The sequence below is a fragment of the Chroicocephalus ridibundus genome, chromosome 1, assembly GCF_963924245.1.
Source record: "Chroicocephalus ridibundus chromosome 1, bChrRid1.1, whole genome shotgun sequence".
In the NCBI taxonomy this organism is placed as follows: Eukaryota; Metazoa; Chordata; class Aves; order Charadriiformes; family Laridae; genus Chroicocephalus; species Chroicocephalus ridibundus.
Genome location: NC_086284.1, coordinates 18,004,742 through 18,075,874, shown reverse-complemented (window position 1 = coordinate 18,075,874; position 71,133 = coordinate 18,004,742). Strand labels below are relative to the sequence as shown.

At 41.2% G+C, this 71,133-nt stretch overlaps 4 protein-coding genes across 4 annotated transcripts in view; all 4 read left to right on the top strand.

Annotated features, from left to right (window-relative positions):
* Positions 1 to 6,332, top strand: part of LOC134517072 (stromelysin-1-like) — a 6,336-nt gene extending 4 nt beyond the window's left edge. The window contains exons 1-10 of the mRNA XM_063338221.1: positions 1 to 111; positions 260 to 504; positions 975 to 1,123; positions 1,220 to 1,351; positions 2,155 to 2,316; positions 2,912 to 3,131; positions 4,291 to 4,424; positions 4,930 to 5,089; positions 5,927 to 6,030; positions 6,232 to 6,332. The exon at positions 1 to 111 is cut by the window's left edge and continues 4 nt beyond it. Coding sequence (XP_063194291.1) covers positions 7 to 111; positions 260 to 504; positions 975 to 1,123; positions 1,220 to 1,351; positions 2,155 to 2,316; positions 2,912 to 3,131; positions 4,291 to 4,424; positions 4,930 to 5,089; positions 5,927 to 6,030; positions 6,232 to 6,332 — 1,512 coding nt within the window. The 5' untranslated portion in view covers positions 1 to 6. The remainder of the gene's footprint in view (positions 112 to 259; positions 505 to 974; positions 1,124 to 1,219; positions 1,352 to 2,154; positions 2,317 to 2,911; positions 3,132 to 4,290; positions 4,425 to 4,929; positions 5,090 to 5,926; positions 6,031 to 6,231) is intronic.
* Positions 6,333 to 15,328: 8,996 nt separating this feature from the next.
* LOC134517025 (stromelysin-1-like) lies at positions 15,329 to 23,976 on the top strand. Its single transcript, XM_063338085.1, has 10 exons — positions 15,329 to 15,436; positions 16,245 to 16,486; positions 16,578 to 16,726; positions 17,732 to 17,857; positions 18,421 to 18,582; positions 18,718 to 18,874; positions 19,862 to 19,995; positions 20,534 to 20,693; positions 22,020 to 22,120; positions 23,876 to 23,976. Exons 1-10 carry the CDS (start codon positions 15,329 to 15,331, stop codon positions 23,974 to 23,976), a joined length of 1,440 nt encoding a protein of 479 aa, XP_063194155.1.
* A 9,962-nt stretch (positions 23,977 to 33,938) lies between these two features.
* Positions 33,939 to 40,716, top strand: LOC134516979 (interstitial collagenase-like). The gene is made up of 10 exons (XM_063337958.1): positions 33,939 to 34,064; positions 35,050 to 35,294; positions 35,582 to 35,730; positions 35,821 to 35,946; positions 36,678 to 36,839; positions 37,205 to 37,322; positions 37,982 to 38,115; positions 39,145 to 39,304; positions 40,225 to 40,325; positions 40,544 to 40,716. Exons 1-10 carry the CDS (start codon positions 33,960 to 33,962, stop codon positions 40,642 to 40,644), a joined length of 1,401 nt encoding a protein of 466 aa, XP_063194028.1. The 5' UTR covers positions 33,939 to 33,959; the 3' UTR covers positions 40,645 to 40,716.
* Positions 40,717 to 47,412: 6,696 nt separating this feature from the next.
* LOC134516873 (matrix metalloproteinase-27-like) lies at positions 47,413 to 55,120 on the top strand. The gene is made up of 10 exons (XM_063337648.1): positions 47,413 to 47,577; positions 47,933 to 48,171; positions 48,777 to 48,925; positions 49,023 to 49,151; positions 51,142 to 51,303; positions 51,476 to 51,599; positions 52,306 to 52,436; positions 52,662 to 52,821; positions 54,279 to 54,382; positions 54,575 to 55,120. Exons 1-10 carry the CDS (start codon positions 47,416 to 47,418, stop codon positions 54,673 to 54,675), a joined length of 1,461 nt encoding a protein of 486 aa, XP_063193718.1. The 5' UTR covers positions 47,413 to 47,415; the 3' UTR covers positions 54,676 to 55,120.
* The last annotated feature ends 16,013 nt before the right edge of the window (positions 55,121 to 71,133 follow it).

Below are 71,133 nucleotides of genomic sequence, written 5' to 3'. Positions count from 1 at the left end.
GCAAAGATGAAGACAAAGATCCTTCCTCTCCTTGGGTTACTGTATGTTGCATGTTCTTGTGCTTTCCCAGTGGTTCCAGAAATGGAAAAAGAAGATATGCAATTTGCTAAGGTAAGGACTACAAACAGAACTTAAGAAATAATTTATTGAGAGAAAGATTGTAGTGATGTATTAGTGACGTAGAATATTTTATTAACAACACTCTGCCTTTGAAAAGAAATTATTATGTTCTAAACTGTTGCTTTTTCTTCCCCATCAGAAATATCTGGAAAATTTTTATGATTTTAAAGAAGAGAAAAATTCTCTCTTTAAATCAAAGAACCTCAATCATATGGCTGACAAAATCCGAGAAATGCAGTCATTCTTTGGGCTAGAGGTAACTGGGGAGCTGAATCACAAGACACTGGACATGATGAAGCAGCCTAGATGTGGAATACCAGATGTTCGTTCATACAGCACCTTCCCACAGAGCCCTAGGTGGCAGAAAGAAGATGTGACATATCGGTAACATATATTAAAGCATGTTTGTCCGTACACCACTGGGAAGCTTTGTGAATGCTAGGCAGAAGTAATGACAATGGGTTCTTTACTATTTATTCCTGTATTTCTCCATATAAAGACCCCATTCAGGATAAAAGGGCCACAAATGTGGGGACTGTTCATATCCTTTGCTTTAGGCTTCCAAACAGTGATGAAAATACCAAAATAAGAGTTTACATTAGTTAGTTAACAGCCTACTAAATGATATGCTCAGTGGATAGAAGGGATACGACTGAGAGTACATAGGTTAGGATTTCTGAAAGACGTGAAAGAAAACTGTGAGAAATTCTTCTGTTATGGAAGCAAATTTGAAAATAAAGAACTCAAGACACATAAATAATAATAATCACTGATTAAAGTATTTGACCTTGATATGATGTGCCCCAGCCAAATGTGATCTGGTTGCTTTTAATTCCTTTCTCCTTATTTCACAGGATTTTGAACTACACTCCAGACATGCTACAAGCTGATGTAGAGGAAGCAATTGCAAAAGCCTTCCAGCTCTGGAGCAGTGTCACCCCTCTGAGGTTCACCAGGATTTATAGTGGTCAAGCAGATATCATGATCTCCTTCGCAGCTGGATGTAAGGGGACTCCCTTGCCTGGGAATTATAAGTGTTTGTCAGTTTTTCTTACAGAGATGATGAAAAGCATCCCTTTTATTCCTTTTTCTTTTCTAGTTCACGGTGACTTCTATTCATTTGATGGTCCAGGAGGAACTCTGGCTCATGCCTACCCCCCCAGCAGTGGGATAGGAGGAGATGCCCACTTTGACGAAGATGAAAACTGGACCAAATTTACTACCTATAGTGGTAGGCAATCTTAAGTATTGTGTTGCCTGTTTTTATTAGACAGTGTTGTCTTGAAGATAGTGTAGAGTCACAAAAACCCACGGCAGTAGTTCCAGTATTTACTGAGATGTAAAATGTCAGTGTAATTTAGTAAAATGATTCTGCGTATTTTGACCAGGGCTGCAGTCATGGCAGTCCCCTGAAGTTAAGGCACAGACTGCAATTACAGCACCAGTGAAGGAAATAACATTAGCATGAAATAGCAATATTGGGTAATCATAACATTGTAAAGCAAGGAATTTTCACCCTCGGCTAATGAACTTAAAAGTTGTAATATTGAGCTCTCACTTTTTCTTTTTCTTTTTTTTTTTTTTTATTAAAAGTGATACAGATCTTTAACTTCTGCGAAGGAAAAAAATAATCTTGAGTTTGTTGGTAAATACAATTAAATAGAACAGTGAAGTGTTCTGGTTTCCAACAATATCCAGGGATAATGTTACATGTTACTGGTCTTTGTGAAGTAGTTGCCAGGTGAATTCCATGTCATTTATAATTCCCGAAATCTGACCAGATGACTAAAATGTTCTGACCCAGTTTTGAGTCATTATTAACATTAAAGAAATATTGATTCCTTGTTGGCAGGAAAGTTTCTGCACCATGAATAAAAACTGTCCCAGGGAACCTCTTACTTGGGAGGTAGTTAGATTTTGCTGTTTTATTATGATCACAAATGATATATCATCCATAAGAGGATGGAATCTGTATCCCGCTGTCATGCAAGAAAATTTATTTAGTGTTTGTTCTTTGTGCTGGACTTTTTTTAGGATACAACTTATTTCTCGTTGCTGCTCATGAGTTGGGCCACTCACTAGGTCTTGGTCATTCCAATGTCTTTGGTGCTTTGATGTATCCTATATATATGGCCAGGGATACAAGGGACTACAGGCTTCCTCAGGATGATATTGATGGCATTCAGGCCCTCTATGGTAAGCAAGAAGCAGCATTTTTTTGGTGGATGGTGGATAAACATTTATAATGAATTTTACTCAACAGCTAAAATGTACTAAACTTTCTACCTCAGGAAGGATACTGAGGTTTAATTTACTGCTATTATTTTGGGGTAAATCTCTTGGTTTCTTTGTGGCTAAAAGTCTACATCTGCAAAATAGAATCCATGGGCTGTATCCATGCCAGTAAGTCAAAAGGTCCAAGAGCCTTCCTCCAATGATACTAGAGGAACAGCTTGTGTCTGTAGTATTAAATTTTCTTACCTTCCGCACAAGCGTGGACATGTACAACTGCCCTTTGGAAATGGTGTTTGCTCTACATTAACTTCTGAGCACATACAGTTTGAGAGACCAATGGCTTGTCAAGGTAAAACAGTGCCAGATACCATTTTAACAGTCAGCGGAACAGACAGCCAAGCTAAATTGCCCAGGAACTTTCCCTGGCATTAATTTTCTAGTTGCATTTCAACCTTAAGAAACCTATGCATTTGGCTTCATATGTTACGTCCTGAAGTTCTGCAACATGAAACACTCTAATTCACCTTCCAATTCCACACTTACCTGTTTCCCAAAGGACCCCCCAGGGAATCTTCTGCACTTCCAACAAAAGCTTTTCCCCCACAAGAGCCAACTGAAATGATACCTGCAGAAGCACCAACTGAAATGTCACCCCGGGAAGAACCAACAGAAACAACTCCCTCCAAAATCCCCACAAGACCAGAGGACTGTGACCCTCATTTGACTTTTGATGCTATCACTACTCTCCGTGGGGAAATACTGTTCTTCAAAGGCAGGTAAGCGCTTTCATTTCTAGCAACACCTTTTTGCAAGATTCACAAAGGCAAAGCATAAAGTTCAGTTTAAGGAATTTATCTTCCCTTGGTTACAAAGGAAGATATTTCTTTCTGAAAGTATTAAGACAACTTTGCAAAATTTTACTAGCGGGGCTGGTGAGTAATGTGGTTTACTGACAGGTGAGTAAAGTGTTTTAAGCCATCATCTGTCATCACCCATGTCTGTTAAAATTGTGCAAGGCTGAATAATCCCAGTGTCATTCCTCAGCCTGCAGCTGCTTCACATGCGCCACCATCCTTGTCACACCACCCCATGTGTGGTTCAGGGAGCTGTGGAAAATTTCACTGGTGACTTTCTGTGGTACTTCCACCTTGGGATCCGCACTGGACTACTGACCAGTACTGTCTGTAGGGAGGCCCCACTCTTAGAGGTGTCCACTTTTTGGGCATGATCTAACACTTGGCACTACCAGGTTGTTGGCTGGGCACATCCACCCTGGCAAGGGTGAACAGCGTGTCAGGCCCAGGGTTTCACCCACTTCTTGGTTGGTAACTGTGTTTTGATTGAACAAGTTTCCTTTGATGAAGTGGGTCTGATTCCCCTTCTAAAGAACATGATGAATTGTAGCTTAAAAACTTAATAATTTTCAGGGAAGAGGAGGAAGGAACAGTTCCTCCTTAAATTGGGTTTTAAAATGCTTCTCAAGAAGTTTAATGAACATTTGTAACCAAATTGAAATTAAGAATGCAGCTGTGCCTACCTGCATAGGACATGGTGAAGATAAAGCTTCAGTTGTCAGCAGTACCACAGAACATCATGTGTTGTCTTGCGTAAGCCATCAGGGTGTCAGTGGAGACGTCTACGGAGCCACCAGCTCTAGATGCACCTGCTTGGGCTGTAAGGTTGGATCAGATGACCTCCAGAGGTCCCTTCCAACCTCAACCATTTTGTGACCTCAGAGCAGCCAGCAGTAAAGGGCAAATGTCTATGAAAGAGTGAGCAAAGTAAAGTACTGCATCACAAAAAAGGTGATATCTCTGCCTCGTAAGGAGGACAGGTATCCAAGCAATAGGATTTAAAGTACATTTCTATGCTAGTGATCTCATAGTGAAATACAAACAATGAAACACTGCTGTTTTCATTTCTATCTATCATCAGCTACGTCTGGCGCAAAAGTCCATATTTCTCAGACATTGAGCACGACACCATCTCCTCTTTCTGGCCATCACTGGCAGCTGGCTTTGATGCTGCTTATGAGGTTGACAAGAAGGATCAAGTAATGTTTTTTAAAGGTATTTCTTTTACATTTCCATCAGTCCTTTTTATGAATGAGTACAGTTATAGTAGTACTTCTAGCTTGTATATAGTTCTGTATGTTAAGTAATAATAATAGAAGTAATACAATAGCAATAATAATATATATTCCTAATATTTAAATCCATTTTTATTTTCAAAATGCCATTACTGTCATTAACTAATGCTGCTTCACAACAGAGAAGATCGTAACTGAGACAAAATTGATTGCCTACATGAAGTTATCGAAATATATTTTTAAAGGTGCCAAACACACCTGGAAAATATGTTGAGTTTTAACTACTGAGTATATAGTACTCTAATGTGGAAAATATTTCAAAGCTCTGAAATATTCAAATTTATGTGTGCCCTAGAGGGTCATGTTCTTCTTAGCTGGACATCCGTGCTGTTTGGTGGCATTTACTACACAGAAAGCTCTGGGTCTTTGATGCAGAGGAGCTCAGCCTCCCCGGGAATCCCTACTAACTTCTGGTTTTCCTGCAGATGACCAGTACTGGGCTGTCAGCGGCTACAGCATACAGCAAGGCTTCCCCAAGCCTATTCAGAACCTGGGCTTCCCCTCAAGTGTCGGGAAAATCGATGCAGCTGTTCATGATCAAAATACCAAAAAAACCTATTTCTTTGTAGGCAACAAGTACTGGAGGTAAGGCTCATTCCTGTTTTGCACAACAGATAATCAAAATAGCTTTTAAAATGACAAGTTATATTAGAATTTGTAGAGTAAATTTGTGGCCTTTTATTGTCAGCCTTTTCAGTCAGCATAAAGCTGAAACTCAGAGGCAATTACTCATGCCTTCTCATAGAACAAAATCTGTAACACCTGAGATAAAGACAACGTCTGTTTACTATCACTAGTCTGTGATTAACAGACACAAGCAAACGAGCTTTGTTTACCTGTTAGGAAGCAGTATTACATGAAATTAATATAAAATGTGATATTAATGTGATAATGTGAGTAGACTTTGTCGGCATTTCACGTATTCGTTCAGTAGCTATTAAGGGGCAAAAGTGCTCTCTGAAATGTACAAATGACACATCTATCGAGAAAGCTATGAAAAGAGATTAAAATATTTACATTTTAAGAAACAGTTCAGCTAAGCAGTAATGTTAACCCTAATAACTAATCTGTAATATTATATTGAAAGAGTATTATTCATAGATTGGATGCTGTAAAATTAAAATATTAAATTTGAATATTTATTTAATTTTATTACTCAGTATAAGCCCTATCCAGCTTTATTATCAGTCTCAGGGAATGGAACTGAACTATTTATTCTGATGTTCTGAAAACAGCCTTTCATAGGCCACTGAAGATGTGAATATTCACATAGCTGGGAATTATACAGTTCTATGAGATCACAGATGCTCACTGTTACTGGATTTTCAGCTGAGAGTAGGCTTGCCTAGTAAAAATTCCTCCTGGTTTCAACATTGAACATCACATGTTTGTTTCTTGTTTTCATGCAATTTCTTTATTTAGTTTCAATGAAAACACTCGATCAATGGAAAGGGGATATCCAAGAAAAATAGCAGCTGACTTCCACGGAATTGGCCACACAATTGATGCTGCCCTTCAGAAAAATGGTAAATAAATTAAAATGTAATTCTGAACAAAACAAAAGACCGCTAACTGAAGCCAAAAAGGTCTATGTTTCAAATACATATATATAGATGAAATGTTTGTTCTGTTATTTTTTTTAATCACCCAAGAAAATAGTGAGTGTATATCAATATGTATACAAAAAGGAAATACTAATTTTCCAATAATTTTCCTTCCAATTCTAGGACATTTCTACTTTTTCCATGGATCAAACCAGTATGAGGTTGACATCAAGAACAAGAAACTCATCCGTATAATGAAGAGCAACAGCTGGTTTAATTGCTAGAAATATTAAGTGATGACGCAGGAGTGTATTTCTACTGGAAATGTTTTTTCATGTTTCTTGGTTATAAACAATATCATTCGGCTGTTACTGTGCATCTGAGTCTGAAATTATGGTCTTTGAAAATTCTAATTTAAAAACTTAAAAATGAAAAACTTAATGTACAGTTTTAATTTATTTTGTTTTCCAATTATTTATTAATCAAATTGTTTTTGACTAATAAAGTATTTTGCTCGAGTATTCTGGTTCTGGTTCTTGTTCTGGTTCAGTCGGCTGGAGACAAGGTATCTGATATGACCACACACAAGCCTGAACAGTGTCAGGACTCCACAGCCATTTTTAATGGGCTCAGTATCTGTAGGGGGGAAGTTAAAGAGAAGCAGAAGTAGGTGGGCAGCTTCAACAGGCAATAAGAAATGACCTGGGGGACAGAGGAGGGGACACTCAGGAACAATGCAGGGGAGGTGGAAGAGGTAGGAGAAGATCCTACACAATGGTGTGAGAAGGACTGTGGAGAGACTGGTGGCTGTGGCCTCAACCACCGTGACCCCACTGCATGGAGACGGAAGGGTCAAGGCAGAGATGGGGACAGGTGCCTGCTGGTCGATGGGGAACATGGCAATGGGCTGAGAGGACCTGTGGTCCAGTGTCGCTGTGGGTGGTTTTGGTGGGCAGAGTTGTTGGTACAGCAGGACGTGAGAGGCCAGAGAGAAGAGTAGGTGTTTGGTTTTGGGATGGAGGCAGCATGCAGGCAGGGTGGGAAGTGATGGATATATGGTTACAGGGTACCACTTAGTCAGGGGATTACCCTTGCTGAGCTGTGACCACGTGCCATGGGAATGGAGTCGGGGCTGATGGTCCAGCTTGTAATGCTGGACAAGAATTTACCGACAAGAACCACTTCCCAGAGCAAAGCCAAAGCAATAAGAAAACAACCCAGGATATTCATATAACTACCACAGACAAATCCTCCAGAGGAAGATTGGTGAGACACAGACAAAAACACATGTGCTTCCTCTGTCTATCTTGTATGGGTCTCCCTCAACAGGGCAATAGCTCAATGACTAAAACACCCCTTGGGCTGTAAGAAAGCTTGGCTGAAGTCCGCCCTCTCCTTGAAAGGATTTTATGTCATCTCTCAAAACACTGCTCTGATGATGTGATTATACAAGGAAGGTAACTCCTCCTCGCTATTCCTATTTATCTAGCAGAATTGACAAAGGCAGCAAGAGGGAGAACAGTCTTCCAGTTACCACAGCTCAAACCCTGTTGGGCAGAGGTGAGATTTGCTCCCAGTCTTCTGCGCGGGGCATATCCCTCAGACATCTTGTCAAAACACCAACTAACATTCACACACCATCCACCAGGTTCAGAGAAAGCCATGTGTCTTCTAGTGTACCCGCAGACCCACCGTCCCACTGTGCTAGCAGACAAGACCAGGGACAGACAGTCGAGATGCTGCCATGTCTGATCTTGGAAAACCTCTTCTTTGCCATGTTCTGCTCCTCATGCATGCCTTGTGCCATGCTGGATACGCACTGAGCACCCCTACAGCAAGACCTAAAACCAACCAAGGTGACAAATTAAGCCATGAATCTCAGCAGGGCTTAAAAGTCATGTAGGGACTGAACAGCTCAGCATTGCCACAAAGACAGTGGCGCACCATGGTGAAGTCATGGACTGACAAGTGGGTGAGCTCACCTGGCAGCAATCCAGGCAGGGCAGAGACACAGGAAAACTGGTGTTGCCCCAGTATCTCCCAGTGTCTTTCTCAATAGCTTGTGCTGTGTACACAGCCTGTCCAGAAGAAACTTCAGTCCAAGGACTTTTGATGCCTCCAGGGTTAGGCAGGGCACTTGCGAGTACTGCTTGTATTTAAATAATGCAGTGAATTCCCTTTGATTTCAAAAGTGCCTACATGCTTTGATATCCTAACTAGATACCTTCTGGTATGTGAAGGCTACCTTCAGAAATCAGGCCTTTAGGCTTTGGTTGTGGCTGAGACTTGAAAGCGGTTAAGGAGGAACCAAAGAGAACATTTCAGCAACAGTGAAGCAGAACATTGATGATGTTTATAATGACTCACCTTGGCCATTATACTAACTTATTTCTCGTACTTAAGGCCAGTACTGTTTTTTAGTTATGATCTCAAGGAAACAGCTAAATTAAAACTTTCCCCCCACCTCCAGGTATTAATTAGATTTAACTACAAGTATCTGAAAAACTAGTGATATTTCCTTGGCTGTGAAGGAGAAGCTAGAAAGTATCTGTTGTCTTGTCAAACCTGGACCTTAAATGGAAGACAACATGGCATGGATTTCACGTGGACAAGGGGACTGGTGAGATGTGTTAACCATGGATTTTCCATCTGTATTTCTGCTTTGTCACGGAATCACAGAATCACGGAATTTTTCAGAGTTGGAAGGAACCTCTAGAGATCATCTAGTCCAACTCCCCTGCCAAAGCAGGATTGCCTAGAGCACATTACTCAGGACTGCATCCAGGCGGGTCTTGAAAGTCTCCAGAGAAGGGGACCCCACAACCTCCCTGGGCAGCCTGTTCCAGTGCTCATATTTGATCGGAACTTCCTATGTTCCAGCTTGTGCCCATTACCCCTTGTCCTGTTAGTGGAAACCACTGAAAAGAGTCTGGCTCCATCCTCCTGAAACCCACCCTTTAGATACTTGTAAACGTTAATAAGGTCTCCCGTCAGCCTTCTCTTCTCCAGGCTAAAGAGTCCCAGCTTTCTCAGCTTTTCCTCATAAGGGAGATGCTCCAATCCCTCAATCATCTTTGTTGCCCTACACTGGACTCCCTCCAGTAGTTCCCTGTCTCTCTTGAACTGGGGAGCCCACAGCTGGACACAGTACTCCAGTTGTGGCCTCACCAGGGCAGAGTAGGGGGGGAGAATGACCTCCCTTGACCTGCTGGCCACACTCTTCCCTATGCAGCCCAGAATTCCCTTGGCCTTCTTGGCAACAAGGGCACATTGCTAGCTCATGGATAATTTACTGTTTACCAAGACTCACAGATCCTTTTCTTCAGAGCTGCTTTCCAGCAGGTCCACCCCTAACCTATACTGGTGCCTGACATTCTTCCTCCCCAGGTGCAGGACCCTACACTTCTCCTTGTTGAACCTCATTAGGTTCTTCTCTGCCCAGCTCTCCAGCCTGCCTAGGTCACACTGGATGGCAGCACGGCCCTCTGGGGTGTCAGCCACCCCACCCAGTTTGGTATCATCAGCAAACTTGCTGAGCATACACTCTGTCCCCTCGTCCAGGTCGTTGATGAACACATTAAACAATACTGGTCCAAGTATTGACCCCTGGGGGACACCACTGGTTACAGGCCTCCAACTCGACCCTGCTCCATTAAACACAGCCCTCTGAGTCCTGTCACACAGCCAGCTCTCAATCCACCTCACTATCCCCTCGTCTAGTCCACACTCCCTCAGTTTCCTAAGGAGGATGTTATGAGAGACAGTGTCAAAAGCCTTGCTGAAGTCAAGGTAGATGACATCTGCTGCTCTGCCCCCATCTAGCCAACCAGTTTTAACATCATAGAAGGCTATGAGATTGGCCAAGCATGATTTACCCTTGGTAAATCCGTGTTGACCACTTCCAGTAACTTCCTGCTCTTGAACGTGCTTGGGTATGACATCCAGAACAAGTCTCTCCATTACCTTGCCACGGATGGAGGTGAGACTAACTGGTCTGTAGTTCCCTGGGTCCTCCTTCCTGCCCTTTTTGAAGACTGGAGTGATATTGGCCTTCCTCCAGTCCTCAGGCACTTGTCATAGTGTCTTAAACTTTAGCAAGGAAAGAACATTACTTTTGGCTTGGGGAAAAGCAATGAAATTCCTGGCAAATGGTATAATAATACGTAATTCAGATGGGTTTGGAAACAGGAGGGCTGGAGCTCCCTGTCTACACTTAGAATCATAGAATCTTCATGGTTGGAAAGGACCCTTAAGATCATTGAGTCCAACCAAACAACCTACAATCTCTGCCACTAGAGCATGCCCTGAAGTTCCAAATCTAGACATTTCTTAAACACCTCTAGGGATGGTGACTCAACCACCTCCCTGGGCAGGCTGTTCCAGTGCCTGACCACTCTTTCAGTAAAGTAATTCCTCCCAATATCTAATCTAAACCTCCCCTGCTGCAACTTCAGACCATTTCCTCTGGACCTGTCATTATTCACTTGGGAGAAGAGGCCAACACCCACCTCTCTCCAACCTCCTTTCAGGTAGTTGTAGAGGGCAATGAGGTCTCCCCTCAGCCTCCTCTTCTCCAAGCTAAACATGCCCAGCTCCCTCAGCCTCTCCTCAGATGACCTGGTCTCCAGACCCCTCACCAGCCTCGTAGCTCTCCTCTGGACACGCTCCAGCACTTCAATGTCCCTCTTGTCCAGAGGGGCCCAGAACTGAACACAGTACTCGAGGTGAGGCCTCACCAGTGCCGAGTACAGAGGCACGATCACTTCCCTGCTCCTGCTGGCCACTCTCTTCCTGATATAAGCCAGAATGCTGTTGGCCGCCTTGGCCACCTGGGCACACTGCTGTCTCATGCTAAGCTGGCCGTCCACCAGCACCCCCAGGTCCTTTTCTGCCGGGCAGCTTTCCAGCCACTCTTCCCCAAGCCTGTAGCGCTGCTTGGGGTTGTTGTGACCGAAATGCAGGACCCAGCACTTGGCCTTCGTAAACCTCATACAGTTGGCCTTGGCCCGTCGATCCAGCCTGTCCAGGTCCCTCTGTAGAGCCTTCCTACCCTCAAGCAGATCAACACTCCCACCTAGCTTGGTGTCATCTGCAAACTTACTGAGGGTGCACTCAATCCCCTCATCCAGATCATTGATAAAGATATTAAACAAAACTGGCCCCAAAACTGAGCCCTGAGGGACACCGCTGGTGACCAACCGCCAAGAGGATTTCACCCCATTAATCACAACTCTCTGGGCACGGCCATCCAGCCAGTTTTTAACCCAGTGAAGAGTACGCTTGTCTATGCCATGATTCGCCAGCTTCTCCAGGAGAATGCTGTGGGGAACGGTGTCAAAGGCCTTCCCAAAGTCCAGATAGACAACGTCCACAGCCTTCCCCGCATCCAGAAGGCGGGTCACATGGTCATAGAAAGAAATCAGGTTGGTTAAGCAGGACCTCCCTTTCTTAAACCCATGCTGGCTGGCCCTGATCCCTTGGCCTCCCTGCACTTGCCGTGAGAGCTCACTCAAGATGATCCTCTCCATGATCTTTCCTGTAATCGAGGTCAGGCTGACAGGCCTGTAGTTTCCCGGATCCTCCTTTGACGATCCCTCCTTAGTGGGCAAGAGATTTCTTGTAACTATGATTTTGTTATAACTCATAAATGATTGCTGGAATTAAAGGCCTCTTGGATACCAGCAGGGGAAATTTGTCCATAAACATAATTTCAAGTACTCATCCTCTATGAATATGAACTTTCCCTGGAGTCTGAAACCAGGAATGCAAAAAATAGAGACACCCACAAAAAAACCCCCAGTTAAGTCTGAAATTCTTGACTGGACAACTGTTGTCCCAGACCCAATCTCTTGCACATGAAAACTCAGGCAAAAATGTCTTAATGACTTCACTGACAATTTAATAGGGCCCTTACGGAGTATTAGCTGTGCGAGCTTGTAACAGTACAGGCTAACACAATAATATCAGGAGCACAAGAAACAAAAAGAGTCTCAGAGCGCCTGCTGGCACTTCAGTCACCTAACATATGCTGGGCACTTCTAAATGCTGCGGCAAAGCAATGGGCTCCAGACCTGGACATCCCACAGTGCAGTCACAAGCACTCGCTCTGCAGCTGGAAGACTCGTTTAGTCACACGAGCAGCAGCTGTCATATGCTGCTTTTTGGAAAGGAGGAGCGTGTTACACAGAAGTCTTTGGAGATGTTGTGACAAGTATCTTCTGTATTTCCTCTTCCTGGCCTGATTTTCAAGACAGTTGCTGTGGCTGCGGAGGAAATTTGGAAATACGCATCCGATGCTGTTCCCTGTGCCTGGGATTTAAGATCTTCCTGGGCAGGTTTTGCATACAAAGCAAGAATCCACTCACAGGGACAGACAGCACTGCCACAAGCAAGGAGAAATTGAAGAATTAAGCTCCCACGAGGCCCTGAATACTCAGCACTGGAGAGCAAGGGTGACCTGTGTGCAAGCTGACTGGGACAAGAGGGGCCTGTCAGTCAATCAGCATTACCCTGCTGGAGACGGATGACTCTCATATAAAAGCCAGAAGCAGGTCACAAACTCGTCTTCATCAGCAATATGTTTTGCAGGCTAGGTCTGTGCAGACAGGCCTGAGGGTCTGCAGCACAGCCAGGATGGAGGTGCCGAAGGTGCGGGGTTGAGCACCGCTTACCGGCCGCACAGGCTGAAGCTGCAGTTCTGCAGCTCAAAAGCTTCCCGTGCATGAATCTGTTCTCCCAGGTTTTGGCCAGGGGTCCTACGCTGCTGCCAGAGTGTCCTGACCAGGACACTGAGGGTGTGTAAGGCAGCAGAGTGGGCCAGTTTCAAGCTCCACATAATTAAGCCCTTAGTCTTTGTAGAATAAACAATTTAATTGCATCCTGTTGAGGCTCTGTGAGATGCTCTTTCACTTTCCTTTTTTCTATACTACAACATGCAATAGTTTTCAAATATATAAGCTGTCCATTAGCAATAACCTTGCCAAAAAAGGAGCAAATTTTAATGCTTCTAGTCAGTGTTACATCTCTTTGGTACAGCTAGCAGGGGTGGCGGCTATGGGAATGCATCCAAGGCAGAAGATTGACTCTGGGAGAGGGAAAGATAAAGGCAATCTAAAGACATTATCCAAGCACTTTTAAACGTTGAAAGAAGGAGAAAATAATAATTTTCACACTCACTTCTTTAAGTCAAATCAAGAGATTGTCATTACATGTTGTTCTACTTCTGGATGAAGCCACCTCAAAGGACATCATCAAAGATCTCTGTTGGTTATGGAATTTTCTTCATAAAGCATACTCTGGGTGATTGAAAGATAAGTGAGAAGGTGACTGATCACATGAGGGCAATGGTGAATGGTATCAAGAAAAGTGAGAGGTTGAAAGTGTCACAAAAGGATGTATCTGAGAAGGCTGCTATTCAGAAAACTGTGTATATTTCATCAATAGATTCCTAGATGGTTTTCATGGCTTCTAATGGCCCTTTCATTCGAGAGAAAAATGAGTGAGGAAAATTTATCAAGTCCTACAGGCTGGAAAGTTACTTCCTTCATCTAGAACCATAGAAACACTATCACATAGAGACACTGTGTGGGAAGAGAAAAAAGTTGGAAAGCTATAGTAGGGCTGTAAGTACCAGAAGCTATTTCTGCAGAGAGGTTTTGTGGTGTGTGAGCTGCACAGGAGAACTCTGCACCCAATTTTTAGATTTTTCATCTCACCCACTCAGCTAGGGGCACCTACCATAACTATGTGAGTAGAGTCATTATCAGAAGCTCCCTCAGGGGATCGCTTCCCCTTGGCTCAGCTGCCCTAGATCTGGGTCATTCCCTGAGCCTGTCCATCTCCTTCCAGAACCAGGAAGGGGGCCTCTGCCCTAACATGAATGCCTTGGTTAGGTGTCTAGTCTCAGTGTAGGAATTCAGTCATCAGTGATCAGTCCCCAGTTTCCCACTGTGGATGGCCACAAGGCATGCTGTGCTCTGGGGATCCTCCTGGTATCAACACAGCGCTCTTCAGCAGCAGGCAATTTCAGCGAATATCTCAAGTGTGCAATATATTTATAACGTCTCCTTTCACAGCTCTATTACCCTGCCAGCTCTGTGGAAGGGAGTTTATTTCTCTGCACATGCAATGTCCCACCTGCCCTGCAGTGCTGAAGGTGTACCCTAAATCCTGTGTCAGCCCCACGTAGAAGTCTCAGATACAGAAGGCTGTCTCCAATGGCTGTAGACATCTCTCTTCAGGATTCCAAGGACCTTCACTGTCACCTCTGATTTGTCCTTATTTGTGGCAGTGTGCGGAGGGTGTGATGGGGCATGGAGCAAAAGTGGACCCAACGCTAGAATAGACCTGACGTTGAGTCTTAGCAGTTCTTACAATCAACGGCAGATATGGAGAACAGAGAATGTTCTCCTCTGAAGGGGAAAACCTCCAAGAGTTTGATCCAGAAAACCTCGATGCACCCTAAAACCTTATAGTAAGAAGGAGAGTACGAAATATGAAGTAATTGGGCAATTCGCTGAGAACAGTGGAAACTGCTGAATGAAAGTGGCATGGAAACACCTTGGCTCGATTTTTATAATGAGTTTAGCTATGCTGAGAAAAGTGTTTTAATTTCCTCGCTGGATGACCACATTTTGCTACAGACAAAAGGAAGTTTCATGCAGGTGAGAACTGTATCAAAGAAAAACTGCATGAACAAATCACTACTTCAGTAAGCTGTGAGTTTCAGCATTAAGCTTCTAATTTTGAAGGACTCCACCAAAGGGAGAGATGATGGCACTATAATAATCTCTAAAAGTGCATGTTCCTGTACAGACAACTACAAAAAAACTAGAATTTTTTTTTCTACTTGTAGTCTCCAGTCCTGCAACCTTCTGTGAATGCTTTTCCCTTCACGTACTTCAACAACCCATTTGAAATCAATAGGAACTTTGAATGAAAAACTTTAAACAGATATGCTTTAATTTTTTTGAGAGCAAAGGACATTTTAGTAACTAAAAGGTTAATGAACTTATTAAAAAGAACTACAGGTCTATTATCTCCTCATTAATCATATTTCCGTGTTGCAAAACCTGCATGAATGTGGAACCGGATGAAAGACAGCGCTAAGCTTTTTTTTATGATAAAACCATTGTTTTGCATGTGCTCTGTTGCTAACTAGAAATTGTGAGAATCAGAGAGTCAGGGACTGGAAAGCTTTTATGAAGCAAACATGTCCTATATAAAGGTGAAGCGAGTGTGTGGCAGACTACAAAGAAGGTTTTTCTAAAGGCAAGTGAAAATGAATATGGAGAAGGTTCCATTTCTCCTGTTATTATGTGCAGCACTTTCTTGTGCTTTTCCTGCAGATACAAGACAGAATAAAGAAAGAGGCATGCAGCTTATCCAGGTGAGGAGGGCAGATCTCTGGGGAGGAGATCTTTAGCAACTGTTGAGTGCTCATTGCAGTCTCTGGAACTAGTATATAGTAGCCGAGGAGACAGTTCTGCAAATTCCAGTAGAATGAATAATATGATTGGGTATTTGTCAAAATAGAGGGGGCTGCATTCTGTACCATGATGACAAAGGCCTCTTTACCCTGACTCATTCTTGTTTTAATTTTTTGTAGAGAACAATTAAAACTGATGATGCATTCACGTGTGTGTTGCTTCTACAAATAATTAAACACCTGAGTCAGTCTACATTTGATTTGTAGTTCGAGTGGAAATGTGGTTATTTATGTGATTTCTGCTATTATGAGACATAACTCTTCATAAATTAAGGCTACTATTTTGTCTGAGTTATTACTGTCAAAAAAATGTGGGAAAATGGGATACTACTGCTGAAATTCTGTATTCAGTCATATATTTCAAACAGCTTCTGCACTGCTTGCTCTAAAGCACCCTGGGTAAGCCTAGAGCATAGGGTAAGTGAAGGGTACATTAACAGAAAATAATCAAGTTATTCGACTAATGCTAATTTTGGATGCATTCTGAGTAAACTGCAAAACATTTATAGTCATAATATAATGCAAAAAACTATAATTAAGAGAAAAATATTCATACAGGCTTTAACAAACTCTATTACCCATACTCCCATGGAACAGAAAGAAAAGTAACAAAGGTGAATATCTGAAGTGGTGTAAGTATAACTTTTTAAGCTCTACAAGAGCAAACAGCATTGACTGTCCTAAAATGCTTTTTTTTTTTTTTAACTAGAAGTACCTGAAAAATTACTATGGCTTTAAGAAAGATGGAGAATCTTTAATTTGGAAAAGTAATAGTCCAATGACCCAAAAAATAAAAGAAATGCAGGAATTCTTTGGGCTGGAGGTGACGGAGAAACCGAATTCTGGCACTTTGGACGTGGTACAGAAACATCGCTGTGGATTCCCTGATGTAGCCGGGTTCTCCACCTTTGCAGGAGAGCCAAAATGGGCAAAACAGGTTCTGACATACAGGTAGTTATAGTGGAATTCTTGTTGTAATGTCAGTGTGTTACGCAGCATAAGTTATAAGAACATAGATGGTTTTCTATCTTGTATTTTAAAGGATATTAAACTACACTCCAGACCTGCATCCGGCAGACGTGAATGAGGCGATCAAGAAAGCACTAAGTGCTTGGAGCAGCATCACTCCACTGAAATTCATCAAGAAGGAGAGAGGGGATGCAGACATAATGATCTCCTTTGCAGCCAGAGGTAAAACCCTACATAACCGCTACGAGTTATTGCCGAGTTACTGCCTATATGGAGCAGCTGATCTGAAATGCTAATGATTTCTTCTCATAAATAACATGCACAAAGTTCAGTGTCAGGTTGAAAAAGCAGGCAGAAAAACACAGTTCCTGCTCAAGGCGCTATGGCTATAATTTTTGAAGAACTTTCCGGGAGAGTATAAAGGCAGATGAAGGGAAGGTGGGAGAAAATAAAGGTAACAAGCTGCCTGTGGTTCCCTGGATCCATACCCAGTATATGATGCCCAATGTGTGCGCAAACCACAAGAGGCTTAGCACTTGTGGGATATACCCAGACTCAGAGCCGTAGGGTGTGGGTAGCTCTAGTTACACTCCTGGGATTAGTCATGGGCTTTGTGTGGGCTAAATAAGCTCTAGACAGACTCAAGGTTTATATTTTTGGGTTTTCCCTCAGGGCAGGCTTACCAGAAGGCTGCCTCTTTCGTTAACAGTCATGCACACATACACTATTCTAGTCGGCTCCTCTGCTCCCACCCAAACAAATCCACTCATCTGGGCTATGCACAGTGTGCAGGCACCGCGTGTAACCTCCGTGTCCTTAAATCCTTTTCTGGAGACTACATTCAAGGGCTTACAGTCTTCATCAACACTTAAATTACCAGTCAGATACAGGTAACCACCTGATGGCTGCTGACACAGAGTTTATGAAAATTTTACCTTATGAACAGAAAAGGAAATATATTTCAACCTAAACCACTTCCTCATCTTCCCTTGCAGCAACAGTATGTAGATGTCAACCCATTTCTTGAGGAAACCAAGATTTCACTCCTGATGCATCAGTTCAAATTTTCCTAAGTTTTCCCTGTGAAAAATAGAGCTTTTGGCAAATCTGTGTGGAAGGGGAACTTGAAAGTTTACAAAATCAGCAGAACAGAGATTGCTCTGTGTATGGCTGAGATCTGTTACCTCCATAACCCCCAGGTAGCTGTGTATGCGACTTGCTCCTCAGGTCACAATGACTTCATCCCCTTTGATGGCCCAGGAGAGTCCATTGCTCATGCCTATGCACCCGGCAAGGACTTTGGTGGAGATGCTCACTTTGATGAGGACAAAACCTGGACCAAAAGCACCAAAGGTAGGAAATTAAGTTCTCTGAGCCCTTCCTGAAGCAGGCTGTACATGAAATCAAGGGTGCAGTGTCTGTCTCCTCTCTTCCTTAAGAAGTGCTTAAAAATGTGGCTGATTTTAAGGAGTATTGGGCAGCTGGTTTCCATAGCTATAAAAGGCCTCTGAGCCCTCTGGTTAAAAAAGTTAAGGTTCCAGCTGAACTTCTGCCATGGTCTGGGTGGAAATTTATTTGGGAGAGAGCTGAGGGACCTGGCAGCCCCCTTCTCCCCTCTCCTCCAACCTCCTTGTCTCTCCTCTAACAGTTACATCTCCTGCACTGGTCCAGGGTCCTTCTCCCACCCTGACTTCTGCAGGATCTACAGACTTGTACTTATCCTTGTACTCTACTGTAATGATGTCATTGTTTTTCTTTCTGACCAGAATTTCATCTCCAACTGAATTTCCCATAACAGCTTTGCTTCCTTAGGAAAGCAGTTCTGAAAGCTTCTGACCTACCTTATGTCAATCATGTTTTCAGGACAAATGAAAAGACACAGCTCTCCTACTATGTGTTTTGTTTGTTGTTTTCAGGTACAAACTTGTTTTATGTTGCTGCCCATGAGTTTGGCCATTCACTGGGACTTTTTCATTCCAAAGACCCCAATGCTCTGATGTACCCAGTTTTTAGTAAATTTGACCCTTCAGTATCCCCTCTCCATCAGGATGATACTAATGGCATACAGTACCTCTACGGTAATTCACAATTATTAATCAAATTATGCTTATAATTTCAAAGACTTTGGAATACCTTTAAGTGACATTTTTGTGTACTGAATATACCTGAATGAGTTTCTCACTTAAATTTCTTCCATAAACTGCTTCTTTTAGGACCATCTTCTAACATCTACAATGACCAAAGGGAATCTACTGAGATAACAGACCCAAATGAATCAAAAGATCCTGCACTGCCAAACACCTGTGGCCCCGATTTAACTTTTGATGCTGTCACCATTTTCTGTGGAGAAATAATGTTCTTCAAAGACAAGTAAGTCAGCTTTCTGAAAATAAAATGGCATAGAAAAACAGCTTTACACAGAACATCAGCCACTCTAGGCAGGAAGGCAAGACAGGGAATCAGGATAAGTGGTGGGAGGCAAAACCAAGATAGATATAAGGAGGAAGACCACCGTTGAAACAAGTCATGCTATGAATAGGGTGGCAAAAGATGGCTCCTCTGAAAACATGGTCTGTTTTCACCTTATGTTGTGAGCAAGTGTTTGGTATCTGGGAGAGTTCAGCTTTGGCAAAAGGCCCCACCAGCCCTGGGACTCTCAGCACCTTCATTGCTGTCCTTGCCTTTAGAGAGCTGAGGGTTTACCAGTCCTGACACAATACCTACTGTAAGAGCCCCTGCAGTCGTTATTTAGTATAACAAAAAAAGAAAAGGATAACTGATTCAGTGCTAAACTCAGACAAACTCTCTCTCTCCAGGGCAGGACAGCCCAAAGACTTGAGGAGAAGGGGTAGAAGAGCTGATTCCCCTCCTTTTCATGTGTTAAGGTTGTGTGTCCCCTGCTTCAGGCATCAACCAACATCAACATTAAAGTGAGGTTTGACCTCAGAGTTTTGAATCCGCAAAGCCAGTGAAGTGTTATTTTGCAGAAGATCCTCACAGACAGGGACTATTTCTCTAAGCTGGTGTTGGTTACCCCAGGGTGGGGTTTCATTCCCAAAATCTTACCCCATACCAGCCATGTCCCTCTAGGCACCCTTTCTACGTGAGGGAAAATAATAACTGTTTTGACAAAACAGTTCATCTGACCTATTTTAGATGTCTGCATCAAGATGAGAGGAATCCCACCATGGAAATATTTTTCTTTCTGTTGACATTACAGGGAGCTTAGGGTGACCAAGTCAGGCACACAGCTGGGTTTAGTCAGATAAACCTGCCCTGGTTGCCATGATGTGGTTTCATGCATTAGTGTGTGTGAATGTCTGATTTTATTTAAAACCTGTTCTATACTTATGTAAGGCATTTTTGGCACAAGTATCCTGCAGTCAGAACAGCTGATTTTAATTTAATAACTTCGTTCTGGCCACGGCTGCCACCTGGTGTTGATGCTGCTTATGAAATTCCTGAGAAAGACAAAACCATAATTTTTAAAGGTAAAATGTTGTCTTGTTATTTTCCTATGTTGTCTTTCCAAGTAACCTTGAGAGTTTCTGTCTGGCTTAATAAACACTTAAGCTCCTCCTGTAGGATTCCATGAGCTTTAATTTAGTCCAATAAGTCACTGTATAGCAATGACAGAGATAAAAAAATATTACCCAAGATAAGGAACATGTATCTGATTTTTTAATGATGTCAATACAGAAAAATTTCTCTGCCAAAATAGATGTCATTATTTTCCTTTTTTTCTGGAAAATTATCTCTCAAATTTAAAAATGATAACACATGCTTCTTCCTTGCTTGTGGAAAACTAACATAAGTATGAAGGAAGGCTGAGATGTCCATTTTCATAAAAAGTGGTATGAAGAACTATTCTTGCCTTTTTTTTTTACTCTATAACTAATATGTAGAATGTTTTCAAGTAACCATTAGTTTGTCTCTGTATTTTTCCATTAAAACATTAGCTTTCATGAAAAGGATTGTGTCATTCCCAGAAGATTCTGATAACATCTTTTCATCAACTTTTCTTGATAGGGAATGAATTCTGGGTTGTGAGAGGAGATGCCATACTTCCTGAATACCCCCAGAAAATCTATACCCTGGGCTTTTCAAAGGATGTTACCAAAATAGATGCTGCTTTTTATAAAGGAAATGAGGGGAAGACATATTACTTCATAGCAGACAAATTTTGGAGGTAATATTTCCTGTGCCACTTTCCTAAATAGGAAATAATCACATGATCAATATCATGTCATGGTTTAGGGTGCATTAGTCACACACTTTTGGCAATCTCTTTCGGTGTCACAACTGGCTATGGAAAAATATTTGAAGGGGAAGCAAAACAGTGTTTTTAGCTTTCCTTTTAATCAATTTAATTATTTAACAGCTCGTTGGTTTATTTATTTATTTATTTTCATTTAACTGCCTTGGGGAAAAAAGCCATCCGACAGTTCCACAAGGGAGCTCAAGAAATCAGTCAGAACCTCACTATTGATATGAAAGATGTTTCTGTGGGGTAAGAAGGAGCATCCCATCACTTTTCCAGTTACCAACAGAGAGTTTCATAATGTTGCTGGTAAAGGCCATGTACTTCAAAGAATTTTCTGCTACTACTCAGGTTTGTGTTACAGGACATATATTTCTAAAGGCTGAAGGAGGTGCTCCTTCATTTCCTTCCTTCTGCTAGGTTAAGGTTACCTACTGCTTCTGGTGCTGCTACTGCTTCAGCTACTGCTACCTGAAGAGAGAAGTTGTGTCATTCATCTGGAAAAGTTCAGGTTACCTACTGCTACCAGAAGCAGTAGGTAACCTGAACTTTTCCAGATGAATGACACAACTTCTCTCTTTCCTGCCACCACAATGCCCAAGTCATTGAACATACAGCAGAAGATCAGACTTCTACATTTTAGTTCAAACTCTCATAGCTTGAAGGACTTCAGCTGAGCAGTGTGGTCATTAAATCTCTTACTGAGCAAAGGTATCAGAAAGGAAAATGCTTTCAGAAGCCTTCTTATTCCAGCACTTAGAGATCAACTGCACTTCACTAAAAATGTAACAGCCTGCTACAAGCAACTTAAGTAAAATGACTTAAAATAACTCATAACTTAAAAAAAACCCAACAGATTTTTCCTGATAAACATTTCTTACAGAGACAGAACATGAAAGCAATCTGTTTATAATCTTACCAATCTAACTTATGTTTGAAATAAGGTTATCTACCTGTCTACCTCTCCTTTAGATAATGTCTTTCAGAAAAAAATATTTAGCAAATTTATGATGTATTACGTATTCTTAGACATACCTTGGCCTGATGTAAACAGAAGCAATTCTTCCAATGCAGCTAATAGAGTAATAATTATTTATGGCACATTGCGTCTGTCTCAAAGCTACCTAAATGATACTGACAGTCTTCAACAAACTCAGTCACCTGTTGGTAGGTTGTTTGCAGTTTTCACTGACACCAGGTTGTTTATCATTTTTCTCAAGTGTAATAAAAAGTATAATAAAAGGTATTTCTCAGATATAATAAAAGAAGTCAGTCTATGGACAGGAAGCCCATGCTGATAAGAGATGCATTTCCAGGAATTAAGGGGAAGATCGATGTTGTTTTTCAACATGAAAGTGAGTAACTGTTCTCTAATCAAATCTGTATGAAATGTTCAGGGTCATAGGGCTGAGAATGCTTGCACAGAGAGAAGCACTTCTAAATGCTGCTCATAGCCCTCAGGACGACCAACAAGACCCTGAAATAGTCACATAACACTCCCATGCTTCACTTCCCCGCCTTGAAAAATAGTGATGATATACCTTTATTGACAGCTTCACAGCTGGAAAGGCCAGCTCTAAGGGACAGAATGATATGTCTGTATTCATGTTGATGTGCACCTTACACCATGAAGATCACCACTCAAGACAGCACCACTCAACAACATAAGGTCTATCTGCTGTGAGCAAGGCTATCACAGCCTGGCCCTCTGACATAAAATCATAGAATCATAGAATTTTCATGGTTGGAAGGGACCTTTGAGATCATCGAGTCCAACCATACACACAAAAAAACCCAAACCCCTATAATCTCTGCCACTAGAGCATGCCCTGAAGTGCCACATCTCGACGTTTCTTAAACACCTCTAGGGATGGTGACTCAACCACCTCCCTGGGCAGGGTGTTCCAGTGCCTGACCACTCTTTCAGTAATTCCTCCCAATATCTAATCTAAACCTCCCCTGCTGCAACTTCAGACCATTTCCTCTGGTCCTGTCATTATTCACCTGGGAGAAGAGGCCAACACCCACCTCTCCCCAACCTCCTTTCAGGTAGTTGTAGAGGGCAATGAGGTCTCCCCTCAGCCTCCTCTTCTCCAAGCTAAACATGCCCAGCTCCCTCAGCCTCTCCTCATATGACTTGGTCTCCAGACCCCTCACCAGCCTGGTAGCTCTCCTCTGGACACGCTCCAGCACTTCAATGTCCCTCTTGTCCAGAGGGGCCCAGAACTGAACACAGTACTCGAGGTGAGGCCTCACCAGTGCCGAGTACAGAGGCACGATCACTTCCCTGCTCCTGCTGGCCACGCTATTCCTGAAACAAGCCAGAATGCTGTTGGCCTTCTTGGCCACCTAGGCACGCTGCTGGCTCATGTTAAGCTGGCCATCCACCAGCACCACTTGGAGAATAATAATTGACACTAGCTTCTCCTGCATGAGGGAGAATGTTATTAGACAGGGAGATGCTGGAATAGACTCAAGGGTGCATCCACACTGCCAAATGCCATGGCTTCCCAGTTGTCTTCTGGCTCCTCTGATCATCCAACCCCATGCATGTTAATTGCTTCCCAGCAAATCTATCAGCTTCCCCCCGAAAGAGTCTTACATGTGGTGCTGGGGATCCTTAACTGCAGCCCTCCCTCCCGGAGGGTGATGTGGACGCGGCTGCCCCAGGCTGGATCTCTCCTTCCCTTTGCAGTATCTGGCGGCACCCCAGCAAGCTCATACCTTCTCACACCTTGCCGTGCCCTGTGCCACACTCCAGGCTGTGCAATACCTACCCACAGGTGGTTGCAAATACACCCTTCCGGAGGGTTTCAACACAGCCATTGCGTAGCAGCAGATATTTTAAACTGCAGGAACACAGAGGACAATTTTTTTGTAGAATCACCTTATGGGATTCATTAAGGATATTATGCAGTGTGCACATGGCTGGTTTGCTATGGGAGGTGTCCCCATGCTGCTGTGCACCATTTTGCAGAGGTTACACCTAGGAGCAGATCCTGTTGGCAGCGTAAGTGTATCGAAAGGTTTTGAGCTCTTTCTGGATGTTGTTAAAGCATACTAATCTTTGCACCTGCAATGTCATAATTCATCTCAGCTTTTTTCCCTAGACGACTTCTATTTCTTCCATGGAAGAAAGCAATTTGAGTTTAACCCTGACAAGAAGAGAGTTACTCGCCTCCTAAAGACAAATTTCTGGTTTCTGTGTTAAGAAAACAAAGTCTGTAATGGTGTTGGAAAGAATGTAGTGTTATTGCACTAGAAACACTTTTTCTTTTATAAATATATGGAATGCATAGGTACTTCAATGTCAGTCAGCAAACATCAGCCCCTGCACAATCTGTGTTTCTGTAAATAGCAGAACTGTATTTAATGTACTGATGTGTATATGTGTAATTAACATCAGGATTACTAGCTTATCCAAGAACAATGCAGTTTTTACTTTTGATACAAAATTGTGTCTTGTTTTATTTTTTCCACCATCTTCTTTTGACTCTTCATGCTGTAAATCACCTTACGCAGAGCCCTACCAGCCAGGAGTCCCTGAGAAAGAGCATTTCTGTTCCTACAGCTAGCATCAGTTTTAACCAGTTTTAGATATTTCAAAGTTAAGCAAGCAGCCTAATCAAAGCTATTGCTCGTAATTACAGACAGGAGATACAGAGAGGAATCCTTCCCAGACTGAGGTGGGTGCCTGGGGATGGAAGTGCTCCTTTCCATTACTGGCTGGACAGGCAGCCTGTTTGAGCAGTTTATGTTAGACACCTCATTAGAGAAGCCTAAGCTTAAGTGTGATGAATCCTACCATAAGATGTTTATTGGTATATATGTGATTAAAAGCTCATCTCCACAAAGGAGCAGAGGGGCACATTGACATATAGGAGAGCCCCTGTCATCCCTGAACTGTTCTCCAGCTGTCCTGGGGGAGCCTCCATGGGCTGGGGGACACCCATCATCATGTGTCAACAGGAGAGGGTCCCCATCATGTCTCAGGCAACTGCAAGGGGGACAGGGATGAGTATACAGGGGAAGAGCATTTGGGGATTTTATAAAACTTACTGTGTCATGTTTGAAGGGGACTGCAGGAATGTGCAAAATTTAATAGGGGAAAGATGAAAGGCAGGGAAGGATCAAGGTAGACTTGATCTAGCGGAACAGCTTTGGGAAAATAGATAAGTGGATGAAGGGGGCTGGTTGCATGCAAACAGGCTTCAGATCAGTGTGCTGCTTTGGTCATGCCCTACACATTACCATCTTCTCACTAAATCATATTTTAGGTGTGGGTGAGCTCTTTCTACGTGTGCTTGGGTGAACTTCAAGCTGGACTGGTTGCAGAGTAGGTTAAGAGGTCTGAACACCAGCAGCTGAAGCATGGCAGCAAGCTGCAGGGACTTGTACTTTCCTGGGGACACAGGAGCTTCTGGGGCAGCTACTGGGAGGATTGCATGTCTGAGCCCAGCTGCCAAGGGCATCCACGCTGTATTTCCACGTCGATGTTTCACCAGTGGGTGGAAGTCCTCAACAGCCAGGTGGGAGGAATGCGATGGGGCCACCAGTCCGCTTCATATTTGCTCAAGTGCCCCGTGTTCTCTGTGATGATCTCAGTGGCCAGCCTCATGGCTCTCTGGACCCAGGGGACAGACAGTAGACGCCAGTTCAGTACTGGCTCATAAGTATTCAAATGGACAGCTAGCAAGATCTAAGGTCTTAGACAACATATCTGTTCTTTTCTTTTATACATGTAAAAAAATCTCATCCAGTACACACTGTCTCCCCTTCATTGGACAACTTCCCTAAAAAAAGAAAAAAAAGACAGAGAAAAGATAGTTCTTCTATTTGATTCTTCTTGTCCATGAATCACAGAATGAATGAGGCTGGTTGGAACTCTGTAGGTCATCTGGTTTGACCCCCCTGCTCAAGCAGGGCCACCTAGAGTGGGCTGCTGAGGCTCTAGGTGGCTTTTGGAGATACTATGTTTGCACATATCCAAAGATGGAGATTCCATCATCTCACTGGCAACCTGTGTCAGTGCTCGATCATCCTCATAGTAAAAAAGCGTTTCCTGATGTTCAGAGGGAACCTCCTGTCTGTCAGTTTGTGCCCATTGCCTCTGGGCCTGTCTGGACAAGGCAGTTGTATTGTATTCATACATACAATCACATTGTATGAATGCAATGAGATGTTTCACCACACTTTACGCAATATTTTTTCTGATGTTTTTTTAAAACCCCTAGTAGCAAGACTACTCAAATGGGGCACTCCAGTGTGGATCTAAACACTGAGCAAATTTTATCTGAATTCTACCAAGGTCCAAAACATATTATGGCACTTTCAGTCTTGCAAGACAAATACTGCTGCCACACCTTGCTGTGGAGGTGGCAAACAAGACTTTGCTGACCAAGCAGAACTTGAGCCAAAATTATTAGTTTTAAATACATCACCTCCAGAAAAGGAAATGAGTAGCTCTGATTGGCATCTGATATTGACACGGTCAGGGAAGCAGGTTCAAGTCTTGATTGTTTCTATTGAATTTAGTAGGAAATATTTCGGTGCTGTTTATTTGGTCCTCACTATTCACCTCATGCTATTCTTGTTTTCTAATTCTGGTTTTCCTTCACATTTCTGGTGTGGCTTTTTGAGTGGTCTCACAACTGCAAGACTTAAGCAGTCCATAGTCTCAGCTATAACAGTAAAAGCCAAAAAGGTGCATGAGTGGTTTGGCTCACACTTTAGAGATTTTTAGTTCCTTAAGGAAGTTTCTAACCGTCCTGGGTTTGAGTGGTTTTCTTCAGTTGTTCCTGCTGCTGATTCTCCTTGCAGTATCTGTGCCCACCATAGCACTGCCATTGTAGTCAACTGCACTAGACTATGTTATTCTAAATGGGCTAATCTCTTCTGGCTCTAATCTTTCCAACTTTTTTTGGAAATATTCTCTTTCAGATGGGATTATAATTCTTAGAGCAAAGCTGGCTTGTCCTAGACCTTTCATGATTGTTTTGTAGTTTTCTGGTTCCCAAATATTTATCTGACTAGGTCTTCCTGCCCCATCCCTGGAAGTGTTCAAGGCCAGGCTGGATGGGGCTTTGAGCAACCTGGTCTAGTGGAAGGTGTCCATGCTCATGGAACTAGATAATCTTTAAGGCCCCTTCCAACCCAAACCATCCTATGATTCTATGATTCTATGATAATCTGAAGTCTTGGATCTGTAGAAGAAGTAGAGCTCAACTGACTCTAGTACAACCTGTCTTAATATAATTTAGCTGTTTTAGTGTTGGATGTTGGTGTCTTTTTTTGCTTCCCAATTCTTATTTTGAAAATCTCTGGTATTACTGACAAGTCAGCCTCATCATTTGGGTGAAAGCAGGCTTTTGAACTGAAGGTCATTGGCCTGTATTTGATATCTTGCACTCTTCTGAGATATAGTTTGAGACCTGGATGCTGAGTTGATATATTCATTGTCTGTGGTACTCTCAGTCCAAGCATTTCAGTTATGGTCTTCTGTCTTCTAAACGCATCAGATTTTTCCACACTATAGTAAATTTCTAACCTGTTTGCATGGAAAATTGGGTGAAGACAAAAAAGTCTCTTCACAAGGAACAAGCTTATCATGTGATTCTTTCTCGTCTAGAATTCAGATCACAAAAATTACTCTGTTTTCTTCTGTGTTTTATTTATAATGGTCTCATTTGTTGTGGTTTTCACCATCTTGTCCTGGAGGACATTTTGCCTACATCTGAATGTATCTATTTGCCTTTTATTTGCCAAGGACTCTGTAATGTGTCCATCAGACACAATCCAGGAGGTCCAACATGGAATGCCCAACATTATCTACCCCAGGGAAAAACAGTTTGGTTTGGATGTTCTTTTTCTTACCATTTGTTGGTTTTCTTGGTTTCTCACACTCACCCTGCCTGGAAGGAACAAATGTCCTTTGATATTGTTCTTGGCATGATTACATATGTATTATCACAACAAGTAGGGCCGTGGTACTGAATCGAAATGCTGTTGTATAATGATTTGGACACCCTGAACTAAAAGACCCCAGAGAGTTTACCACCTAAGTAAAACAGGCAAAGGTAATTTACACACCCTGGCAGAAAGGAATAAAATTAAAATGGGTCCATTTAACTACTGTTTGCAGGAAGTTGTTCCTAGTGAAATATTGGCTTGGGTTTACAGAAACAGGGGAAAACCAAAACCTTTCTTCATGACAGAAGCATCAGATTTATAGGTTCAGAAGTGCTGAAGGCAACTCAGAACTGCAAAGATGCATCTCTCAGCTGCCATTGGTATTCCAGAGAAAATAGTTAAAAGCTACCAAGGTGCAGACTTTATTTCCAGATGATTCCCTGGCAGCCTCTGAACTTCCAGCTGGCTGGTCTCCAATCAGCCTGTTCATGTTTTCTCCCTGAGAGCAAGACAACAGCCCTTGCAGGTTCACAAGCAGTAGCTGTCTCACGGGATGTTTTGGCACTGGTGTCGTACATCCAACTGGGGGTCTGTGAGCCTGTAGCAACTCCAGTATGTCTCAAATGGCCCAGAGCCCCGGGGCATATGCAGACCTATTTTCTAGATCAGTGTGGAGACATTGATCTCTTCTGGCTGTCTGGCTGCCTCTTTCAGGGCAAATTTTACATTTGCACAGCTTGTGTGACAACCTCTAAGTTTAGAAACAAAGGACTTTGAGTTGGTAAGCTTGGCTCTGCAAGGCATCCCAGGGCCTGTCTGCCTGGGACACAACAGAGCAGGTTCCCACCCCAGGCAACAGCTCAGTTGCAGGGATGAAGACTGTGATTTGGTTTTCCGTGTTCAGGAAACAGGTGCTTGGCATGGAAAGTGGCATTCCTTCCCTTCTCCTTTTACTGAAATCATCGATGATGCCATGTCTGAGACTGTGCAAGTCACCGAGGTGTAGCTCAGGCACTGCCCCAGTCTGTGACTTGTCACATTGAATTGCTCTTCTACAGAATAACTAGGACTGATTCAGCACCTGACTTCCTGAGCCCTATCGCGGTGGCCTGTGGACTTCAGAGCGGTTTGAACTATACCATTGTGTTCCTAACACTGCCCAGCACAGCACCCTCATTCATAATCAGAGTGACAGATCATTCTGCTGTAGCAGAATCAACAGCATTTCTATAAAGGAAATGTTTAACATTGGGTGACGTTAAGCCACAAGCTTGTGTAAACTTTGTGACATCTGACTTGGAGTGTTGCCTTTGGCTTTGTCATCTCAGTATTAAAACGTACTTGGCTCATTAAGAGAAAATTCATGACAAATTCTCTAACTTCATGCGAATATATCCCAACCAGTTGAACATTGCTGCAGTGACACGATTTATATCTTTGACACTTCAGCCTTTGCATGAAAAGTGACATCCTCCAAGGAAAATAACTTGTTTCAGGATAACATTCTGGGGTTGCAGAAAGATTTTTATTTTGTTGCTTCTAAATAGACCAGAAACACATGAAGAGATTAATATATGCATAAGAGCACAGAACAGACGTAGAAGTACTTCCTGCAAGAATGATGACTGTACTTTGTAGTGCCACCTGCTACTGAGAAAGTAACTGCAAACATCATTGTGACAAATTATAACAGTGAACAGTTCTTAGAATTACGAGCTGGTAATGTTACAAAATTTTACATTTTGTAACATTAAAGTTACAGAACTACGAATCAAAGTTCCCTTTTCTACAGTAATTCTGTAGTGAGAGATTTTGGTTTAGGGAAACCTCAGTATGATTCACACCGTGAGTTTATTTTTTCATTATTTAGTCAGGGGTGTGGGTGGAAATTTCTTCTTAGGGAGAGAAGGACAAAAGCCCCTAGAACATTTTAAAATATTATCAGATGTAACTAGGGGAAATAACTACATGAATAGCCTGAAGAGTCAAATGCAAGCCCTAAGTAAGTGAGGTACAAAGTAAATGCAAATCACTCAGACAGAAAATTGTTCAAGCCTGGGAAACACTTCTGGGGAAATTTGTCTCCTCTTATGCTTCTGCCTAAATGTCCTTTTCAGCCAATGCTGGAAAGAGGAAACGTGCTGGATAGACCCTTGGCAGTGCTTACGTTCCTATGCAGACTTAATGAATGAGGAACGGTGAGTAGTGTACCTAGAAAAGGGACAGTTCGAGGTCTCTTGCCTCAACATGAACAACAAGGCTGCAGTTTTGCTGAGGAAGAAGTGTGCAAATAAAGCAGGATTATTGCTAATACAGGGAGACACAAGCCTGTGCTGCCTGGGTGTACAACGGAAAAACTGTTGAAAACACTGGCCCTTTCGTAACAACAGTGTCAACCCCCTCTTCCTTATGCACCCAGTTTGTGTTTAGCAGTGATTTAGCAGATGGACCTGGCAGGGTGATTCAGGGCAACCTCAGTGAGGTACTGGTGCTTGCGGTCCATGCAAGAGCTGTTTCTGAGGAACAGCTGGAGGTAGGTAAGGGCAAAGTTTACCTCTCTCCATTGGTTATATGGAGATTTTAGGCAAAGTTCAGGCTGGGCCAATGTGTTAGGAGTTGCCCAAATCTGGTACTCTGATAGAGGTGAAGCTGCTGCAGGTTCATGATCCAAGCTCGAGCCAGCAGCGACAATGAGCATGTATTCCCAGTAGGCACATGCACACAGACATACACACACATGCACACAAGTACAAACACACAAAGACACCACAGATCCCCCAGCAGCTGGGCGCGGATACCCCATCCATCCAGCAGCTGCCCTGGGATGTGCTGGTGTCCCCTGCTGCCTCATGCACGCACACACAAATGGATCCCAGTTGCTGACTTGGGCCCCCAGTCCCTCCCACAGAACCCTGGTCTCTCCAGTATCCAGGCCTGGCTTACAGCCACTTTGGCACCCAGCTTACAGCCTCTTACTCTACTTTCTGGCTTATCCAGAAAGTAGAGGGTTTTTTTGTTTTGGTTTGGTTTGGTTTTTGTGTGTGTATGGTTGGACTCGATGATCTCAAAGGTCCTTTCCAACCATGAAGATTCTATGATTCTATGATCCTATGATCCTATGATCCATCCAGAACTTTGTTAGTGCTTACACACATACATACGTACCCAGTTGACATGCGTGCACCCCGGTCTCTACAGTCACAGTACCACAGGCACAGGGGCCTCCAGCCCCTATCCCACCCCAGGGGCTGTCACTGAGACCCACACACACCCCTGCACACAGGACAGAGCCCCTAGCCCAGGAAAATAGTTAGAAATGGGGGTTAGTGAGAGGCCAGGACAGACTGTTCCAGTCAGGTGCAGGTGTAACACAGCTGTCCCGCAAGTAAAGTGAGGGTCTTTGTAGACACCAGTTGGCACTCATGAAAAATTCTTATTGTATTTCAAGGGGTCTCCAGTTCATTTTGTTGGGTTTTGTGTCTTTTGTCTGAAGGCAAATGCTTGAAAAGGAGAGGGTGGCAACGTGCTAGCTGCCACACCATGGGAAGAGCAGACAGCTGAAACATCTCATTCCCTTGTTCAAGGAAGATGTGCCAAAGGACACGCAGTAGGAAGCCAATGCAGACGGTGAAACGGGACATGGCTTTGTCGCCCAACACTGTGGAAATTCCCAAGACGGAGGGAAGCCACTGCTTCTGCTTCCTCTTCCTGATGCTGTTTAAGGTTTTTCACTTGATGACTCCAACTACATAAACACCTCCCACAGCTAGCGCTGGAGTCCAGAACTTTCTAGTCCTGCCACCGGCTTCCTTGAAAAGTAATTTATATAAAGTTTCCTGGAGAACAACCAGATGTCCCCTCTCACCCTCTTCCTGACTCAATATCCTCTTGGTCACATTAAAATTTGGCCATAGACCCTTTGCAGAAATGTGCAAGGCCGCAGAACCTCTCTGTGTAAGCTGCAACACATGATTTCCTAACGTTCCCATCTCAGCCGCCAGACACGTCTGATTAATCTGCATCTCTTCTTCGCCTGAATGTGTTTAAACATGCCTATGATGTCTTTGGAAAATAAAAGAGGAAATAACGAGTTAACTACTCCTTAAAAAAAAAAAAAAAAAAAAAGAAAAAGAAAGAAGGAAACAGGGGTATTGAATCAGGAAGTATATAAAACAACCTATAGAAACACCTGAAGGAGAAATATTTACAGGGAAATAACACTAGTTTAGAAACACTTAGAGGAGTTAAGCAGCATTTCACAAATCCCAAGATCATGAGAGTTGTAGCAAAGACTTTGGAGAAGTATCCAACATGCACAATTCTTTTTGTTCATGTCTGAAAATCAAGATGGATTAAGAATAATCAATAATTAACTTTCCTTGGACTATAAACCATAAGGTTGAATCTTTTTACATCCACAAAAGCTGTTGCCTTCGAAGAATTATTGTCCTAGTCATTTCCAATACCAGCACTGGTTTAAAGTAATTTGCTTTTTTCAGGAATGATGTATGCCCTGCTGAACCTAGATATAGTTAGGCGGTGTTATACTACAGTGAGTGCAGAATCATATACTAAGTACATTATTTTTCCCTGACGTTTGGGAAACTAAGTGAAGTACTTCCCAGCACAATTAAAATTCTCATCCTGTATTGAGCTCCTTCAGAGCAAACTTGCTCATATATCAGAAAAAAAAATTGATAATGGTACATATTTCTCCCTGTCACACTAGACATTTACTGTTTCCCTTTTAAGGTTTCCAAGGAGGATCTTTACCCCCAACACCAAAACCATTCTGAAAGATGTCCAGCCTGTACTTGACAGCTTCCAGAGTTAGCAAACGTGCAACCACTTCAGGCCATCTAATCTGGTGTTTAGCAGTTAGAAATGTTTTCCTCAATTTAGGAGTCTACACTGTAGGTTCCCACATGTGTCCTGGGTATTTAAAATCCTCTTATCATGGATAGAGACCTAGCCAATACAGCCAATGAAGTACAGAGAGCAATTCATCTCACCTTAAAGTCCATGTCACATGGTCAGTTGAATCACTCTCTAGAATCCATTGTCCAAAATAGGAGCTTAAGACACCCAAATAACTTACGGATATCTACACGACGAAACACTTAAAGCTCACTCCACCTCTTTACCCATTTGCCTGTACTTGAGACACCCACCTGGGGCTGGCTGCCATGACACAGGAGCTATGGAGACTTATATCCTTCCAGGGCAGCTGGAGATCAGGTGGGATTCCCTACAGCATCTCAAATAGCACAAATGCAGGTGAATCCCAAACCTTATGTCTAAACTTAATCCCTGTTGTTTAAAACCATTCTAGAGTCTTGGAGAACAATCACTGCTTCTCTTTTAGGAAAAACCTTTCATATATTTAACAGTATTTACCATGGATCCCTTTGCTCTTCCTTCCATGATACAGTGAACACAGATTCACAAAATTACTCTAATCTTCCTTTTCCAGACTCACAAAAATTCCTGTTGGGCTTAATGGAGTCTTTCCGACCAAAGCTCATCTCTCTGCCTGGATCCAAAAACACTTTTGCAGCTGAGACCTTATCTGTACTGGCAAAAGTATAGACATTGTTCTACCTACCAAACATATGGGAACCCAGTTTATACATTCCAGTAACATGACTGATTTTTGTTAATATCAGTCAAAAAATGTTGAATCATTTTAGCACTCAGTTTTGCAAGCGTCATAAGATTGTTTTAGATAGAACTTTTAGTTAGCTTATGAGAGCCCTCCAGGAGGTATGATGCTGATTATTCCTAGATAAGATTGGTTCTTTGTACTGTCTTTTATATTTTATTATTAGGTATTATGACATGATATGCTACATTTTGTTAAATATTAAAACATATGTATTGTATATATATCATAATGTTATTCATTATAATACAATATATTATGATACAGCTATATGTTATTTCCTATTATTTCTTCCAGTTTGTCAAGACCTTGTGCCATAAATCATCTAAATTCATGACTCAAAAAAACCTATGAAATGTAGTTCCACATTTTACCTGAAAAGCATTTTCTTATTTATTAAACACTCTGGAAAATTGCCTGAAACAGAAGGTTCAGGCAAAATAAGGACAGTAACATTAGTTAAACACATTACTTCACTACCTGATGATGAAACTGTTATGTATCATTTTTACTAATCAGAGGATATTATACAGCATGAGTCAGACTGATTTAAAATTTGCTATATAAACAAAGCTGAGAAGTGTGTTCAATAGCTCAACCGAGGCAAACAGCCTTAGGCAAGGATGCAGACTCTTTGGCTTCTCCTGCTGCTATATGTGGCCATCTCCTCTGCTTTTCCTGTGGTTCCAGAAGCAGAAGATGAAGGGAAAACCCTACAGCTTGTAGAGGTAAGTGATTTTCAGTGCATTTCTAAGTGAAACATAAGGTAGTCTGAGAGATAACTATAATTGCAATTATTTTCACAGAATATGGCTTGAAATTAAAGATGTACCATTTTGCAGAGGTTTCAAGAGAAAACTTTTCCTATCAATCTAGAAAATGTGTGAAAATTATGTGTTATTTATTTACCAAAAAGTCACTTGAATATTGCATAACTTCACTTTCGACGTTGTCAGTAAAGTACTAACAAAACTGCCAAAGCATGAGTTCTAGCAGCAAGGCTCTGTGGCTGTGCAGAAAAAGTCAAACTCAGCAACAATTTGCATTTCAGAAGGTGCTTTGAAACTTGTGATATGACTGGTTTCACTAACATAAGGGAGGACACTTGCTTGAAGCAGGCAGGTATTTCAACATTTTGCTGAACGGATCTTTTATGGAATACTTTGTAAACAAGGGACATTTATAGAAACACAACACTTACCCAGACACAAGACTATTTATTGGAGACAAAATTGTTGAAATTTAGTAGGGAGACACGAGTTTCTAATATCATATTTTGTAGCTAAAAATAAATGACATGATCTGCCAAGTGCCAACTCTTCAGTAGTAGTCACCTGCTTTGTTGGGAGTCCTGCCTGTGTGGAATCTCACTGCCAATCTCTGTTTCCTGGAATGAGACCAGTTATAAGCTTCCTCATAAGTTTTGCCATTAGAGTAATCAGGCACCGTAAATAATGAGGAGTTAATTATCAACAGTAAATATTAGATTTTAAAGACCATCAGCGAAACAAGAAATTTAGAAAACTACACAAAAACTGTAAGTTATATCTGACTCTTCACACCAGTTCCTGGGGAAAATAGGCTGTTCTTGCTCCTGGTAAACACAGGGCATGTCGATATGGGAATAGCTCAAGATTACTTAGAAAATTTAAGTAGGACTGAAGACAGTACTGATATGCCACAATTCTCTTCTTTTTTTAAACTCTGGTTCAGAGTTATCTACAGAACTTCTACGATCTTCAAAGGGATCACCAGCCTCATTTAAGAAACAAGGATGAAAATCCCCTTGTCGAAAAGCTCAAGGAAATGCAGGCATTCTTTGGACTAGAAGTGACCGGGAAACCTGATCTTCACACTTTGGAGATGATGAAAAAACCCAGATGTGGTATACCTGATGTAGGGCAATACGTGTTCACAGCGGGGAATCCCAAATGGAAAAGAAACAGTCTGACGTACAGGTAATCTTTCCTAATCTGGTTCAAAAAGATATAAATGTAGCAACCCAACTTTGGGGGATGTGAAGTAAGTAATATGCCATAATAATGCCATATATGGACATCCAGAGTGATCAACTGATTTCTGGAAGAAGACAGGCACTCTAGACGGCAGTATCTAAAATGAAGCCATTATAAATTTGCATTGACAAAAGATATGTCTAAGATTTCTGACTTTTGCACAAGTTATTATTTTTCATCTAAAATGTTGTGTTCCTAACAATATATAATGTACTGGGTTTGCCTTGAAGGATTTTGAATTACACCCCAAAGATGAGAAAAGCTGATGTAGATGAAGCAATCAGAAAAGCTCTCAGTGTCTGGAGCAATGTGACACCATTGACATTCCGAAAGGTTGAGGACAAAGAAGCAGATATAATGATCTCTTTTGCTTATAGAGGTAACATTGATATCTTTACCTATTAAACAACCTTCTGTAATCATAGAAATAATTTAGGATTCTAACTGATTTTTTTCCTCTTCATTTTAGACCACCGCGACAACTCTCCTTTTGATGGCCCCAACGGGCAGCTGGCTCATGCTTTCCAGCCTGGTGAAGGTATTGGTGGAGATGTGCATCTTGATGAGGAGGAAGCCTGGTCAAAAAATGGAAGAGGTAAGGACTTTGTAACTGGATCCGTTTATACAGTTTTACCTCATGCAATCTTTTCTCATGAGATGCTTAGTTTATGAGCCTGATTACAGGCAAAAAGTGAGAAAAACTGGCAGAACTTGTCCTTTTAAATTGCTTTGGTCTTTTTTTTTTCATTTGTAGGAATCAATTCTCAGAAAAGAGATTTTTTAGGTCATAGTGGTTTTTAATGGCAACTAAGTCAGCACTTAAAAATACTTTTTTTGTTCAGATGAAACCTAAAACTTGGATACAGGAAGATCTGATGGTGAATTTATCAAGTCAAATCCTTTATCTTTCTTAACCTAGCACTTAATAGCTTGGTGCTAACTAGGGTGTTCAACTATCACTAAACCAGTCATCTCAGTGTTTGATTTGAAGGATTTTTCTGTTGGATAAGTGAACTTCCACTCGTCATTGGCATGATCCTTGATCTGAGAAGTCTATGTGACAGCAGGAGCAACAGGGTTTGTGTTTAAGACACAAGGACACTAGAGAAAGGACAATGAGACCACTGTTAAGGCTGGACATTCTTGAATTACTCATATAGCTCTTCTGCTACAATATTTTTGAGTTGTAATGTTGATAGCATTACTTACAGCTTCTCCTGTACCTGTAGTGTATTTTGGGAGGATGTGTAAGTGTTTCCCACTTAGTCAACTGTGCTGAACGCTGAAATGGATTTTACATTGTTTCATATGATTTTTATCCTACAGGCTACAATTTGTTCATTGTTGTTGCCCATGAGCTTGGCCATTCACTGGGTCTGTCTCATTCAACTGATCCTGGAGCACTGATGTACCCAACTTACTCCTACACGGACCCCAATGAATTTCTTCTTCCTCAGGATGACATTGATGGGATTCAAGCCATCTATGGTAAGAAAAATGTTTTTATTTAATATTTTTACTTCGGAAGCTGGTAAACAGTAATAAGAACATATTTAAAATATGCTTATTCCACCAAAATGAGTTTAACTGTTGCTGAACAACGGATAACAGAAGAGCAAAAATTCCTGGAAGCTAACTTCAGCTGTAGTCCAGTTCTGCAAAAAACTCCTTTTGGAAAGGATGAACGCAACTGGTTTTATCAACATTGAAAGTCTGCTTTTAATGACAGACCCTTCATTTAAAATCATATGCCTTCTCATTCTCTGTAAATGAGGTCCTTGGTGTCCTCAGAGACCTTCTGAACACTGCAGTTATATATCTCCATACTAACAGATAAAATATTCTTCCTACAGGACAGTCTAATGCTGCTGTGCAGCCAACAGGACCCGTAACTCCACAAGCTTGTGACCCAAATTTGACATTTGATGCTATTACTACCCTACGTGGAGAAATGATATTCTTCAAGGGCAGGTAACAACAATAAGAATATACAATATCTCTTTAAAATATTCAGTGGTTTTAAAAAAATCTGTGATCCATGGGGGAAAACTGTCCTTTTGGAATGTGGAACAAAGAGAAGTACTAGAAAATCACCGTGTATTTACACAAATGAGAGTTCTCCAATCATTAATCCCAAGAGCCTTAGTGGACAAGAGCAGTGAAGGAGATGAGGGCTGGTAGGTTGTTTTCCAAGTATTCTGCTGCTGTGGCCACTGCTGCAGCGGACTTGTCCCTGAACTCGATTCAACTAATAGCAAAGTAAGAGCATTCGTGCTTCCCTTGGGTCCATGGGTCCCACACTCTAACTTCTGCTACTGCTCAATACAAGAGCAGGAGCAGAACTGAGCGCACTGTCATGTAGAAAGATGTCTTTTGGGTGGTTATGAAGCCAACTCTTAGCCTCCCTGTCCTACAGAGAAATAGAAGGGTTATATTCAATTTGCCTGATTTTGAGCATGCAACTGAGGTGCTAAAGTTAAGAGTGAAGTCACTCTAGATTTCCTTTACATTCGATGGATGGAGATACGCACACCCATCTCCCTCCTGTTATACTCCAGGAGCCGTAGTAATTGTTTTGCACTTATGATAGGATTGGGACTATTTTAAAATATAAATTTTGTTTAAACCAGATATATGCTGCGCAAACATCCTACAAGGACAGAGACAGAGCTCAATTTTATCTCACTGTTCTGGCCAAAGTTACCGTCAGGAATTCAAGCCGCTTACGAAAATGTTGAGAGGGATGAAGTTTTACTTTTTAAAGGTAATGGAATCTGAAATTCTCCACTTTTTCTGACCAGTTACTCCCTGCTTCTTTGCAAACTATGCAATTACAGAAGTCAAAGTGTTTTTTTAAGGAAGACCAGTGAAACTGAGAATCTTACAAGCCCGCAAATAATAGAGTTATAGTGCTCTAAGGGACCTCCAGAGATTGTAATCCTGAAAACTTGCCCTTCTGTTAATGCCCTGAAAAACAAAACATGAAAATAGCTTTCCTTCTTCAGGTCTAGCTCTCTTCAGGTAACAGCATTTTGCTTTATGTAGAAGGATTTTTGCTGAATTCAGTTGGCAAATGCAGGCATTTGTACACTACCGTTATGTACATACTTATTTAGTGATATTCTTGAAAAACAAAACAAAACAAAAGAAAAAAACAACAACAAAATAAATGTTGGTGGAAAAGCATACTGTGAGAGGAAAATTGTTCACTGAAAAATCAGTCCTTTTCTTTAAAGGTCTCAAATACGCTTTTAATGCCTCAAATAGCTTCATTACGCACATATTACAGTACATGATATATTACCACATATGAATATATTCATTGCATCTAAAATAAACAAAACATTTTGATTAGGCGTATGCCTTTCTTAATACTTTAATCTAACGCACATTGTCTAATTTTCAAAATATTATACGGCTCTATAATCAAATAGTATATTACAGGAATTTAATAAACTCAATATCCCAATCCAACGTCACCAGATTAATTCACCAACTTCCAGCCCTCCCCAAGTTGTTACCCAGACAAATAACTTAAATTAATTTGAAAAAAAACAGGGAAAATTGCTGTCCATACACCTTACAATTCTAATGTTTTACTCATAAAAACAGAAGGCACTTCCACTGTCTTCATGATGTAGTCCCAGTGTAAGAATTAGAATAATTTTCTAAAGTAATAAACTGAAAGGAATAATACCGATGTCTAAGACACATTGTTTGCTATGCATGCAAAACACAATTAAATGTTGTTTATAAATATCAAAAACAAATGGAATGCACTTATATTTTTCAGAGGATAAATATTGGATTCTCAGGGGATATGATATTGCACCTGGCTATCCTAAACCAATCTATCGTTTGGGGTTCCCAAAGACAGTTAAAAGAGTTAATGCAGCTTACAGTGATGAAACCACAGGAAAAACATACTTCTTTATAGCTGACAGATACTGGAGGTAAGATTTAATGTTCGTTTACCAGAGGGCACATTTTCACTTGTCCCTGAGGACTGATGTATTAATATAAAATTCAAATGCAATGATGTTTAAACCAGGTATATTCCAGAAATTTGAACAGGATTCTCTGGAAATTCAACAATTGTAAGCTTTTGCTAGGAAATGTCAACCTTTCGATAGGATTATTTTTGTCATTCATCAGATTCCTGTAGCAGGAATGTAGTTACTTGCAAATGAATGAAACATTTGCCCAATAAAAGAGTGATTTTCTAGTAAATTATTCACTTTTTTTCCGCAACCGTGCTGTTTTTCTGTGCAACGTTGTGATAGTGTCCGCTTTTCATTCACATTTGAAACAAAATGAACTGCTAATAAAAAGTGTTGTAATTGCATTTCTCTGTGAACAAACTATAAATATTCTCCAATTGTGCAGCTGGTCATATTTATAATTTAATTGTGGCTCATGACAACTTTCAGAGAGTAATTTTGTCTAAGAAGCACATGGTTAACACTAATACAAGTATGTTTCAGGACTGTGCTACCGTCTTCTGCTCTCAGGCTTTATGTTTTACTTTTATACTGAACTGGATACCCAGTGCCTTGAAATAGAAACTCATTTTATGTGCAAGTGATGGCCAAGGCTCTGGACAGGCCGGAAAGGCATTAATATATTTCTGGGCTGCATTCCCAAGTTTCTTGAGAGCCTTGTTACAAACTTTACCAAATGCAGGTTTTTGAATCTCAAGACACTCATACTGTGAGAACCTTAATACAAAATAGGAAGAATCATAAAGTTACTTTAGATAATCTTTATAAGACTTCTTAGTAACAGCTGAGTTGCATATGTGTATGAATTTGCTTTGGACTTTCAAAATATCGACTGCTTCCTCAAAAATTGTAACCATGTTTCTTGTGTTAAGATATGATGAAAATAAAAAATCCATGGATCATGGTTATCCCAGGAAAATAGTCTCTGACTTTGGGAAAATTGGCAGAGTTGATGCTGCTTTCCAGAAAGATGGTAAGTAAAACACACCTTTAATCTGGGTTTCTGTATTTGACTTATTCTGTAGATAGAATATTTGGGATTCTGTAGATAGAAGCACCAGTTTTCAAAAACCTGTTATTAACCTTAATGAGATGGAAATGAAAAATAGCAAGTATACATGGATTTTTTTTTTCCAAAATAGTGAAAATAAGTCACCTATGAAATATAATTGGATTGAATTTTACTTTTAGGCTATGTCTACTTCTTCCATGGAACAACTCAGTTCCAGTTTGATCCTCGTGCCAAACGGATTGTCAGACAAATGAAGAGCATCAGCTGGTTTAATTGCTAATTGCAATGTTTCTCCGTATGCATACTGTATGTTTTTATGTGCTGAATTTTTCAGCATTTCATGACTATCAGGTCAAAATGGATTTCTGCCCAAATTCTGTGGGAGTATAGTCTTAATTATTATTTATTGTAAAACAAATACCTTGAGATAATTTATCACAATTTATTTCACCTGCTACATTAAAGTTTCCTAATAAATTATGTTTGTCATATCACTGTGCCTTGGTGTCCTATTTGCACTAATACTCAAGAGCCAAGTGTAGCTTCCAAACACTAAAAAATGTATTCTGTCATGGAACATCAGATCTTTTTCCCAAAACCAGAGAAAAAAGCAGCCAGCTGGCTCTCAAATCCATCACCCCACACAAGTCCTGGTGAAAATCCTATGATCAATTGGGCCAGTTGGGGCTCAATAGCATCAGTCTACAAATCACACTTATGCTTCCTGTTCCTCTTTCCCCAGCTTCCACTCTTAGCCTTCCCTCCAGGGTATATGTCTTTGAAAGTATAGGCGATTTTTTTTTCTCATGTTTTTGGGTTTAGGAGCTGGATTTAAGCCTGGAAATGTAGATTAGAAAGGACCCCTGAGATCACTGGAAACGGTCCCTTGCTATCACAGGTAGCCCACACCATATAATAGACAAATAAACCTCTTTATTCAAGGCTATTTAAAGTGCTTAATTCTCCAGCAGTTAGTAAATCCACCCCAAGGTCAGTGGGCTAAAGGATGAAAAAGTTTGTTTAAAAAATGAAAATTCTTGGCCAAAAAATATTTCTGATACAAAAAGTTCATGAAAAAGACAGCTTGACTTCTAGATTAACTGCAATCTTTTCAAATATCCTCAATTAAAATGGTGTTTGAAAGGTTATCCACTTTCTCTTTAGTCTTTGTAACTCAGCCGATAATATTACAACCCATATGACCACAACAAAATGTATTATCTCATACAACATCTGTATTATTCAGCATACTCCAGAGGAAGGTTTCAGGTTACTGTAATAGAAGTAATTGCATTTTGAGAAAAGAGTGGATAACCTCATAAAAACATACCCATTCCATTTTTTTTCACTACTTTACTGTCTGTATTAGAAACCTGTTAAACTGTATCCTTCATAAATAAAGAACAGACTTGATAGCTCTTATATGTATTAAAGTCATAAGTAAAAATTAGTCTCAATACTATTAAAAGATAAGAAACTGTATAATTGCAAATTAACTTGAATATATTATTTTCTTTATAAAACCTTAAAAATATATTATAAAATAATAAAAAATAAAATAAAATTACAATAAATCAAAGGCTTTAACAAAGAAGTTAATTTATGTGAATCCTGTTCTCACAAGTTTCTTCATATTCTTCTATTTATGTATCAGTTCTTTAATTCAAAACCTTAGTAGCAATGCTATTTAATCATATTTTCTTGTGAAAGCCAGCACTACTGAACTACCAATGAAAATTAACCCAAAATTTGTTTTAGAAGTATATAAATCTAAATCGATAATGTTGTTTCAGCAGAGATGGTCTACAAACATAACACAAGATTTACAGGGAAATATAATATTTCTTACTAGAATAATTATATATTAAAAAATAAAACCTGGAGGCACACATTCCCTTCAGATATGAAGTAGAAACAGAAGATCTCAAGGCAATGCCAGAACAGGTCCCCAGATTTAGAGCAGAACACTGATCCCTCCCTAGAAGAAATAAGTGGTGGATACCAATGGGGCAGAGAAAATGTTAAACGGAGACAAGGAATAAGGAGGTAGTGCTGTTTTGGTGAAAGAGAGAGATAAAGGGTGATTTACTAACCATGGAAGATGAAGAAGTTAAAGAGAGCATGGAGTTTATAATGGCATATTTTTAGTACATGCCTTTTGGTATCCTGGGAAATTCTGATTTTTAGTTGCCAGGCAAGTTTTTTTTTTTAATTTGTTGTGTGGCTATCCCTTGAGCAGGAAGACCAAGAGCTCAAAATTCAGTGATTTCTTTGCAAGAAATATTGCCCATGCTTATACGAATGAATATTTCCTTTGCCTGTGTGAGCATGGCAATTGCCCTGTTCCAGCCACACCATTAGGAGGAGGGCGCACCTGGTGCCGGCAGCTCTCGCCTGCCTGCAGGCACAAGCACCGCTTTCAGTAATTTGGAATCTAGGTGTTGGTTCCAGCTCAGTCCACACAATCACCTGCCATTTTCTTACTCCCTTTAATAAGTTTATGGTCCTATTTCCTAATTACTGTACTATGGTGGAGTACCGTACAACTCCCTAGTGTCTGGTTACTGTTTTCGTGTGCAGTTATAGCCCATATCATTATTAACTGACACAGACTGGCCCAGGTAGGAATCCAACTCCCTAAACACATACTTAGTGCATTTTAGCTGCTGTAGGGTACCCAAGTCACACACTCAGGTACGAAACAGAACTTCTGGGAGATCAGCGCTTCCCAAAGCCCCACAGAGCCTACACTGTCTCTAGGCATCTATGTTTGGGTGGTTGAATCCTGCCTCGACAAGCTGCAGTTTTTGCTAAAGGTTTCCCAAGGGTCAAATACCTTATTTGAACCATTTGCCATTGTATCAGACTTTTCAGTTGAGCAGAGTAATGATTCAGCTTTGTTGACTCTATGGTAGGACTGAGCCTGAAAAGTCATGGCTCAATTCAGCTGCTTGAACAGGTATCTAGTACCATTAAGGTGCCTGAAGGTTTCCAGTTGGCCGCCAACTCCCAGTCTAGAATTGTAGAACCATGGAATAGTTTGGGTTGGAAGGGACCTTTAAAGGTCATCTAGTCCAATTCTTCTCCAATAAGCAGGGACCTCTTCAACCAGATCAGGTTGCCCAGAGCCCCACCCAACCTGACCTTGAATGTCTCCAGGGATGGGGAATCCACGACCTCCCTGGGCAACCTGTGACAGTGTTTCACAGCCCTCGTGGTAAAATATTTCTTCCTTATACCTAGTCTAAATCTACCATCTTTTAGTTACCCCTTGTCCTATCGCTACAGGCCCTGCCAAAAAGTTTGTCCCCATCTTTCCCGTAGGCCCCCTTTAAGTACTAAAAGGCCACAACAAGGTCTCCCTGAAGCCTTCTCTTCTCCAGGCTGAACAACCACAATTCTCTCAGCCTGTCCTTACAGAAGAGGTGTTCCAGCACTCTGATCATTTTTGTGGCCCTCCTCTGGACCCACTCCAACAGGCCCATGTCTTTCCTGTGTGGAGGGCCCCAGAGCCGGACGCAGTACTCCAGGTGGGGTCTCACCAGAACAGAGTTGAGGGGCAGAATCACCTCCCTCGACCTGCTGGCCGCATGTGGCCACATGGTCTAGAAGTCACATGTCCCCTCTAAATCCTGGGTCACAGCCACCAGGCTTGTGTCAATGTCTCAGGTGCACTAGACTTTCTCAAAAGGACAACAAATCACTGTTTAGGCAGCTCAATTGCAGCCTGAGTGTTTTCACGTGGTGTCAGGTTTTCACGTGGTGTCAGGCTTGTGCTCTCATCATAGTCAATGGTATTGGTCAAAATGTTTGGTAAGCTCCTGAGAGCTGTACAAATCATCCTAAATTTATCTCCTACATGTGGTCAGATGAAATGCTCTCTAGATGCCATCTGAATTATATTGATTAGATTTCTGTTAATATAATCCAAACTTACACAGTTAACTCATGTGCAGCCACCGATGTTGTGAACACTTAGGAAAGAGGAATCCCTGCTGGTATTGTGCAAGATCACCATGATGCAGCAGTATTGATGATTCTTGTGATGCTCTGTGTAGCGTCACTTTGTCCTACTGATGTGATGAGGACAGGCAGTGACCTTTCTGGGTTAAAACATAGGTCACATTATTGCGGTCTGGATAAAACCAATTCTAGGACAAGAAAAGAAGTCACGAGGTAAACCAGCATCCACCAACTCTAACCAATGTCAAAGATAAGCATTAGGAAACCATAACCAGAAGCTGCTTATACAGCTTCTTCTTTTCCCAGACCTCAAAGCCAGCTATAGGCATATTTGTGAAACATCGATTGCAAAAAAAAACGTGTTCAGGCCTCTCTTCCATGAACAGTGGGAAGTGGATGCTGTGTTGTGTGGGTGGTCAAGTTGCAAAACCCTAAAAGTCCTTTGAGTGACATAGGCCTCCGTCATCTGTCACTCCAATGTCTTCTGAGAAAACACTAATGTAGCTTGAGCTGTTGGCTGAAACTAGACACATAGACTAAATTAGTTGTTTAATCTTCTCTACATTCAATAAAGACTGAGAGAGGATGTACAGAGGCCAGTTCATCCTATTCTAAGATAGCTGGTTGAATCACTCTCTGCAGATAAGTATTTGTCAATTTTCTATAGAGGAATGCTTAACTAATTAATGTATAAAGTTAGGTGCAACTAATCTTAACCTGGCTGCTCTCATTTTCTCTGTCCTTCAACTGCTACACAGCAGACAACTGTGGGGATCAGATGGTGAACGATGGTGGGAAAAAAGATAACCACTTCTCCCAGCTCACATCAAGTCTTCTCATAGTGCTGCCTTTATTTTTTACAAAAATATATTCATATCAGGCAAAGCATGTTTTCCAAAAAGGTGTTCTAGTGCCTAGTGGAAAATATGCATGGTGCAAAAGCCACTGAACAGGGGTTTGTCTTTTGTGACCTACGCCACATACATGGCATAGGTCAGATGATAGTACTGTGGTCATTCCTTCTAGCTTTGAAATCTTTGAGACAAACAAATATATCCATTTAAAAACATAAAACAGATGTCAAAAAAAAGACATTCTGTACTTCTGGATAAACACACATACGATTTCCAGCATCAGTTCAGCCGAGCTCCTCATCTCAGAAAATTTGTTGTCACAGTTTGTACCTCAGTTACAGAACTGCGTGGGATCCAGGGTCTCTTATCTTACAATGCAATGATAATAAAAACAAACTAAGGGAAGGTATTTTTTGTTTTGCTTTTGGTGTGGGGGTTTTTCTGGTGTTATTTTTTTCATTTTTTTTTTATGGTAGCTGAGAAATGCCATTAACAAACAAGTTTAACTAACAAGGCTACATTGTGAAATTTGGGCTAAAAAATTCATCGTTAATGCCTCCAGCTGGCAAAAGGTTGGCTGCAAGTGACAGCAAAAAAGCCAAAAACACAGAAGAAAGGATTTCCTGAAAAAGCCACAGTCCAACATGAGGGTGTTGCGTACAACTGTTTGTAAACATTGAGTACGTGCTGTCAGAGCTCCTCTGAGGTGCCAAACACCTTCAGCTCCCATTGCCACCAGTGGAAGAGGAAGGTGCTTGTCCAGCACGGGGTGGAATCCCATAATTTGTCACAGCTTGTGTGACTCTTGAAACTTCCTTTATTCTGAATTACTTAAGACAGGAAATAATCATATCCCCTGTGGCTAATGTGGTTAAACTGAAGAAACTTTTTATGATGAAATGGCAGATAGATGATAGATAGATAGATAGATAGATAGATAGATAGATAGATAGATAGATAGACAGACAGAAAGAAAGAAAGAAAGAAAGAAAGAAAGAAAGAAAGAAAGAAAGAAAGAAAGAATCAATCATAGAATCATAGAATTGTTAGGGTTGGAAGGGACCTTAAAGATCATCTAGTTCCAACCCCCCTGCCATGGGCAGGGACATCTCCCACTAGATCAGGTTGCTCAGAGCCCCATCCAGCCTGGCCTCAAAAACTTCCAGGGATGAGGCTTCCACCACCTCCCTGGGCAACCTGTTCCAGTGCCTCACCACCCTCATGGTGAAGAACTTCTTCCTAACGTCCAGTCTGAATCATCCCATCTCTAGTTTTAACACATTCCCTCTAGTCCTACCGTTACCCAACATCCTAAAAAGTCCCTCACCAGCTTTCTTGTAGGCCCCCTTAAGATACTGGTAGGCCACTATAAGGTCTCCTTGGAACCTTCTTTTATCCAGACTGAACAACACCAGCTCTCTCAGTATCCTCACAGGAGAGGTGCTCCAGCCCTCTGATCATCCTCGTGGCCCTTCTCTGGGCACTTTCCAGCACGTCCATATCTCTCTTGTAGTAGGGGCAGATAGATAGATAGATAGATAGATAGATAGATAGATAAGATAAGATAAAATAAGATAAGTGCAGAGATATAGGATTATTCACATTTTTTAGGCTGTATTCATAGGGTAAAATCGTTTTTGTTTATGTATATCCCAGATTCCATGAGTATAATTTAAAGGAAACGTACTTTTTTAAAGAGTTGCAGGGAAGAGGTGGGAAGTGATTTGGGTTTTTCATCCATTTTCCAAAACACCCAGTCTCACTTCATGCATAAATTTAAAAATAAAACTTTCTGTTCACAGTAATTTCTCCCAAAGTTTTAATTTTTTTGGATGGTATTCATATCTGGCTCATCGCTCCCATTTTCCAGGCTGGGAATGGTTGAGTCCTTGTACGTTTAGTGGCCCTATTTCACACAGCTGGATTGGTAAAACTTAAAAGGTTTTGCATTTGTCCACCACTTCATCTGGTGTGAAATTGCTCAGGTTCATTAAAATTCAGTGTAAAATAACTGAAACTGAGTGCCAGTTTGGAAATGGTAGCCAAGCAGTTTAGGAGTATTCAAATACTAACTGACTTCAGATGTCTGTGAAATCGGATGGGTTTAATTAAGCTTTATTGTGTCACCCAGCACAGCATTATAGGATGTGTGGAGAGCATGATAAACTCTGAGTCACTCTGCAGCTGGCTCTACAAAGCACCCCACAACTGTATGAACTGGGATGGGAGAGAGGATGCACACGGAGCAGAAAGCAGACTGCTCTCATACCGGGACAGAGACGAGAGTGAGAATGAAGGATCTTTCATTTTTGCTTTTAACGTGTGCAGCTGTTTCTAGCGCTCTTCCCGCCCACCCAGAGAAAGAAAACAAAGAAGAAGACGCAAAGCTTGTACAGGTAACTACATTGTCCATATCTGAGATCTATTGAGTCCTCTCTTTTTAGATATAATCTGCATGTTCCGTTAGCATTTTGCTGTCTTTCCGACACAATGTTATTACACAGAACTCTGTTGCCCAGACTTTGCCAAAGTAAGATAAATCTCTAAAAAATGGAAATGTCAAGTAAATAAGAGTCAGGGACAATATGGTCTGTTTCTGTTTAGCTCCGATTCTCAGGAAAACATCTGTTGTGCTCCAAAATCACAGGCAGATGGTTTTGCCAGCAAAGAACACAAAAAATGTCAGTCCTAAGGTATTTGTTTAAGAAACAGATCAAAAAGTGAAATGTGTTTCCTTTATTTTTTCACTAGGACTATTTAAATAAATTCTATGCTGTTGAGCCAGATCCAAATCAACTTGGATGGAAAATAAATGCTGAACCCACAGCTGAAAAACTTCGGAAAATGCAACAGTTTTTTGGTTTGGAAGTGACTGGAAAACCAGACTCTGAGACGCTGGAAATGATGAAGAAACCCAGGTGTGGAGTTCCTGATGTGGGTCTCTACGGTGTTACTCTGCCAGGATGGAAAAAAAACAAGCTGACATACAGGTAGTATTTCAATGATTACTTCTGGAGTTCAAATTTTGGTTTTGTGAATATACACGTTCGTTATATGTAAATATAACTTCTATAGCAATTGTTTGCAGCTGGGAATACAAAGAAGTTTCTCTTTCCCCAGCTTTTAGCTAAGCGTATTCCTGAGAGGAATTTCTGAGAGTCAAGCTGGGTATTTTACATTTTCTGAGTCTACCATAGTATTTTTCCTGTCATGTATCACTCCTGACAAATATTCTGTGAGCCAAACTGAAATATCAATTGTACCCTGTACACACCCCCTTATCTTCAAAATTTCCTGAGACTGACAGTTTAGTAGTCACAGAAACCTGAGGAGATGATTTTCCTCATGCTCAAGAGACAACCTCCTGGCTATGGGCCATTTTGAGAAAAACTGATACTGTGTACACAATTTTTATTACAAAAAAGACATGTTGGACAGATATTCCTCAAACTCACGCAGTCCAAGATGAATTTGGGGAGCTATTAGATCACAAGTTAAATTGCTTCTTATATACCTCTGTTCATCATCTTAACAATTTTAGAGAATTTTTTTCTGCAAACCCTAAGTGTTGTTACTTGAACCCTCCTAACTGTAGAATTGTGAACCACACACCAGACATGAGCAAAGAGGATGTGGATAAAGCAATCCAGAAGGCATTTAAAGTGTGGAGCACTGTCACCCCGCTGATTTTTACTCGTATTCATGAGGGAATAGCAGATATAATGATTGCTTTTGGGACCAAAGGTAATATGCTGACTGCATACCAATGGTAAGATTAATCTAAAGATTTTCCAATAATGATGACAAAAACTCAACATTGTTTCAACATCATATTATTTAGCTCATGGACATTGCCCTCGTTATTTTGATGGCCCCTTTGGTGTCCTTGCTCATGCCTTTCCACCTGGCAATGGTTTTGGTGGTGATGTGCACTTCGATGAGGATGAAGACTGGACCACAGGCTCAGCTGGTAGGTGAAAAAAGGTTTCCGAAGAGTCATGGAGATGGGTAAATTCCTTTCTGATTTTATTTAGGTGAAGGAATAGACTGAGACGAAATACAGCATTAACCATAAGTGCAGTTTAAGGATATTACAGGCCATCCTCCAACTTGGATACTTAGAATGACACTGACATAAAATGACCCTGACCTACTCTAGTTCTTATTTGACACCGGCAAAGATACCAACGGGACAACCCTTTTTTAGATACAAATGCTACAGATGCGAGCCACTCTTACCTGGGGCTGGTAGAGCCCATGCCCGCCATGGTTTTACAACCCGTTGTAAAAGCTTTCTGACTTTTTCCATTCTGGTGCACACACTGGCACCAAGCCTGGCACTACCACACACAGCAGCCCTCAAAGGAGATGCCCACCACCTAAAAAACATTACAGCCACCAGTCATAATGAAGAATCTTCACTAATAGTACCAAGATAGGTCCAGCTATAGGCTGTTATAACTTTACTGTGCATTCAAGACAGAATGAGCTTATACATGAAAGTGTTCTCCAAGCAATTTCAGCTGCCTGCCAGCAGTCGAGAGTCTGAACGTGCCGTTCAGGCCACCCAGGAGCTAAGATGCGGTGTGTAGAGCTGACTATAGATGTGTGCCACCAGGCCAGTAGAGAGGAACACCAAGTGCTCAATCATCTAGCTGGTACCTGTCTGCTCCCCTCAACCCCCAGGCTGGCCATGCAGCATATACGACCTCCGACAGATCCACAAGTATACAGGCACGTTACCCTGTTAGATCCTTTTCCAATCCAGTTTTTGGGATGGAAAACTGCAGAGGATAACTGTAGTAGGAGAATTGAGGTCACACTGCAGGAAAAGCATGGGGGTAACAAACAAGAAGAGTACTGTACAAGGTGGAGAGATGTGGGTTTACTGTGGTGGAAAGAAAATGAAGGATGAGGGGTGGACATGTCATGCTAATAAAATGTAATGTTTCCCCCTTATTGAGACTGAATGGGTCAACCCCGGTTTTGCTGCTGTTCCTCAACAGCATGGCTCCAGCAACCAGGATTGCAGAACTCGTTGGAGAGCTCGGAGGACTCGTGAGAGGGGAGGACCGGAAATACATGTGGAAAAATTGAGACTTTGTTTGTTTTTTTGATAAATGGAAATCTTGTCTTCAGCCAGCCTTTCTTGGGCAATCGATGACCAGTCCTCTGCTCTGCCACAGACTTGTGATCTTCACTAAGTCTGTTGATATTGCTGGCTCTAGTCTGCAGGGCAGACAATCATTCTTTCCTAATTCAGAAAGGCGTATTACATGGACGGATGCATGTTAAAGGAAATCCCATTTTTATCTATTTACTGTGTTAACATGTTTCACTGGGAATAAGCATCCATAATCATAATATTGCAAACTGATATTTTATTTGACAAGGCTATAAAGAACCCATACACTTGAAAGACTTAATGATAAGAAGTTAAATCACTCTGCTGACTTTATGTTTTTCCTTGTCTATTCATGATCTCATCTTTCTTTCTCAGGTTTATAGGAGGGAAGGTGACACACAGAGTGACACTTTGATACCTCAAGTGAACACAGAGTGCATCGTCTTATCCTTGCCCTGGAGAGCTGTTAGTTTGATCTGACTCACTATCCAATCTGTTCTAGCTCAGCCAGGAAACCCTGCCAGGACATTCCTCAGAGCTGCACCCACATTCACCCCAGACATCTACTCATGCCACACACATACTTTCAGGAGCTAACAGAAAGAACAGCAGGAAAGAGGGCCAAAAGTCACTCCCTTCTAGTGGGGGAAGAGCACAACCTTATCCTACATATAATATAAGTTTACTATGTGTTTACTATATGTTTATATGCATACTGTAATGAATTTCAATATATTATATGAAAACCATCACTGATCAACGGCCCTGCTGTGTTCATAGTGTATCAGCCATTTGCAGACCAGAATTAGAATGATCTCTTTATCCATTTTTTAAGGGTTCAACTTGTTCCTTGTTGCTGCTCATGAGTTTGGCCATGCCCTGGGCCTCTCCCATTCTAATGATCAGACGGCCTTGATGTTCCCCAATTATGCCTACGTTAGCCCCAGTGAATTTCCCCTCTCTCCAGATGATATAAGGGGCATTCAGTCCATTTATGGTGAGTAAAATCAATGGCTTAAAAGAAGAAGTAAACAGGAGAGAAATAATCTCCTTCACAAACTTTCACCATAAAAATCATTGTGTTCTCATAATATCAAAAATGCATTTATATGTGAAAACCTTAATGTTTCTACAAATTTGTTGTATCCTTTCTAAAATGTGCCCCTTAGGATCTCGACCAAATGCCCCAGATAAAAGACCAGCCACCCCTACCTCACCTAAAACCTGTAGCTCCCAGATGTCTTTCGATGCTGTAACTACACTCCGACAAGAAGTCATTTTTCTAAAGGGCAGGTAAATATCGATAGGACATCTCTGTCTGTGAGTTTCATTTTTTTGTTATTTCTACAAAGACTGAATATTTCGGTGGTTTGCGTGATTATGGGATTTATAATGAGACAAATGGATAGATTTCAGTTCATGGAAACAAAACTATTAGTAGATATGAGTTATGTTAATATTTTTCAGGATCCCCTGAAAAAACATGCTTCATTTTTTTCACAAAAACATTTTAGTCCCAATACAGCTTCATTTCCAAATGTATAGACGGTCACACCAAGCAGTGACATGAATAAATGCTGCAACCATTTCCTAAGAAATTAGTATTTTCTACCACATAGTTGGATCAATCTCTTCTCCAGTCACTTATGCAAGCACAAAGTCGCCCAGGTATACAGAGAATAAATTACAGTCAGGCTCATCTGAGACTCTATAACTCTCTTACTATATGGTATAGGAACAACCAGAATTTTTCAGCTACTTGTAACTGATGCCAGTAATTAATCAGTACCAATGGGAAGGGTAATTCCAAAAAGAAGCCAGAATTAAAAAAGCCTCAGTTCCCACCGAGGGGAGTGTTTTCCTTTCTGACACATCAACCCAGGTAACTCCACTGACAAGAAAGAGCTTGTTAGTTACAATGTTGTTGACATTCTTTTGTATATATAGAAATATCTGTGGTTTACTATTTACTACAAAAGCTGTTCCATATTTAATTCAGACACTTATGGCGAGTCTATCCCGATAACTCAGAAGTTGAACTTGAATTAATTTCTACCTTCTGGCCAGCACTACCACCTGGTATTCAAGCTGTGTATGAGAACATGAAAGATCAGATCCTGTTCTTCAAAGGTGAAGTATGATATTTTCTTTAAATTTTTCTTACCTTTAATTTTGTGGGAAGATGTTGAAAGGAAGGGTAGCTATACGTACATAAAATTCACTTTTCAAGTGAATAAAAAAACCCTCAGAATGTTTAATCTAGTTTTCCTACAACCTACATTAAGGGAGTGTATTTTTTCTTTTAGTGTCTCAAAATCACTGGCGAAACTAAATTTTTTATTTTTTTTTAAACAGGCAATAAATTCTGGGTTATCAGCGGATATCAGGTGTTGCTTGGTTATCCAAAGAATATCAACACACTGGGCTTCCCTAAAGGTGTCAAGAAAATTGATGCAGCTGTTTGTAATAAAAATACAGGGAAGACAGACTTTTTCATAGGTGACAAGTACTGGAGGTAAGAAAAATTGACAAATGTGTTTTTTTATGATTGACTCCAATATAATCTGGATGCAATTGACTCCTGTACAGGGAGAAGAATATAGCTTCGACTTTTTAGTGCTGGGGGGTGTCCTGAAGTGGGCATTCAAGATATGGACCCATTTTGATGCATTATACCCGGAAGATGAAAAAATTCCAGCATGTAGAGAATTTTTACACATACAATAGACAAAAGCATCTCTAGAAAATAAAGATCTGAAAGCTGACCTACTTCAGCAGAAGGCTGGCTGGGATGGCTTGTGCAGGATTTCTGATTTCTGAAAAGTCCTGGATTACTTTATCTCTTTTAGAGAGGTAGAAGTGATATTCCATTTTCCTTTCTTTGGCTGGTTAGCATTGGATTTGCAACGTGCTTCTTTTAAATCTTGTTCCCAAGCTGGCATGAATGATTCCTGATACCCAAACAGCGGACAAACAGAAACAAAAAGTCAGCTTTGGGAAGCTGGTAGATTCCTAATGTGGGCAAGAAGAACTGCTGCAGAAGTCTTCTGCTGGCAACCAGGAGCATGCACGGGTCAAACAGACTTTATCATAACTAATTGTGGGGTTCCTCAGTGAGGCATACAGTGTCAGCTGGATTTCCAGCTGCGTGCCATTTCCTGTCCTTTGTTTTTGATAGTTTTGGAAAGAATAATTACAATATCTTGCATTGCTATTTTACTGCCTTGGTCACAAGACAAGGGCATGTAAGAAAACCACATCACGGATTTCTTATCTAGTAACTCAGTCTCTCAGTCTCACGTCCATGTGAAAAGTATTTCTTGTATCCAAGGAGAAGTAAAACAAAGGCTTGTTTATTTCTTTGCTTTTTGCCTGAGAGGGTTCTTCAAATCTTCTAAAACATTTTACACCCTCCTTTCAGCCCCCAGATTCAGCCCCATCTTATAAAAATCAGCCTGGCTCGGTTAAGAACAACTTCATTGTATTAGAAATATGTCAGCTTCCTTTCCTCCATCTAAATCTGTCAACTGGTAGAGGACTACGTACGATATTATACCAAAGTCTAAGAGGAGTTTACAATAAATACGCATAGTCACTATAGCAGGATTCATGCAATAAACGTGCAGTTGCTATAGCGGGAATCAGCCTGGCCAGTTTCCATGCACTGCCTGTCGCACTGCTATCGTTAGAGGAGGTAAATCCCACCCCCGCTGTCAAAAATGTGTGTCTTCCTTCAATTTGCCTTACTCCAGATGCTTCTTTGGAGCTGTGCCTGCCTTTGTCAGCAAACAAGTAGCCACCTCGTGGCCAGCATCTTGCAGACATTTGTGCGAGTGGATAACTTTACTCTCTGGAACCCCAGTGAAATCAGTCAAACTACAGGTGGTGGACGCCTTTCAGCAGACACTTAATTCTTTACAGAATTGATGTCTAAGCCCTGTAAAATTACATGTCTCGCTTCATATGATTTAGGTATGATGAAAACAGCCAGTCCATGGAGAAGGGTTATCCCAGACAGACGGTCAATGACTTTCCAGGAATTAGCCAGAAGGTTGACGCTGTTTTCCAACAGAAAGGTAAATGAAACGAGCTTTTAAGTCAAATTGGTTTACTTGTAAAGAACATAAGTTCTGTAGTTATGATGAACGTCATTATTGCTATATCCTACAAAAGACAGAACTGAAGAAATGCACTGTGTGTTCCCTGCTTTGCCAGAATGAAGCTATTTCTTGTATCCATAACACAATGCTTCACTTTTTTACTTCCAGGTTTCTTCTACTTCTTCCACGGATCAAAGCAGTGGGAATTTGACCCTACTGCTAAAAAAGTTCTCCGCGAAATAAAGAGTAACAGCTGGTTTAACTGTTAATATCATTAGACTGTCTTACACACAGCAAGGTTGTTCATATATACACTACTATACAGAAGAGGCAACAGGACTAGTTTTCATATATGTCTACTATTTCAATAAATCGGCATGTCAGCTCTAATTGTATCTCCAAAGGCTAGAATAAAGCTGCATTTTTTCCCCTGATTAAGTGCAAAATGTCCAACAAAATTTATTATTTTATACTCCAGATGGGTTTTCAAATATTTTGGCAATAAATGTTTTCAGGTTGATGTCAACTATTTTCTACTTCAGCTGTTCTATATTTCTGAGGTGTGAAAGACTTCATGCTAACATGCTAATATTCTTCCAACATAGGATATTTGTATTTAGCTTCTTTTATCTTCAAATGTCTTCAAGAGCCAGGCTTTTCATTAATCACTTGTTTTTCTGTCCTCTCTCCTGTCTTCTCCTCCTGCTCTTTGACTTTTGTAGCCTTGTCCCTTTCACATCATATAATTATTTTGCACCGAAATCACCCTCCTGTCTAAACACATTATCTCACCCTGATCTTTCTTTCCAGTGTTACAGTTAGCATTTCATCAGCAGCCATTTTTTGTGAATCTAGGTATGACAGCCTTCACAAATCAGCCCTGTCCTATGCAAGAAATAGATTCATTTACCACGTTGTGGAGCACAACTTTTGCTCCACTACTGCAAAGCATGTGCTTCAAGTGCACATATGTCAGATTTATCACATGCTGCCATCGCACACGGAGCAAGCTCCTCACAAAATCAGGCAAAATCTATAAAGTCACAGCCACATCCTCTCCAAGTATTTCCTTTACATTTAATTCTGGAACCAGGCCCAGAACACACTACCAAATGGCCGGCCATACTGCATGCACAGCTAGGTGTACCTGAGAACATGGTCTCATTAGTATTGGCTTGTCCTCCTGCTCCCTAGTTCTCATATATCTGGCTGGTTTACACACCTGTTGCGTGTTTGAGTAGAAAGTTTCTTTTTGCAGTGTGTTTTCACAGTACCAGGTACAACAATGCAACGATTCCTGAACCTTACCTACCTGCTTTGGTGCAAACACATTCCTACTATTGCAATGAGAACCCCACTAGCTTGGTTCCCACCAGGAACACAAAAATAGAGTCTCAGATATGCAGATCTACAAAACCAACCGTGGTGAACACCATCATGCTCTAGATCCCCAAGAAAATTTAAGCTTTGTGAGGTGAAATGGTAGACATTTTGTTGAGATTCATCTGACGACTTTAGTTTTCTGTCTATCTACATACTACTCTACATGAGTTAGGGAAGATCCCTGTACCGAAAGAAGAGGGAGAAGTTTTCCACGTTACTCATCTCATCATCTCATCTCATCTCATCCAAAGACTGTGCCAGGGCAAACCAGTACCTTCAGCCCTGGAGAAAACATCTGTTTGCGGAGGAAGGCTAGCCAACTAGCTTATTCAGACAGCTAAAGTTCGGTTAAATTAATCGTGGTTTTGCTGGGTATCTTTCAGTTTTTATGTGATCAAAAATAGAAGTACATCCTACTTTTGTGCTCTCTGATCACTTTTTGGCAAGTTACACCAGCAGCTTTTTATATCACCACAAGCCAGTGATAAAGTTGTCTGAAGGCACCTGCTTGGACTGACACTGCCTATGGAGTGACCATGATACCCCATGAGACAAGAGCAGACCATGCTGGAGGCAGGTGAGATGGAGACAGTTCCTACCTGTTTCTGTATTTCCAGCCTCCTTAAACTCTTCACCAGCGTTCAATTCAATTAATGACTGTGTAGAAAGCACAGTTTAACAGCACAATTGCAGAAGCTGCCAAGTTACACCCAAGTGTTTATACTCAGAGTCAAGATTACTCTTTCACACACACTCTGCTCAGTGTGTAATACAATTGTAATTTTAGTTGCAAGAAAAGTTCAACCATTGAGTCATCAAGATTATTCAGTTCTTTGTAATACATGGGCAAGTTCCTCTGTCTTCTGATACATAAACAAACATCATAGGTGCTCTGTCCTCCTTCTTTTCCCAGGTGAAATATTATTTCACAATTCATATAAATAGCTTGTCTTAAGGAAAGTTAATCTTTAACAGTGAAATGCTGTTAATGAAGTTTTCTGACTGGCAGCTTTGGCATTCTGTTAAATAAGCGAGGGTTGCGTGTTCACGGGTCACCTGCAAAGATAAATAAAGCAATGAGTGCTGCTTTGCCTTTATTTGCGAAGAAGGCCTGAAAAGCCACTCCCAACACAAAAAGACTTGACTTTTGATTAGTGATAACAGCTTGGTCACTCAGTTTTTCCTCTTCACTGGTCATTTCTTTGGAGGACTAGGGACCAGTATAGGAGTGTCACAGCAGCAATCCAGTAAGTGATGAGCGCTTAGATAGTGGTGGTTCTTTCCATTCCTCTCTGTCAGGAGCCTGGCTAACATGGGATTATGTCTTGCACCTCACCATATCATCCCACAGCCCTAGAGAGCTCCCAATGCCACCTCCCCAGCACTCTCTCTGCCACCTATAGCTCCTCATAATGCATGTCCCCATACTACATTTAGGTTACCAACTGAGTAAAGCCGTGCGGACCCCACAGCCCAGACAAGGGATGAGTTATCCGTCTTCCCATTAATATGTTTTTTTCTCCTCTAGCCAGCTGCTATTTTCCACAAAACCCGTAAGAACTACAGCATCTCAGCTCAGCTTGTCTGAATTTGGCCAGTACCTTCAGTTACTGTGGGACCAGGTGGACACGCAAACAGATACACAGAAAACAGGATCCCACGAGGTGAAGCTAAAATAATTTTCTCGGTGTTTTTTACTAAACATCCTTCTTGCTTTGCACTGCACATTTCCATTTGGATGTGTAAAGTCATATTCCCCCTACTGTTGACCAGAGGACTTTGGAAGGGCAGACAAGGCAAGGCAGAAAAGACATGTAAAAACAGGGAGAAAGCTAATCCACACTTGTCTTTCCAGTTGTTTCATATCACAAAGAAAAAATGGCCATTTATTTCTCAACCAATTAATGTTTTTTTAACAGCTGTTTTTCAAAAGGATCATAAGACCGTGATGATGAGCCTGGATTAGGAAATGAGGAAATTATGCATCCTAATGTAATGTGCTGCTGAGACACACAAATTACAGCATCCCTGGTAGATTGTCCTGAAAAGTCCTGCTTGCTTCTCTGCCTGCAAGACCCTGGTCTCCCAGCACTGGCACGAAAGTGCTTTAGCTACCAGAGTGGGGCAGGAGCTGCGTAAAATTAATGACTTGGTAGAGCAGAGTTTAAAACCCACCTCTTTCCCTTACCCTTTCAGGTGAGCAGCCTATCCCCTGTGCTTTTGGGTGACAGACAGATACCCAGAATTCCTTGAGAAAACTGATACTGACTCTTTCTAAGGGTTTTGTACCTTAAAGGAGTAGAAAAGACAGGTATGGGAGCTTATATGTGGAGAAAGAACTTGTCATTACCTGGACATACGTAACCGCTCTTCCTGATAACTTCATGCTTCATGTTGCTAATTGCCCAAGTCTTGATAACAGAAAGGAAGCTGCAAGGCCAGTATTTCAGCATTGATAGCCAACACGCTCTTTGACCAGCTCATGAAGTTTGAACCTTTTTGAACACTGAACCTGCAGACATGCCAGGAGCGTACCCAAAGCAGAGCACTGAAGCACAGTACAGCCATTGCAGGCACCGACACAGGACACAAGAAACAAATGCCGATGAACGCACAATGTGCCTGGCTAAAAGAGGGGAGAGCACTTCTCTGAGGGCTACAAACACAGGCAGAGTCCCTTGCAGGGGGAACGCTCTTAATGGCAGCCATCTCAGTGACATTACTGAGCGCACCCTGTACACATACTTTGTAGACAGGCCCTAAAGGTTCGAGATGTGGGTTCTGTCATTCTGGCTGTGAATCAGGGTTTTAAACGGTCTGCCCCCCTTCATTAATTAAATCAGCTTCTTGGGGGGGGGGTGGAGGGGGGGATGGTTCTGCTGTAGTTTTTCCTCATGCATCATGTGCTTCATGTGTTTTTATGATCTGTAAGCACGGTGTCTTACTACCTTTCCGTAAGTGAATAGACATAGATGCGTGTGTTTGTGTGCTCCCATGAATGTGCCTTGCCCACGGGTGCATGTGGGTCTGTGCGGCCTCTGTGGGGCTCTGCTGGCCTGTGGGGACTAAAGGAGTACAATATCTCACCAGCAGCATGGAAATGCCTTTTGTCCATTTTATGAACAAATGCTGCTTGTAGGACTGAGGGCAATACAGCCTCCACGTAACTGAGAAACACGAGGTGTTAGACCATCAGATAAAAAGCCAACATGAGCTCTTAAAGACTAGGTACGGGGTGGGTAACTCAGGCTTTTGGCAGTGGTGGACCTGGCAGTGCTAGGTTAACAGTTGGGCTTGCTGACCTTGAAGGTCTCTTCCAACCAAAATGATTCTGTGATATATTAAGTGACTGTGGGGCGTCTCTTTGGCCTTGGACTGGTGAGGGTGGTGGTTACTTTTGGAGCAGATGCTGAGGATACAGGAGATTAGCACAGGCTGACAAAGTCAGTGCTGATTCTTGCAACAGGATGGAGTTCTGAAACCTACACTGCAGGGCACAGCCTGCGAGGGGACAGGGCTGGGCCAGAGGGACACAGCTGCCACCCACGGGTCACAGCCGGTACCCACGGGTCACAGCCGGTACCCACGGGTCACAGCTGGAACCCAGCGGTCACAGCCGGTAGCCACAGGTCACAGCTGGAACCCAGCGGTCACAGCTGGAACCTACGGGTCACAGCTGCCACCCAGCGGTCACAGCTGGAACCCACGGGCACAGCTGGAACCCAGTGGTCACAGCTGGAACCTACGGGTCACAGCTGCCACCCAGCGGTCACAGCTGCCCCGGCATCTGCTCCGGCTTATCCCCCCGCAGCTCGCCTCCTCCAGTGCTTCATTCTCATTGTGCGGTCAGGCAGCTCACAGTTTTCCAAATACTCCTTTGCATAAAGCTGTGTTAAAGAGGGAAATGTATGCAAGGAGAAGCACTTAGATTTGAAAGTGAAAAATGCTCTGTTAAATCTACGAACAGCGTAATTTAAACTAAGTAAGCTGAGCCACGCGTTTGCTGGTGATTCAAAATCATCAAGGAGAAAACATACAGAAAAAGACCGATAGAGTACTAGAAACTATGTCCTGAAGGACTGAGGCCCCTACATTGTCAGCAACTATTACGGAAACTGGTACAGGCTGTTTTACCTTAGACTGAGAAGGTTACACTGAAAAATAAATATGTAAAAGTGAAGGTGTTTTCAAAAAAAAACCCAAAGCTTACAGACATATCGTAAATGTCATTATTAAAAGGAAGAACTTGGTAATAAAGATGAAAAATATATAGTTTACAAAAAGCACTGCAAAACATTTTTCAAACATGTATGTAGGTATGTATATAACACAAATATACATGTATATTTACCTCTAGCTATGTTTCAGAGTGTCATCATCACTTTTTTAAGCACTTATTTTGATTTTCACCCAAGATTACAGAGGAAGTGATTTATACAATAAATATATGAACTCTTTTCTTTAAATTGTGGTGTAATTTAGCTTAGGTTATTGTATTTTCCCAAGCAGCTGAACAATGTATTTATCACTTAATACTGCTGCAAACGGGATTATTGTGAACAAACTGGGCTCTTAGTGCAAAAGAGATACACATTGCTTAAGGAAGCAAGAAAAGGTTACACTGGTCTCAGGAGGAGACCAAACTGCTACAGGTTTGGTCTCTCTGCAGCAAAATTCTGCAAGTTGATGAGTGTTTGTTTACAGAGACACACAGGAACATCACCTGGATGTGTACTTTAACAAGCATAGAATATGGAAGGAGAATGGCTATTATTAAAGATGTCTTTTTCACTTCTAAGAGTGATGAATTCTTTCCTCATTACCAGAATCACAGTGCGGCCTGTGTATACCATGAGCTAGAGGACAGGCTTTAATTAGAAAAGAAGGTGCTTGTTCAGGAAAGCCTTAGAGCTCATGCCAAAATTCAAACACATGTTTAAGTAACACTACTTTTGCTATCTTTTGCTCAGTCAGAGTCCTAAGGAAGACATCTGTGCTCATTATGACCATGGAAATGTACTGCCGTAACAAAGTTCACACAAAACACGATCATTCCTCAAGCACTCGGTTAAGGAAATGTGTGCTCACACCATTGCATTGAAAATGATCTGAGCGTGAAACAAGAATGAGCCCCACCATCTTCCTTCGCTTGCAGTGCCCTCGACTCTCATCCCCAGAGCTGATTAAAAAAAATAAAGTAACTTAACATACGGCAAATAGAAAAGTCTGGCAATGAAAATTGGGCAGTTACTAGCATAAAGAGAATACAGTTTATTTACACTGAAATTAGGTCTTATGCTGAATTGAGGTTCAACTCAGAAAGAAAGGAAATTGTAATTTTGGAGTTTTCTATGATATCAAACATTCAGGTTTTGACAAGCTTAGTTTATTTGCATGAGCTTTCTCTAAGGCAAATAGAAATTTTGGCAAAGAAGTTTAAACAATAACTTTAGTCTGTAGAGTGATTACTATTCTGTAGATGATTAATGCTCATGTTTTTTTATTTCAGATACACAGCTCTGAAGAGATAGAAAGGAATGGATGTGTATCTGTAGAATTACTTAAGAAAAGGATATATCAAAGAGGTTACATGGAAAAAGCATGCGACGTATTTGAGAATAGCTGGACCACAACACTAGCACATCCTTGATGATGAGTTCTGTAGATTTCTTTCTTTAGATGTTTAAGTCTGATCTAAAGACTGAGGCAAGGTACCCCCCAGAAGGATGCAATTTATCCTATGACAGGCATCCTGTGAAAAGCATCTTCATCTAGGATGATCAGATGAATCAACATCTGGAAGAATTTATCTTTTTCAATAATTTTCAAAGGAAGCCTATGATTGCATAATCCCAGAAGTATAATTTTTGTTTGAATTATTAACCACTAGTTTTCCAACATGTAGGCTTCTAGTGCTATTCGAGGTTTCTTAGGGTATCCTGCATGGACACCAGCTGCAGTTCTTGGAAGTTGAGGGTCTTCTCGGGACTTTAGGCCCTGTATCATGTCTGCCGGGCACGTGGAAATATTTTGGATACCCTGTAGTTAGTGGCACTAAATGCTTGCACTCAGGCAACTGAATTAGTTGACTCAGATGTAACTTAGGTGAATCTGCTGTGCAGGTGTGAGAAATAAATTCCAGTCTGAATGAAATTGGCTCAGACAGAAGCCTCTGTGAAGCACATTTTTATTCACGTTCTTGCAAGAGCGGGTGACCTAGCAAGTAGGCACACTTTTAGTTCTTGAAACACACCTTTTTATTTCCTAATCCCAGACGAATTTTTCCCTCCCCTGTTTCCCATTGGTTAGGTACTCCAGGGTTCAGAGTCCGACCGAGGCGCCTAAAATTTTTCCCAGATGTCTTGCCTCTGTTTACTTCTCTTCATGCTACACCTAAAGGGATTATCTGACTAGTTTATTTCTTCCCTTTTTGGTAAAAAAATTGCTCAATGTCATTAGCCCTGGTCAAATGTTTGACTACCCTTCTAGACACTAATCCAGTAGGAATCAGTTTGTCCTTTTGTCTGTGTGATAAGAGATGTTCTACAAGCCTTTGCTGGAGCCTCTTTGTCTTAGTCGTTCCCTTATCGTGTCACCTCTGATGGAAACGGCTTTTCTCCTCTGCAAAAGCAATGCCTGCCTTTCCTACACAGGCTATCACAAACTGAAATGATCTCATGACATGTTAAGGGCTAAAATTTTCCCGTGGTATGGCGTTTCTGACCACCTCCTGCTGCTTTTATCTCGTTGCTATTACACAACGTTGCCGCTAGATGTCAGATGATGAAAGGGCCCCACTAGTGCCCACAGAGCACGAATGGGATTAACAGATGAATTAGAGGGAAGTACTGCACAGGGTAAGAGGAATGGCCAGAAATAAAGTAACTTTCTTGATATTTAGCTTTTGGCAGTTTTAAATTACTGGTTTTCTGGGAAGAATCACACTGTTGTGACACAAGAATACAGGAAAGCTCCTGAAGCCACCTTCTTCCTTTGGCTTTTACACTGTTTTTAAAGCATCTTTCAAAACAGACCCTGATTCATTACAGGAGCTTTTAAGCATTACCACAATGCTAACACTAAATAACAATAGAAAACTGGGACACAGAGGTTACACAATGCAAATTAAACCATATAAAGAAAAAAATAAATGATCAGGTCTAGTTTCTTCAGTCATTATAGATTTATCTATATTTACAGCTCAGCTGGCTCAATGACCTTGCCCTTGCTAGATTACACTAACTATGGGGCTTGGTGATGAAATATCATGCTATGCTTACATATATACAAGCAATTTGGCAAACTGGACACTCTAAAGAAAAGGAGATTTGGTACATCCTCTATATCACATCACGGAGTTGATGGATAGTCTCCATAGCAGGTTAGGGGACCTTACGCAAAGATCAGAGCCAAGGAGACAGCCCTGGACCACATCCTGGTACCCAACAGGAGGACCGGCCTTGGACTGTGAATCCAGCTCCTCTGTCATTGTGGTCGCAACTTCCAGGACAAGACCTAGAAAGGGGAGGGATGGTGAAAAGGCAATGTTCTGTGTAGAAGTACAGGACAAAAAGGCTTCCCACTTTCATCAGCATACAGGAAAAGCTCTGTATTCTGTGATTACACCAGTATAATCTGGTTGCTCTATCAAAGTTTATAGGAAAAAAAAAAAAGAAAAAAAAAGTGCTTTAGAGAACTTCATTCTCTTCTAGTACCTTGTGTAAAGCGGAATGATGCAAATGAATTGTGATCACAGTAAATAATACTAAAATCAAAGTTGATGTCAGACATATCCCGCCCTAACTATGGAGGGAAAGCCATGGGACAGAATGCATAAAATACTGAAATCATAAGTTAATTACTTAGGATGACAAAGGGACTTTAAATTGCATTGGAAGCATGCTGTAACATTATTTCATGGCACTGAACCGCCTTATCCCTTCTGCTGAATGCTCTAAGTGGGTGCGAATCATTGTGTTGGTGCTACTGGGGATGTGACCCTTTGGAAAATTTTACCTTTTCCAAAAGAAGAATGTAAACTCAGAATCCTGACCTCTAACCCTCAGGTGATAAGAAATACAATCATCTACCCATGACGGAAATACCTATGGGTTTTTTTCATTATTTAGAATTCAATTTATTCACGTTGCTGCCCATTAATTTGGACATGCTCTGGGACTCGGCCATCCCACTGATACACTTGTCCTACTTACAAATACCAGTCTCTATTTGGATTTTGTTTGCCAAAGGATGACGTGAAAGGGATCCAAGAATTGTATGGTACGTTCTGTATAACTCTTAAAGAACGATCTGCTTAACATGAAATGAAAAGAATTGCAGCTCATTTCTACCTCTTTTGATGATGTTATAGTGCTAGAAAAAGTAATTCTCCTCTTCAGAGATGGATAAGGTTTACACTCTCTCTGTCATACAATGTGCTAGTCCTGACTCAACAAATATTTCTAGATGTTTTGCACACTTTCTTCATTTTGTACAGTTTCCCAATATGTTGTATAGTTTCATTTCAGAATAGCTGAAACCTGAGTTTCTTTGTTGGCAATAAGTTTTGGAAGCGACAAAACCTGTATGTTTTCTTAAGACTTTGTTGTCTGGCTATGATAAAGGAGATGAACACTGTTTTTCCTCCAGAGAGGTTAAATTATGACTGCACTTAAGTCATAAATTACATTATATCTGGGTGAAGACTCTGCCTTTAAAGGATTGCAATATCTTGACTGAAAAAAGACTCAGAGAGATAATGTTATCTGGTCTGTGGGACAGGTGATCATTCCCCGACACAAGGAGTCCTTTGAACACAAGGCCACAGTTTGATTCGGATTTGCCACCTCCTGCGCAGGGGAGGGTGAAGATGAGTGCATGCTCTTCCTGCGTGAGCATCAATCAAATTAACACTTAGAAAAGTTCAGTCAATGACTGCTTGGATCCATTTCAGCTCAAGTTTGCAGCAGAACTGCCAAACCCTAATTGCTCTGCTGAGCTGGGACAACTTCTCCCTCTTCGCTGGCCTGCCACTTCAGCTACTCCGAAATCAGGGGCCAAGGGGACCAAGAATCTCTTCTGCAAAAAATTTAAAGTTCTTTCAGAAAACAGCCAACCAGCAGTCTGCTTAAAGCTATGACACACACTGTTTCTCTTGGGCGTCCCAGACTTAAAGCAGTCAGCACGTTTGTACCATTTTGGAGCAATAGTCCACTGAAATCCAGCATACCTCAGCCACACTTCACCACAGCCTACCATGAGCTGGCAGGGAGTCATGCAGGACACCACTGGACTTGTGCCTTAATAGCACGTTGCCAAAAATAATGATTGCCAGCAAAATAATTTGAAAAGCAAAGAAAACGTCCTAACATAAAATGTAATTTTCATTTTTCATCAGGAACTGAAAAATGCCCCAGATTTCATGAATTGGTTGCCATATCCTTTGTGGGCTGTGAGTCATGTCCTAGATCTGTGGCAGGAAGAATTCTTATAAATTAAGTTCTGTATTACCATTCAGTCTCTCAATCTGAGGCTCGTAGGGGAGATGCCACCTACAAAAATGCCTGACAGACCAGAGGTGACATGACTGTAGCTGAACTAAAGCATGAATCAGTGCTGGGGACTGATCTCCAGCTGTAGATATAAACAATATGATCAGATCAAAGACAAATCATAGGACTGATATGATGAGGCTACTAGACTGAAGCATGTAAAACGGCATTTCAGACGGAGCCTAAAACCTAAGGCTGCATTTGTAGCAGGAAATAGAACACACTTGGGACCATTCTCTGACTTGGAGGCCAACAGGCATGAAACAGATCATGCCCATGCTATTAAACTCTTTTAATCTCCAAAATGGGTTGGCTACATCCAAGCTGGTTACTCGGAATCATCCCTGACGCATGGCATGTCCTAAATAGTGCCTGGGAACCGTTCAGAGGGTTGGTCCAAAATGAAACCACCCAAAGGCCACTCCAGCAATTTAGTAGTACAGGGCATTGAGATCTAGTGCCTGAGAATGTTTTCAGTACCATGGTATTTACCAGTACCAGCCGTAGTCTGAGCATCCATCCGTCTCTCCCAAACTCTGCCAAACACCAGGGCTCACGATGCCAGTGCAGCAGCTTCCAGTGAGGCCCACCAGGCAAAATGCTTTCTGCTCTCCTCACCTAGTCTCCTTCCTTTTAATTTTATGCCCATTTAGTTAGTTCCCATTTAATTTTATGCCTGGCAGTCTGACAAGAGGATTTAGATGGCTTTGACAAGAATTTGAATCAGAGTTGCAGCCGCTTCAACCATTTCACAAGGGGCAACATAACAGTGGCTTAGAGAAAGCCACAACACCACAGTAAAAAAGGGAAGAAATTATGAAGCAGGATATCCTTTGGAGTCTGCTACTGCTTATTCAAAACAGATGTAAAATACATTGGTCTAGTGGTACGATGGCAGACACAAGATTACCTTGGACAGCTGGCCTAGTAAAATTGCACAGAATCTTTTTAGACACACGCACACACAAGCATATGCATCTATATTTGTGTGCATATATTTATATAACTTTGAGGAGGACCCAGCCAACATACTGCAGAGGTGCTCTGTGTGTGTGCACAGGGCCAAGCTGCCCTCAGCGAATCTGTAGCCCTTTGACTTTCTTCTGCACTTCCTCCTAACTCACACAGCCTTCATCAAGGTAGCTAAGGGTTTACTGTGACCAAGGCAACAGTTCTGGTTGCAGTAAATTCAGTGCAGATTTTCTATGGCCTCCTCTAGATAGATCCCTACAGGGTAAATCTGTTTCCCACCTGCCAGATGAAAGCCCTGCAAAATCAATATTTTACATATGTTCCACTTGCATCACGTGTTCAGATTCAAGCACGGAGGAGGACACTTTCTTGACCAGAACTTTGTGCTGCCCCGAGCTATCTGTCATGAAGAGTCTTGGACTAGATCAGCAGTTAGTGCCAGGACTTCAGGAGGTGACATCCCTTTCATTAACCATAAATATCTATTATACAAGTAATTATGTAAATGTTAATCCTTAGTGTCAGTGCAGAGTAACAAGCACTTTTGGGGAATGAGCTGTTACTTTCTAAAGCAGACAGCTAAAGTCAGGAAAGATGAATCCATACTTGATATCAAAAACTGCTTCTGACAGTGTGACAAAGACTCATGTGTCATCCACATTAGTGTTCTCCTTCTTGCTAGCTCAGTAGAACATCCCTGACTGACAGGTTTTTTGAATCTCTTCATTTGAAGGGAACATGAAGTTCAAGCTGGCAAGCAACTCGCTTGTACCCTGGGCCATTCATTAAAGCAAAGTCATCCACGACACTGCAAGGCTCATTGACCATTCCTTCATTTCCTCAGCTCATGTTAAATGTTGATGCTGCTTATGACATTTCTGAGAGGCATTTGGTTTATTTTTTCAAAGGTCATTTATTTCAGGGTGAAAGGGCGGGGGAGGAGGGGTGAGAGTATAATAGTTTAAGGAAGAAAAAGCTCTTAAGCCTACTGGTCTCTTGATAGATGAATACAACTGTCCATAACTTATATCGTTAGTTTGATCACTAGAATACAGATCCAGCACTGAGAGCGGGAATGTCTAAAGCTAACTGTCAATTCAATGTCTTTTTTTGTGGATCAGTCAGCTGGGGATGGAGAAAGATGTAACAGCTAATCTTATCTTTAGCAATCGCAACAGGAAATTAAACCAAATTCTGCCTTCTCCTAAGTTACTTTTTAGCCATATTGCCCACACTTTGACAATTTATAGCAGTATACTAGTTTCCTAAAGAGTCACAGGAAGAACTATATATGACCTAGGACTTTTTGTCTTGCACAGAAGTTGTAGCTCTGTACAGAGAAGTTATTCCTGCAGAGGAGAACACTTCCTGAAGGTAAGTGAACACTACTGAAAACTACGTGAAGGTTAGCGTACCAAAAGGTTTATATAAGGAAGGAGCCATTTACAAGCATGTTTACATCTAGTAGGATCAATTCCATCATTTCTTTTTACCTTTTACAACACGGAGATCGGAAACTTCTCAAGTATCTCTTATCTTCCACGCAAGAAGTCTTATATTTTTTTACTTTTTTAAAGAAACGGGTCCCATCTTTAGATAAAGACATCAAGTGATGGAGAATTTCACAGCTCGTTAAATAAGATGTTTTAGCATTTGAACTATTTCCTATTAATTTGCATAGAAAAGTGAAATGTCTTCAATCAGATCCAAGGTCTTCGAGGACTTTAGACGTCATCGGTCGTATCCCGAAGTTATACAGGAAGACCAGTGTTCAACCTGATCTGCACTAGTGGAAGTGAATTACCTAAAGGATGAAAAGGAGGTGCTCTTCTTTGTGGGAGATGAATATTACACTCACATTCATTACTGTCTCACCCTTTTGGATTGTACTTCTATTGGAAAACAAAGATTTTATTTTTCACTAAGGAAATGCAGAGAAACTAAAAGCATTGAACAATGCTTTATAGATGGCTGTATATGAGTATTTCAAGCAAGACTCCCTTTATACTCAATCTGGACCTGTGATTTACTCCAATATCTGAATAACAGTTTGGAGGGTATCTCCATTAAATAGAGCTAAAGCCAAACAGAGATTGCTCTGACATCTCTCCAGCCTTCCCAGGGCTTCCAATTTCATAAATAGAGTGAGATAAACTCTCATGCCATGGTTAAACACAAAGCACAGGCATAATTCATCACATCTTGGCTCCCTCAGTTTCAGAGGTATCAATGTTTAGAAGATCCACAAAATGCTTATCCCATATTCTTCAAAATAGCACAAGGCACAAAATAATCCTGAAATAAACTGTTCAGCTAAATTGTTCTATAAACACTGAACTGCACCAGAGGAAGAGAGTAAGAGAGGTCACAGAGATATCTGTCTAAGTCCTGGGCCCTTAACCAGCAATGAATGTGTTAGATACATGTAGTAGACCCCTTCTTACCACAAGCACCTTTTCCACCCTCACCACTGCTTGTTCTTTCTCCAGGAAGTTGCTGGGGAGAAATATGCACAGCCCAGAAGCCAGTCTAATGAAACCTGCATTTAAAATAGAATCAATCATCCTTAACATTTTCTAGCACCATGTAAGTAGAAGTGCAATTTGAAAAACTTAAAATATTTAAGGAAATAAAGAATAAATATATCTTAAAATTGGTAAAATGATAAGAGAATTGGTGTAAAAACAATGAAATATTTTCACATCTTTGCTTTCCTAAACCATTTTGGTTATTTATCTCTCTTATCTAACATATTCCTTTTTTTTCTGACCTGTCTAAATAATTCTAACTTGGTTTCTTTGCTTTTCCTAATGAAAAAGGAAATGGTAATGGTAACTGAAGAAAGAGTCAGCTACTCCAAAAAACAAGTGAAAAAAAAATCCGTGACTTTTCCAATAAAAGTTTTCTGGAAAATCCTGACCCACCTATCTTAAAATCAGCTCCCACTTACTAAGAAAATGAAATAAGGATGCAGAGTGAATGCAATATTATTACAGCTGTTCAAACTACTAAGCAAACACATTGATTCATTCTAAAGAAACCACATTCTGAAAAGCTGTAAAATCTTCAGAGGAGGTATTAAATTCATTTGATTTCATGAATACAGAGTATGTGTATTTTCTGGCATAGGCATGAGTAATAAAATAACTAAGGATGGAACTAAACCAAACGTCTGTGCTACTGTAGTTAGTACTTAGCAAAGCTGCTATCGAGTGCATCCGTCTTTCCACGAAGACTACCATTAAAAGTAGCATCAAAGCTTTTAATCTGATTTTCCATTTTATTGCCTTGACAGTGGGATACTAATCTTGGAGAAAACCAACCATGAGTTGGTTTTCATGAGCCTTCTATACCAGTCCTAGAAAATTTCCATTGTTCTAAACCTAATGATGTTTCTTACTTGCAGTTTCTATAGCTTTTTTCTTAGATCAAGCAGTTTCCTGCAGCTCCCTATAGATTTTCAACTTAGCACACTTAACCAAAATCTTCAAACATTTCCTTTTCTGGCCTATGTAGCCCATTTTTTTAAGGTATGAGAATCCTTGCAGACTATATGATGTAAACTGCACAATCCAAGTGAAATTGTCTGAAACCAATTGCACAGGTGAGGAGTAAAGGTTAGTTAGGCAGCCATAGCAGGGCTACTGGGAGTGCGCAAGTGTGAGGGTTGCACGCTTTCCTGAGGCAGAGACAGCAGAAGAGGCAGGAAGGGGTTGTTTCGTATCTTACTGCTCACTATACACCACCATCACAAGCACTATTTAGATCTCATTAACTGATTGCAGTGAAGAAGTCTTGCCATGCCAAATACATTTTCAATGGTGTGAAAAAACCAGCATTAACGCTGGTCCATTCATAATAATCGTTTCTTCTTCCAAAGCTACGATGAAAAGAAAAGAAAGATGGGAAAAGACCATCCAAAACATATTCATAAAGAGTTCAGAGGAATCAGTGGCAAAGTAGATGCAGCGCTGGAAGTGAATGGTGCATACTTAACTACACAGCAAACAGGTCTGACCCTGCCAGTCTGTCCTCTGTGGAAGTAAGGAAGTTAATATAAGCACAATGCCGGTTTCCAAAAATAGCATTTTTATTGATTTATTTCTGTGATGAAGCTGAATGAGATTTCCCATCCAGCTGCTTTAACAAAGACTCTGGAACGTATCAGCTCCACATCCGAGCCATGAAATCATCAGATGATTTCAAATCCCAAGATATAATTCTGCATTTAGTTTAGCATTTTTCTCCATGCTACTTTTAAACTGTTAAGAAATTCTTAATATTCTCTGTCCTCAGTTTTTTGCTGAAAAGGCCACAGCACACAAAAACTATGAGGTTTCAATGAGGAAAAAGCTGTGTATGTATCTATTGCACAAGTAAAAAATTACCTCTTTGAGTCTTGAAAAATTACTTGAAAATCTCATCTAATTATGGCTCCAACAGGGAAGCTCTGAATCCCAAATACTGGACTTTATAGGAACATCATGCAGTTGTGACAAAAAAGACTGGGAAATTACTGAAGCTTGTTCCAGATAATTTCGTGTGACAAGCACTCAGTGAGCCAACTAGGAAAGATGCCCTGCTAGACTTGTTATTTGTGAATGGAGAAGAACTTGTGGCATGTGGAGGAAAAGGAAGCTATCGGAAGTACTCAACATGGATTCACCAAGGGGAAATCATGTCTGACTAATCTGATAGCCTTCTATGATGGCATGACTGGATGGATAGATGAGGGGAGGGCAGTAGATGTGGTCTACCTTGACTTAAGCAAGGCGTTTGACATGGTCTCCCACAGCATCCTCATAGGGAAGCTTAGGAAGT

Excerpts from the sequence above, each read along its gene's own strand:
- LOC134516873 (XM_063337648.1), top strand. The coding sequence starts at position 47,416 with ATGCACACGGAGCAGAAAGCAGACTGCTCTCATACCGGGACAGAGACG. Across the intron at positions 49,152-51,141 it reads CTGGACCACAGGCTCAGCTG|GGTTCAACTTGTTCCTTGTT; the intron begins GTAGGTGAAAAA and ends CCATTTTTTAAG. Across the intron at positions 51,600-52,305 it reads GTCATTTTTCTAAAGGGCAG|ACACTTATGGCGAGTCTATC; the intron begins GTAAATATCGAT and ends TATTTAATTCAG.
- LOC134516979 (XM_063337958.1), top strand. The coding sequence starts at position 33,960 with ATGCAGACTCTTTGGCTTCTCCTGCTGCTATATGTGGCCATCTCCTCT. Across the intron at positions 37,323-37,981 it reads ATGATATTCTTCAAGGGCAG|ATATATGCTGCGCAAACATC; the intron begins GTAACAACAATA and ends TGTTTAAACCAG. Across the intron at positions 39,305-40,224 it reads ATAGCTGACAGATACTGGAG|ATATGATGAAAATAAAAAAT; the intron begins GTAAGATTTAAT and ends TCTTGTGTTAAG.
- LOC134517025 (XM_063338085.1), top strand. The coding sequence starts at position 15,329 with ATGAATATGGAGAAGGTTCCATTTCTCCTGTTATTATGTGCAGCACTT. Across the intron at positions 15,437-16,244 it reads GAGGCATGCAGCTTATCCAG|AAGTACCTGAAAAATTACTA; the intron begins GTGAGGAGGGCA and ends TTTTTTAACTAG. Across the intron at positions 16,487-16,577 it reads AAACAGGTTCTGACATACAG|GATATTAAACTACACTCCAG; the intron begins GTAGTTATAGTG and ends TGTATTTTAAAG.